Source organism: Olea europaea, unplaced genomic scaffold (assembly GCF_002742605.1).
Source record: "Olea europaea var. sylvestris unplaced genomic scaffold, O_europaea_v1 scaffold2073, whole genome shotgun sequence".
Taxonomy (NCBI): domain Eukaryota; kingdom Viridiplantae; phylum Streptophyta; class Magnoliopsida; order Lamiales; family Oleaceae; genus Olea; species Olea europaea.
In genome coordinates this window covers 62,395-128,957 of record NW_019238650.1, presented here as the reverse complement: position 1 = coordinate 128,957, position 66,563 = coordinate 62,395, and the positions used below count along the sequence as shown (strand labels likewise).

Genomic DNA, 66,563 nt, shown 5'->3' with positions numbered 1-66,563 from the left:
ATAAATGAATTAGGAGTTTTTAGGTTCGAGTATGGAACATGGAAAAAGAATCGTCGAAATCATGTAGCCTATCATCGAGTTGATGCTTGAGCGTCCAAAACAAAATCGTTGTCGCTTGCCGATCGCCCGACTATCACTCGATTGAATCACCTATCGCTCGCCCAGAGCTCGAGTGTTGGTGTTTTTTGAGAATCACTAATTCAAGATTTTCAAGAATTCTATCTATCCTATACTACCCCAATACCTCTCTACTATAAATATACAGGTCCCATTTCGTGAAAGCAGAGGTTGATCATTATTTTCTACCTTCATAACATCGTTTGAAAATCAACCAACAATTCTATATCTTGAGATCAATTAATCACAAGTTGGGAAAAATATCAAAATTATATAATCCAAAACACCCACCTCCTAAATATAATCAGGAAGCTATATTATCGATAGACTTCAAAGGTTGTAGAAGATTGATAGGTTGGACCAAGGGCATATGAAGAGTACAAGAATAAGATATTCTTGGTGGTCCACATGAGATAGGCAATTCCAAAAGATCGGGAGCATATGTGAGCGAAGCACGTTCCAGCGGGTCTTGGAGATTGTAGAAATGAGATCAACAAGTCTAGTGAGTTTTATAGACTAGATCGTACTGTCAGTTTTTATTGCCTATAGTGAAAGTCACTAGCTTGGTCTTAGAATTTTTAATCCTGTGAATAATTTTCTCTATCAACAAATGTTGTGCGATTTACTGCCTTATTTAATGATGGGGCAATTCAACATAATTGACTTAATTCACTAAACATCCAGAGCAATTCTAAGGTGACTTATTGCTCTTAAATTGGTAATTTTAATTTGCATTATTCACCTATTCACCCCTTCTAGATGATTTTAGTGTCGAAGTAGAAACTTTCATAAACAATTATTCCTAACGTCTATAAGACCTTACCATAATTGCTAATTATGCTAAAAATTCATCTTACTTATCCTAAATGTCAATAGATGTTATATTTCAATTCAATTATTGACCAAATTATTTGCAAAACATTAAACTCCAAACAATCATATATACCAAAGAAATATTTAATATTTAAATATAGAATTTAATATCAAAATTTTATAACATAGGGTTCAATATTATCGTGGCAACTATAGAGCTAGCAAGATTCATAATCATACAAAAATAAAAATGAAAATAAAATTTGAATGATACAGCCACACTCAAATTTAAAGAATTAGGAAGAAATATGAGAACAATCTTCAATCTTGAATTTTTTCAGTGGCCCTTGATCAATTTTCTTAATATTTTCTTCTTCTTCTTCTTCTTCTTTTTCAATCTAAGCAATAGATGTATAAAAAGATATGGATAGGTGTCTTGTATCAAAAGCTTCTTCAAAACTTTGAAAAGAATATGAATTTTCTATCAATGGCTCTCTTTTAATCTATGAAATATTTTCCCTCTTATGTACACACACCCCTAACCTTCCTCCCATTGATTATAGATGAAAGAATGTATTTATATCCCAATAATTAGTTCATAAATTGTGCCCTAATTTTCTTTCAAGAAAAGTTGAATCAAACAAGGAAATAAAATCTTTCTAGTGAAATTGCATAAACAAAATCTTTCCATTAGTGCAATCGCATAGTATAGTGTACTGCGACCATACATGCAAGTGTTTTAAGCTGCAAGTTTTGCATTAAACATCATTGCAATCCTAAAGCATAAAGTTCTCCATTTGTTCATTTTGATTCCTGAATTCCTTCTTTCGTTTGACTCGACTCTTATTATTTGTACCATGGGTTCTTTATCTGGTATCAGAGCCTGATTTATAAACAAGAATCCGGCCCAACAGTCACGAAGATGCGAGTTTGGTCTCCCACAGGCCTTGTTGTGTGAGGAAGAGATGGGTTTCGTCTCCTGCTCCCTATGTGTGGGGAAGATGTGTTTCGTCTCATGCAAATCCCGATGTGTGAGAATGAGATTGTTGATATTGTCCCACATCAGTTGTGGATGGGGTCAGTATTCAACTTATAAATGTGAGGAAAAGCCTCATTTCTTGAGCTAGCTTTTGGGGTGAGAGAAGTCTAATACCACCCAACATGAAAGATGCGTTATAAGGTCAAATCTTTAGTGATAAACGGAGATGAATTTTTGAGCAACGATGACAATATCAACAAACAGACCCTCAGGCATCAACTGGAGAGTGAAATAGGTTTTATGAGGTGAGGGTGGGACTAAGGGAGTGTTATTGTCTTTGACTAGAGGTATACAACTAGTCTTGTCAAGTATATTTTGGATATTGTTTTTATCGTTAAATTATGAATAGTTCACCTTTGTCAACTTCAATTAGCAAAGAGAACATCATCCCAATTTACTCTAACCTAAATCACATTCATTAAATGAAAATGGAGAATTTTTACTAGCAAAATAAATATAAGTGTAGCCTGTAGTATTTTGCAAAATATATTTCGTCCCATTAAGCTGGACAACCTTATGGAGAACTAGTGTTGTTTACTGAAGAACATGCAGGAACATTTACACAAAAAAATGAAATAATTTAGAAGGGGCAATGATGATATGCATACGGCAATTAGAATGTGAGCATTCAAGAACGATGTGAACCCGCATAACAACATGGCTGCGAAACTCACAACGAGATTGTTGAACCCAAGAAAGCAAAAATTAATCCCAATTTTGGATTTGAACCAAGAACGATGAACCAAGCAACCAACTTAATCAATGGATTTGTTGACCTCTTGATTACATAATTCGAGAATCTCACCAGGTGTTGAATGCCGCAAGAATTCACTCTTGATAAGTTCAAAGATTTGTTCAATGAAGAACGAGATTGAAAGCAAAATTATGCTTGTCTATTAAATTTCAAAATATCAAAGTTGCCTTACAATGCAGATGAAGAAATCTATTTATCCTAACCTTAGAAACAAGTTTAAAAACGGAAAACAACTTAAAAGATTACAAGATATCATATAGAGTAAAATACTATTCCAATTAGGTAACTCTCGGAAAAAGAAAATTTCGTGTACCATATCTCTTCTATACGATCGCATGGTTGTATCTTCTGTGGTCTCATGGTTCAAGTCTCTACTACCTCTTCACTTTCGGTAGACCACCATGCGATCGCATGGTGGTTAACATTGTGCGGTCACACCATGTTGCGCCAAGCCTCCAACTTCGGCTGCTAGTTCGTGTTGATCCAAATGGTTTTGACTCTCAACCCTAACATGAAACTTGCATCTTTTCTCGCCAAGGTCAATGTTTTATCAATTGTCGATTTACAACTAATATCATCACTTGATTGGCCCGTTTTGCCCTTGAAAGCATCATCGGTCCTACTTCGATAATCAATGGGTCTCTTCCCGAGCTTGTCTTCGTTGGGTTCAACTCTTGGATCACATCATCCCTTCCCTCTTCAAAAGGATTCGTCCTCAAATCTGAACCTGCATCAAAGTGAGAGAGATCAGAAATGTTAAAAGTTACTGAAGCATTGTACTCATTGGAAGATCTAATTTGTATGCGTTGTCATTGATTTTCTCAAGAACTTGAAACGGTTCATCTCCATGGGGTCGCAACTTTGATTTCCTTTGCTTTGGAAATCACTCTTTTCTAAAATAAAAGCACACACTTTCCATCACAAGCAAACAAGGGTCGGAAGAGCGTGACATTCGAACCTGGTGATTGGGTTTGGGTACATTTTAGAAAGTGTTTGTTTTTATTTTCGATTTACATCCTACCTTCTCATGGAGTGACTTCACCAACACAGACTTTCTTTTCCCATTTAAGCTACCTCGTTCATTTACAGGCAAAAGTATTAAATCCAAAGGTGATAGTGGATTAAAACTATAAATAATCTCAAATGGTGAAAATGAAGTAGTAGAATGCGTAGCCCTATTGCATGCAAACTCAATGAAAGGAGTTTACTCTCCCCTGCTTTTTAAGTTCTTATTGACCACAGTCCGCAAGAATTGAATCATAGTTCTATTTATTACCTCGGTTTGTGGATGACAAGTTGTAGAAAATAACAATTTGGTGCCTAACTTACCCCACAAAACCTGCCAAAAGTGACTTAGGAATTTGACATCTCTATCAAACACGATTCTCTTAGAGGCTCCATGTAAATGCACTATCTCCTTAAAGAATAAATCAGCAATGCTAGTGGCATCGTCGATTTTATGACATGATATAAAATGTACCATCGTGCTAAACCTATCTACTGCCACAAAGATCGAATCTCAACCATTCTTAGTCCTAGGTAAACCCAAAATAAAATCCATTGAAATATCAATCCATGGTTCACTAGGAGTAGGTAATAGTATATACAATCTCAGGGGTAAAACCTTAGATTTAGCCCTTTTACAAGTTATGTATCGACTACACACTCATTCTACATCAATTTTCATCTTAGACCAATAAAAATATTTTCCTAACATTTCTAAAGTTTTCTTAACCCCAGAGTGCCATATTAAATCTCCACTGTGTGCTTTCCTCACTAACAACTCGGCTTTGAGCAATTAGGAACACGTGATTTATTTTTCCAAAACAAATACTCATCATGTTTAAAAAAATTGCCTACAACCTCCTTATTACATGATTCGTGTATATCGGCAAAATCTAGATCATCCACATGCATGTCCTTAATGTATTCAAAACGAAGTAGTTTGGAACTTAAAGAAGTTAGTAGCACATACCTCCGAGACAATGCATCCGCCATCACATTTTCCTTACCTTGTTTGTACTGGGTGAGGTAGGGAAATGTCTCTATGAATTCCATCCATCTCGCATGCCTCTTGTTCAGTTCACCTTCACCAGGCAAGTGCTTCAACGACTCTGGTCCGTGTGAATCATGAACTCCATAGGCCATAGGTAGTGTTGCCATGTCCACATAGCTTTTCACTGAAGTAGGCTATCGGCCTCCTATCCTGCATCAAAATTTCTCCAATCCATATTCCTGATGCATTGCACTCAATCTCGAAAGTTTTGTCAAAGTTAAGGAGTGCTAAAACTGATGCTTTACACAAACTATCTTTAATAGTGTTGAATGCATTATCTTGCTTATCTCCCTAATGAAACCCTACACTCTTTTTAACAATCTCAGTGAGTGGTGTAATGATTGTGCTAAAGTCCTTTACAAATCACCTATAAAAACTAGTCATATCATGAAAACTTCTTGCTTTAGTTGCGCTCTTTAGGTGTTGGTCAATTTTTAATAGCTTTTATGTTCTCTTCATCTACTTCTACCTCATTAACACTAACTACAAATCTGAGAAAAACAACATACAAAATGTACATTTCTTAAAATTGGCATAAAGTTCTTTTCTTAAAACCACAAGCACACTTCTAAGATGTTCTACATGCTCATCGAGGTCCTTACTATAGACTAAATTGTCATCAAAATAAATCACAACAAATTTGTCTATAAAAGCATGTAAAACCTGATTCATTAATCGCATAAAATTGCTCGGTGCATTAGTGAGTCCAAACGACATTACTAACCATTTATACAAGACATATTTAGTCTTAAAAGCGGTTTTCCACTCATCTCCTTCTCTCATTCAAATTTGACGACAACCACTCTTAAGGTCAATTTTACTAAATATACATGCACCACATAGCTCATCTAACATATCATCTAACCTAGGGATGGATGATGATATTTTACCATTATATTATTAATGGCTCTGCAATCCACGCATATTCTCTAGGTTCCATCTTTCTTTGGCACAGGTAGCACTGGAATGGCACATGGACTCATGCTCTCCCTTACATATCCTTTGCTAATCAATTCTTCCAGTTGCCTCTAAAGCTCCTTTGTCTTCTCGGGATTACTTTGATAAGCTGATCGATTTGGAATGACAATCCTGGGTATGAAGTCAATTTGGTGCTCAATGCCTCGAATGGGTAGCAATCCACTAGACACATCCTCCGGGAATACGTCTTCGAATTCCTACAGCAAAGATATAGCTAAACTAAAGAGGGATGAGTTAGATTCCTCAAAATTGAGGAATGACTCATTTTATACCAACAAAATCATTTGTTGCCTCTTAACTATCCCTCCTTTTTCAACTCACTCCCTTTCACAAAGAAGTTCGCATTTGACTTTTTTCTCCTCTCGGAAGACTCTGTATATTTTCTCTCATGTGGCTCCACTTTATTTTTCTCCCTATTAACCACCTTACTTTTCTCTAGTGTTTTCCACCTCACTTTTTTCTCTCTTGCTCGCTACCTCACTGTTTTCTCTCTTTTTCCCTAACACTTTCAATCTCTTCTCTTCCTCATTTTTCAATTTAATTTGGTTTTTATACACTTGTGCAGGTGTTAAGGACTCAAGGGTAATAGATTTTCCATCCTTGACAAAGCTGTAACGATTTTTATACACGTCATGATTGACTTTCCTATCATATTGTCATAATCTCCCCAGTAAAATATGACCCGCATGCATAAGTACTACGTCACACACAACTTCATCATGACAGCTTCCAATTAAAAAATTTATCAACGCCCTTTTCTTTACCTTAGCTTTCTCATATTCATTTAGTCCCAATTTTTCCACAATCATCTTGCTAGCTACATTTGTACAACTGCCACCATCAATAATCATGTTATATACCTTATCGTTAATGTGGCATCGCGTGTGAAATATATTTTCTCGCTGTTGCTCCAAGTCATCCACCTTGATTTGAGTGTTAAGGGCGCACCTCATGACCAATAGCTCTCCAACAGCATACTCCAATTTTTCTCCACCACTAGCCTCCTCTAATCCGGCATGTCTTCATAATTACCTTCTTTCTCGCTCACAGCTTCTTCATTGTCCTATATAATCATTGCTCTCTTGTTTGGGCATTGAGAAGCGATTTGTCCTGTTCCCAAACACCTAAAGCATTTAATGTCTCGACTCCTTGATGGTTACAATTCCGCTTTGGGTTGGTCTTGCGAGTACTTTCTTCTTTTTCCTTGGCATTACACTTCTTCTTCTAGAAACAGCCCCTTCTCCTTTGTTGCTGTCCCAGTTCGATTTTCAAGATGGATTAAAACCCGAGGGAACCAATGGTTGTCTAGTTGTCCCCTTTATCTTCAATTGTCTTTCCACCTTCATATACACATGTAGCACATCTTCTAACTCCACATAATGCTGCTGCAACTCCACTTCATTGCCAATATCCCTATTCAAACCATTTGGAAACCAAGCCATTGTGGCTTCCCGATCCTCCTCCACATTCACCCTGATCATTACCATCTCCATCTCTTTATGGTAGTCCTCTAGACTCCTAGACTCTTAGCATAAACTTTGTAATTTTTTATGAAGCTTTCTGTAATAGTGACTAGGCATGAATCTCTTCCGCATAATCGCTCAAATCATCCCATGTATTGATAAGTCGTTCTCGATTCCTCCGCCTCGATGTAACCACTTGATCCCACCAAGTTAAGGCATAATCGGTGAATTCAAGAACCGTTATTTTCACCTTCTTTTCCTCCAAGTAATTATGACAATCGAAAACCAACTCTACCTTCTTCTCCCACTCTAAGTAAGCCTCCGGATCACTCCTTCCATTGAACAGTAGAATTGACATTTTTATATTGCCCATGCTCCCATCTACTTCATCTCCAACATTATTTTTACCTCTCCTTTCAAACCCGAGAAAGCTAAAATAATCCCGATTTTGGATTTGAACCAAGAATGATGAACCAAGCAACCAACTTAATCAATGGATTTGCTAACCTCTTGATTAAACAATTCGAGAATCTCATCCAGTGTTGAACGCCACAAGAATTCACTCTTGATAAGCTCAAAAATTTGTTAATGAAGAATGAGATTGAAAGCAAAATTATGCCTCTCTATTTAATTTCAAAATATCAAAGTTATCTTACAATAAAGATGAAGAAATCTATTTATACCAACCCTAGAAACAAGTTTAAAAATGGAAAACAACTTAAAAGATTACATGATATCATATAGAGTAAAATTCTATTCCAATTAGGTGACTCTCATAAAAAGGAGATTTCGCGTACCACATCTCTTCGATGTGACCGCATGGTTGTATCTTCTGCAGTTGCACCGTGTTGCGCCAAGCCTCCAACTTCGGCTGCTTGTATCATGTTGATCCAAATGGTTTCGACTCTCAACCCCAAAATGAAACTTGCGTTTTTTTCTCGCTAAGATCGATGTTTCATCAATTGTTGATTGCATAACTAATCCCATCGCTTGATTGGCCCGCTTTGCCCTTGAACACCTCATTGGTCCTCCTTCGATAATCAACTAATCTCTTCCCATGTTTGTCTTTATTGGGCTCGACTCTTGGATCACATCAAATTTGATTGTTGAAACTTAAACTATGTAACTCAATAAGCAATTGTCACCTCTCTAATAAAGGTTATCATTTGATCATTTTTTTTCCTGAAAAAAATAGATATTTAATTAACAACGAAAATAAAGACACAATAGAAGTAACTTTCCATAAAGTTCCAATTTCATTTTCGGCCCTTAAAACTTTCATTGAGATCTCAATTGAGTCACCCAAATTTAAGTCGTATTAACTTCAATTTTACTTTCAGTGTTAGTTACTTCATTGGACATTGTTATTAAACTTAACATCACAATTGACATGAATGTTAAAAATGACAACAATATGATGTGCCTTAATTTTTCAAGTATGCCATAATCATGTCATGATTTTAAAATTTAAAATACATCATTTTTATCAAGCCAAAAATAAATAAATAAATAAATATTTGCTAAATCATATTCAAAGCTCTATTCATCTCCGATTTCAAGTAGTGGACCTCACAAGGCCACGTGTAAATCCACTCGCCCATGAGCAACTCAAGAAAAGAGGATACTAGATGCAATACTCTAAAAAAAATAATAAGAAATTGATTAATACACTTAAACCAAATTAAACTTTTAATAGCCGTATTAATTACATCCACCAAAAATATAAAACATTTGAAAATCAACAAAATCATTCCAAAGATGGCAGCATTCACCCATTCTGATATTTTCCATTTTAAAAAAATTTTATTATTAAAATATTTTCATTTGATACAGTATTTTACACTACGATTATCTATTTTAAACGATTCAAAATCTGTTAGAAAGACTGCGATGTGGCCATGATAAATATGTTATGTACAAAGTTTAAATGACAAAAATTATCTCACATGAAGTATGGAACGCAAAATAAACAATAATTATCAACACCATTTCTTGTCGCATTTTTGACTAGTTATTTTGAACTCGTCGTTTTTCGATTTTTAAATTCAAAAAAATATATTTCGAAGTATTTTGTGAACACTTCAAAACGATAACAAAAATCTCACCCGACGAGTGAAGAAAATAGCTCATAAATAAGCTAAAAAAAACATAACATCAATTTTGAATTTGTATGTATTAACATAAAATAGGACTTGAATTCATATGTTCAAATTTCCAAGACAAGGCTTGTTTTCATATGTATTAACATAAAACATGGTTTGAATTCATATTTTCAAATTTCAAAAACGCACATGTATGCACCTAGTCAATTCCACAAATGAACTACTGTGACTTCTTAAGAAATGTGACTGGATATCATTTTTTCACATTCTCCTAGATTAAATACCTTGCATACATCAATACAATTGATTCAGAGTTTTTCTTTTTCATATGTATTACCAGAAAAAAGGGCTTGAATTGGTATATTCAAATTTTCAAAAAAAATGCACATAAATATATTTAGTTAATTGCTCCAGTGATATAGTAGAAAAGTGACAGAATGTCATTTTTTCACATTCTCATTGAGCAAACACTTTGCATGCATCAATGTAATTAATTTAAAGTTTTTCTTTTTCATATGTATTATCAGAAAATAAGGCCTATATTAGTATGTTCAAATTTTCAAAAATGCACACATAAGCATTTAGATAATTGCTCCAATGATATAATGTAACTTTTTTTAGTCACATTATTCTTTTGTCAAATACCTTGCATACATCATTTTAATTGATTTAAAGCTAATCTTTCATATGTAGTGACACAACCCATTTCCTCTCAAATCCAGCAATGTTGTTTTTGAAACATATTTTCAATCACAATAACAAAATCATCAAAAACAAACTTCATAAATATTAATTATTTACATTAAAAGGTTTAAACTAAACCTAATCACGAAATTCAAATGAAAGTGTGATGTGTGCAATGAACTATGAAGATTGGAATTGGCAAGTGAGAGATTATTCAGCTGAAAATTGATAATTACGGTTGTAACTTTAGTAATCTATGCAAAGAGAAAACTAAATCTTAAAATAACAAAATTAGGGAACTAATTAAACAAGGATTCAAAAGCATAAAAAAACCTGTAATTTTATTTGTGTATTACAAGAAGATTGTCTTGATCTTTTTTAATAGATTTCAATGTTGAAGTAATGTTGATTTTTTTTTCCAAAGCTTTGATTAATGAACGAATTTGTTGAAGATTCCATCTTTCTCCTTCAAATTTTTCCTTGATTTTTCCAGTTTGGAGGCTGGTTTTGTGGTGGATTTTTAGGTTTGAGCATATTTTGTACGTTAAAATATAACTAATTACCATTTAGGAGGTGTCTGATAGTCATTTTTATGTAAAAATATATTTTAGAATAGTAAATTGATGTGAAATGTGTGGTTGAAAAATAAGGAAAAAAATTTTATTTGCGTGTAATATTTTTTTAATAAATAATATGTGGTTGAAAAGAATAGAGAGAAAAATACATTTTTAAAAAATGGCTACCAAACGGGGCTTTAATCCAACTTTATCATGTTTTTTTCAAAATAATCCTAAAATATAGGGTATTTGTGTAAGTACCCCTTCAGAAAAATGTAATTTGGAAGAATGGGCTAATGATGAATTTAACCCAATACAATTTTAATAGGCCAAGTTCGATAAGAAGAAAATGTGATGTAATTTCCACTCTATTGGATTAATTTACTTAGGTCAATTTGATATAGTTTTAAATAGGTTAGCCACCAATTTTTTTTAAGGAAAAATTCCATATTTAAATATAACCAATTTTAAACTATAAGAAACAAGTCAGATATTATTAAATTTTACTTATAGAATAACTAATTAAAAATATTTATTATTAATTAAATATAATAGAATGATGATTCTCAAAAATTTTATAGGTTACAAAATAGGTCACAAATCAAAATTTTATAAGTCACAATTTATTTATCGTTCATAAATCAAAAAATTTATTGATCACAAATAAAAAAATTTACATGTCACAATTTATCTATCAATCATAAATCATAAATCACAAATTTTGTAAGTCGCTACTTATTTTTTGGTTACAATTGATCAAATTAATTGGTAATAAGTTATTTCTCGATCACAACTAAGTACATTGTGAGTCACGATCACACTTTTATGCCACATACTATGTATTGATCACAAATTAATCAATTTATTGGTCATAATCAACCAAAATAATCAATCACAAACACCCCTACCCTATCTTACCCAACACCACAACCACCACCTCGACCACAACCACCACGACCATTGCCATCAGCGTCGCCACAACACCACCACCACCACCACAACACCAACACTACTATCACCACCACAACACCACCAATGACAACACGCATACATAATTTCACTCTAGCAAATAGCACCAAGCGAACATCACTACCACAAAATCTGAAGTGGTGACTAAGCGACGACCACCATGAAGTCGTCTAAAAGAAGCAAACCTTATGGAGGTCAAATTTTGGTACCCTATGCGAGCGCCGCATCGACAATTTGAAATTGCCGTTGCACACAACACTCAAATTAGCATGCTATGCTACTCTGCACAGCACATCAAAGAGAGAGAGAGACAATGAGGTGTCATGGGGGGGAAGAGAGAAACGGAATGGCAACATGCGACGTGCGGGAGACAGAGAGAAATGGGACACGGTGAAGAGAGAGACATACAGCGACCCACAATAGTGTTCCATGCTGTGCAGTGACACTTGGAGGTGGTAGTCAACGGTGGCAGTGGTGGCGGCTTCTACAAGGTCGGTCCATGTGTGGAGGGAGAGGAGGAGAGAAGATGGGGCACGGTATACAGGGCCGGTCCTGTGATTTTTGGGGATTGAGGCGAACTTCATAAGTTAGGTCCCCCAAAATTAGAGTAAATGTAAAATTCAATGGTGTATTATCATGCAACATACTGCTAACTAAGGAAGGATCCAGTATTGGATTGAAGACGAGGCTAAAAAATTTCAAGTCGAACTAATGCGAGAAAAAAATTTACACATTAAAAATTGTTTTCACAAACAAAGAAAAAAAAAAGTTTTTGGGCTTGGCGCCCCCTTAATCCATCCCTGCCACTAACTTAAAACTTAATAATAAAATAACAAACAAATATATTAGAATTCTACTTCTAATGAATTTTGGAAAATGTAAAATTATTTATTTCTGAGCTTACAAAGGTTTTATCACTGTGATTTATTATTTGCATTATCATGAGGGCAAAAATTAATACTACTATTACGCAAATCCAAACGTTGAAATAGAAATCCATAAATTTCAAATTGAATAGAATAATCATTTTACGAAATAATTATTTCAATGCCCAACACTAATCAATTTCATAAAAAGCTATAAATTACTAACAAACTAGTTAAAATAACTACTGGAGTGAAACAAACATGAATCGATAAACATCCCAATTTATTTAAAGAAAGAATAAACCGACATCTTCATTGAATAATTCTAAAATCACTAATAATCCATTTCATAAGAAACCCACAAATCAGTAAAAGCAAAAGTCCACAAAATTAAGTCCCAAAATCCAATAAACCCAAAAAAAAAAAGAAAAAAAAAAAGGAAGAAAAACCTGAGGGAAGATTTCAATTTGTACCGGAACTGTACCATCTTGGGCAGCAGAAGTGAGATTATTCATTGATTCCCCACATATCAAGTAATCATCTACATAAGTCTGCCAAGAAATTTCAAATTCTATTTTTTTTTTTTATTATTTTATTTTTTTTTTGCTGTTTAATTTGTAAAACAAATGCTATTTTTTCTCTGCTAGTCTCCTTAATTTGAATTTCCTCCAATTTGAATCGAATTGAACATTTGTCAAAATCCCACTCTGCATTTGGGAGTTCAAGAAATGGCTCACCAGGTACTAGCTAGTAGCTTCCACCCACCCACCCACCTACTACCCACCCACGGAGAAAGAAGACCCAAAACACACACACGTGCACATTGCAATTAAGCTTGTTTTGTGACTTAGCTTTAGTAATGGGATTGTGTTAAATAAGAAAATCTTGAAATCTTTTTACAAATTATTTGAGATTTCTTGGTTTTTGTAGGAAGAAAGGTGGCCTTTAGGGCTACAACCACTGAATGTGAGAGTTGGGCTGGTGATCGTGATTTCAATGGCTCTATTTCTTTCAATTTCTTTCAACACTTTAATCACTGGTTTCCCCACTTCTTCCACTGATTCTTCTTCTGCTCTTGATACTCAGGTAACATTATACCCAAATGGAATTTTTTTTCATTTAATTAAAAAAAAAAAAAAATTGGCCATGGAAACGAGGCTCCATTCAGTTTTGGCCTGAGGTGTAGGCCTTATCTGCCTCGCCCCAGGACCGGCTATGCCGGTATAGAGATAAAAAGAAGAGAGGAAAAAAAATTAGGATTTGGGACAGTAAATGATAGTGGGTGGATATGTAAAATAATTTAATTTTTATAATATTATTATTAATATTTATAACCATATATTATCATCTGATTTTTATATTAAAAAAAAAAACTATACATCTGATTTTTGAAGTTAGTGCATACAAATATTTTCATTAACATTCCAACATTTTTCAACCCCGAATCCTATTTTTTCCAAGACTTAGGTTTGTTACTTTTACGAAATAATTCACTTTTTCTTAGTAAATTGTACCAATGTCAAGTTCCGACTTCGATCCCACATCTAAAATTAGCAATGACTTATCCTAACTTCATAATTTTAGATTTTATAACACATTAAAATTGATTTTTGGATTTTTGTTTTTTATTGAATTGGTTGTTTTCTATATAATTGAATGGGATATTGGACCTGTCATTTGCCAATTGAAATTGTTTGTGATTTTTATGATTGAAAATTATTGTTTAAAACAGATAACCATTCATTTATTTGTTGAATTTCAGTTGAAATAATTATAAAAAATATTTTTAAAGAAAATCTCTACTTTTGAATGAAGAACAAAATATTGGTGAAACGAGTGTTCAAAAGAAAAAGATGTTCAGGAAAAATTTAAACTTAATTTTTTACTCCACAATTAAGAATGTCTAGCTCCGCCATTGATTTCAAAATTTTGCACTCACGACGTGATTAGATGCCATAATTACACAATAACAGGAACTAACAGAGGATTGAAATGTTATCTAATGGAGGCTACTGAAAGTAAATGTAAGTTCAGTGATACGATCGCAACGAGTCGAAGCTGAATAACTTAGTTGAAATTATGAAAAGTTCAGTGACCCAAAATGGAATTAGACCTAATATAAAAGGAATTTTATGACTGCAAATAAAGGAGCATAGAATCACAGGTAAAGCACCATAATAATAACTGTATAAAAACTCAGTGGCAAACACGACATAAACCATCAAAGCCAAAATGTAGAAGGTGCATGTTGGTTAGACTACAATTTGCCTTTGTACCTATGACTACAACAATCCGGCTAAGGCAGGACTCAAGCAAGAACAAGCTAAGCCTTTATACGAGCACGTATTCTTTGAACAATAGTCTGCACCCTATTCTGCTGATGATATAGAGACAAACTCGATAAAATAGCAGCATTTCTAGCAGTTTCATCGTTCGAAGTTTCAGATACTTTAAATAAAGGTGCCAACTCTGGAAGAAAATCAATGCCTGCCAAATGCTGCGCCCATTTGTATGGCCGTGAAGTTCTCCTTTCTTGAAACGAGTAACAATCGCCGATCATTAGCTTTGCCGACTGCTTAACATTGCACAAATGTATAGTAAAATGGTAATGAATAATAATTTATAATCATCAGTAACATAATTTTAAAATTGAACCTGTCGAGGGAGCTCAAGGCCGTTATCATCAGTGAATAAGTTGCACAAGATATTATTCTCAGGACCTTCTTCAGAATCCTTGACTCCTACGCACGCGACATTCAATTTTATCAAGTATTCAAACTCCAAAACAATAAGTTCTTTAGAGTTTGAATCTACAGCGACATCATCATTTATGTGGAGAGCAATTTTAAGTGGATGAGCTTCATATATTCCTGACTGGTCAAGATTTTCCCTCCTTGAACTGTTCTTCAATCGCTTACTCCTTTGACCCTCATCTTCGCCATCAGGCACGTCACCTGAATTAGAATCCTCTGATTTTGTTGATATCCCTGTTTAATAATAGTGAATGTTAATAGATAAGATAGAGGTTACCAGAGAGAGCACATATGCAGTAAGACGGGGGAAAAAATAGAATTGTCTGGCACTTGTCCCATTCTATAAAATATAGTCACGTTTGTTCGTGCTAGAAAAATAATGTCCTCAACTCTCATTCCAAATCATATTGATTAGTACCATAGATGTGTCCAATAGTCTATTGAGAAGCAGCTGACACGTCCGAAGTTTTGACTTGACATCTAATTTTTTGACATGGTAAAGACAATGTTGAACATGTTCCTTGAGGGTTCCTGAAATAGTTTCGGAGCCCAACACATACCTGACATGGATATGCAGCCTTCTTGAGAATTGAGGGGCTCAGGCTGCTTAGCTTCATTATAGGCTTTTTAGCTATCAGATTCTTAAATTGAATCTGTAGGATTTGACATTTTCCTCCTTGTTCTCTTTAATCTTATGAATAGTTTTATACTTTGTATACAAAGACAAAATAGTAATGCTCGATCAAGTAAACAATAATTGGTGGAGAGAACTAGCACATACATAAATATAGAACTTACACACAGATAATACAGCAGGCATGTGTACATATATAATATATGCATTAACTTTTACCGTGTCCTAACATACCATATCCTACAACTTTTGATAATGCTATGTACCTGTGACCTGGCAGTAAACTTCAGCATCCCATATCATGTCTCTGCTAATTAGGTAAGAACTAATCTATTTGTGCTCAAATTTCAGTGAAACCTCTCATAAGTAGTCATTTTTGGTATCTTTAAGCAAAAGCAACTAAGAATATGCTATTGAACATTTTTCTTTTAGAATGAAATAAAATTTTATAATATAAACCATGGTAAGGTATAATCATCGGTTCACTACTCCCCCAATAAAGGATAGTCCCAACAGTAAGGGCCAAGTAAATTCCAAGTGCTTCACAACCAAAAACCACATAACTTCTGACAATGTATACCAAGATAAATGAGATAAAATGTGAACCATCAAAAGAGGAGTATTCTCGTTTATACTTCATGAAACAACACCACGTAATCTAAAACCATAAGTATTAGGCCCCTGTTTGGTGTTGATTTAAATCAAATTTTAATCTAAGTCAAAGTCAAACAATCAAAATTAACCATATATTTCATGATCCCACAACTTTTCAACCACACATTTCAAAAAATTTTATCAAAATCTACTAAAAATTTAATTCTAATCCCCACCAAACAGGGGCTATAGATGATAAATAGGTATTTTCAGTTACCAGTGGATTTGTTTGCTAGCTGGCAAGCAATATCTTGCGCATCCTTCAAGCTTCCTATAAGCTCCAGGTCAATATTCTCTCCAAAAGTTTCCTTTAAAGTAAGCAACTGAGAGTAAATTACATAAAGAGGAGGTGGAAGCAATTCAGCTAATTGCTGCTGCTTTAGTTTCTTCATGTGCAAAACCCCTAATTGTTGCTGCACCGGCAAGGATGCCTTTTTTAGAGATTTGAGGTGAGGAGGGAGACTTGATAAGAACTTCTTCCTGTGAGCAACAGTCTCTTGTAGAGCTTTCTTTCTTTGTTCTAATTTCTTGCGGTGTTTGCATAATTCTTTACGCTGAGACAAAACATATGTGGTAAGCACGAGCATGCACACGCACGCACAGTGAGAGAGAGAGAGAGAGAGAGAGCTCTTGCCCAAAATATAGCATATCTACATTCAATATATTCAAACATAAACAGATGAAAGATTGAGCAAGTACATGGGTAGTACACAACAGAGCGTGAATGCATCAAGGTAAAATATCCTGACATCAATATCCTGACATGAGTTAAGAAACAGAGCTTGAATGCATCAAGGTAAATTCTACACATGCCAGTATAATCACGTGATTTTTACCCCCAGAAACACTAGAATGGGAAGCCCAGTTCAATGAATGCTTTAAGATTTACTTCCTCATTAAAAGTGAAACTCAAGGAAATAATTTTCTCCAGGACAGTTCAAAATATGCAGCAAACCTCAATGCATCGAGGTAGTAGTCATGAAGGACAAGGGTCAACTTTTCGGCAGCTACAGAAAATCCATTTAACATCACTTCTTTTGCAGACATAACAAGTATTTTTTTTCTCCCACAAGCATACAGAACAAATCGATTGCTAGCTACAACCTCCATCCAAAATTCTACAGTAATAAGAACCACGTTACACATTAATGTATTAATATCCAACAAAAGATACCTAATATACAAATATGTCACTGATGAATAAGGCATCATATTTAATTTCAAGTGATATTCATGTGGCAGGTAAAAACTCACTGAGGCTGCAAGGGCAGAACCACATTCAGGGTCAAGATTAGAGATTTTTCCTGTCAGTGATGTTGCGAAAAATAAATGAACAAGTAAGAAGCCTCTCAACTCAGAAAAAAGTCATTGCTGAGATTGGAATCCTTCCATTAAGTTCTGCTGCTTTTCATAAAATTCAGGGTAGAAGGTATTTCTTGGTAATTTTCTGAATTTGCAGTAATTTCAGCCCTTGAGTATTACATTAGGATTTATTGATGTTTTAAGTCCTCAATAATCAAGAATTTTTCGTATAATTAATTAAATACTAGTTTTCCACAGAAATCCATTTTAAAAGAGATATGCCACATATGTTGATGGATTTTTTCATTTCTCTCTTGGGGGATGGGTTATTTGGGTGGTGGGGTGTTGGTGGTGGGGATGTTGTAAACTAAATTTCTCTTTTTTTAAAAATTCAATCACATATACATGAATTTTTAGGTACAAGAGTAAGTACATGTACTATTGCAGAGAGAAGAATGTATTAATTTTCAAATGCATGTACTTAGTTAGGTTCGTAATTTGGAAAGCTTATAAATACCTTCATAACCAAGTGATCATTAGAATTTTGAAGAGACTTTCTGATAAGGACATCCATTTATATTATTTTCTATTTGAACTCTTATCTATGTTTTGGACTCTCTTTTATATTTATGTTACTGGACTTGTACAATGGGTTCGGCCCAAGTCCACTCTCTTTAGGGTTTGGTTTTACTATTTATATTAGATTCGTTGTGTAATTGGAATAGATGATGATTGAATAAAAATAATGGTGACTAGTTGTGCACTTTTTCTCTTTTCCTTCATTCTTTTCTCCTCCTACTTCTACTATTTCTTATTCTGCCTCACCTACCTCTGATTTCTTCTTCATTGTTGAATTGTTTATCATATTCCATTGGGCATTTCTATTGGTTCTACATCAAGTTTGGTATCAGAGACGAAGCTTGAGTAATTTTTCTCCTACAATCCAAAATTTCTTCCTACCCTTTTCCCAAAAACTTGTCGAGCAATACAAACAAAAAGAATTTTTTGTAAAGGCGGCAGTTTTCTCTCTCAGTTGGAAAAAAGGTTACAGTTCACACCATGAAATTCAATTTTAGTATTTTCATCAGTTTCTTAAAAAATTTAAAAAAATAAAAAATAAATAAAAAAATAACAGGAGTCGCGTTCTGTTTTTACTGCCAAGCAAGTGTTGTGCAGCTAGACAAACCCTAAACTACCAAGTCCAAACCAAACCCAATTAGCTCCCATCCAATTATCCATAAATCTCCAAGCCCAAGATCCATCCCCATATCACAAATAGCCCAAACCCAGTAATTGCAGGCCCATATAATCAGTACCCATCTTCCACAACCCAATCTATTGCAATTCAATCAACTCGACTTCAACCTCGTTGATTCGACTAGTCCTATCGCCAGCGCCACATACACTAAGCTAGCAACCATCAATCGTCCACATCCATCACCTGCAATCCAAACTTCCATGCCACATCAATCGTCGACATACGCTACCACATCAATCGCCTACAGCCAAAACCACCAATTTTAGCCACCATCCTCCACCATCTCTGAATCCAGCTGCAAAATCCAACGTCGGAAACCCTATATCCCTGAGTTAGTCACACCCACCAGCAGCCTCCATCATCACAATCCAATTCGTCGCCTTCTTCAACCCATTCTACATCAAATCGCGCCACTGCCACTGCCACTGCCCCTGCTCAATCCAGCCTAACAAATTACCCAACACACTCAATCCCCAATTTTCCACAGGGCTAGAGATAAAAGTCAGCACTTAGTCTTTTAGATTGAGCTATGCTCTAGTTAATAATATGGGCTTGGAACCTCACGCACGGCGCCTCCGTTTATCCAGTCGAATGCCCTATTGGATTCTCGATTTTTAACCTTCGTCTTTACCTTTGCATTTGTTCGACCACTACTCTATTGGAAAAGAAGGGTCATAATACACATCAACACAATACAGCTATAAACAAATCTAACAAAAAAGGCCTAGTACTCATAATCCAAAATTCAAGTGGCCCACTTCCTAAAATTCATACGGTCCTTCTAAGTTCGGTTTTATTTATCACAGCCCCTTTCGTAATTTTAAGAAGTCCCGTTTGTCTATTAGATTAGTGAAAAAAAAATAAAGAGAGAAAAAAAATAAAGAAAGAAAAAAAAAAGAAAAGAAAAAGGAAAAGAAGTGAAAAAAGAAAAAAAAAAAATTAGCTCAGGTCATGTTGCTTGCTCTATCATTAAAAAATGAAAAAAAAAAAAAAAAAAAAAAAAAAAAAAGAATTATTAACAGGTGATCTTTTATTTCTGTGATATTTCCTCGGACGATTCAGTAACATTTTGCCACAATAGTCGTGCTAACGTGAAAACCATAAATGAGATGACATTTGACTCTTTTGAGTTTCGTCGGTTATCAATTTCTTTCGCATTGAAAGTTTTGCTTTTTATTTAGGTATGTTGGGCTATCGCTTAAAAAGGATAAAAATTTGTTATGGCATGAATATCAAACGTTAGGAGTCCAATTATTAACAAATGGACGAAAAACTCTTCAATTTTCGCTGTCTTCTAATGAACTCCTATTGTTATTTGAACACACTGAGCATTTGCTTTGACGAGTGGAACGATTGCCTTCTGTTTCCCCGCTCACCTCCATTAATAATACAATAAGCAGGGAATTGATTTCAAATAAGCTATTAAGACATCCTGAATTTGCTATACAAGTGACAATTTTTTCTTGCCTTGTGAAATATTCTGCTCTACCACACCCAATCCCCCATTTTTGTGATGAAATAATGCAAGATATCTTTCCTTTGATTATATCATCATTTGCATATCTCACGAGCACATCTATTAATTTGTATGCTACGGCAGTTAGGATACTAGATATAATGGCTAATGCGAAATACTGTCTTATCATGTTGGACCTAGATTGTAAACGTACGATAATTGACATGTTCCAACACTTTCTTGTAGCTTTAAAAGAAAATCATCCAGGGAATGTCTTCACATCCATAGAAACTATCATGTCCGAAAGAAAGTGACAATATCCCTCTAGACTTGATTACCCTTCCAATGGATTGTGTTCAGAATAAGCATAACAAAGGTTCTCCTATAGCCTTTAATGTAGTGGAAAGACTTTTCGAAAAGTGTACTGACATAATCAAACCTTACTTGTCACAAGTTATAATATCTTTTGGGGTTTGTTTAAATGATCATAGTGCAGTTCTTTCCTCTATTTTTATAGAAGTCAAAAGTTGTGAACAATGTATCGTGTCCCCTATTTTGACCACATCTGTAGCCGATACACTTAACATTAACATAATTGAGAAAGTACCTAAAGCAATGCCATCAAAGTCAAACATTTCAGATGTCCTAGATCTTGTGCCCACTATGTTACATGGCTTTCATGAAGACTTTGTTTTAATTATTCCTCAATCACATGAGACTCCATAGGTTGCACATTGTTTTCTAAAATCATTACTCGATTGCACACTCTTCCTATTGGCATTAAGATGTTGCCCACTAATTATCGACACGCTGTGCTAGCTCATCATTATGTTGGCAATGTTTCTAAATTTCATGCAAAATTAAAAGGCCAAATCATTTCCAATCATAAAATTTTTGAATTTACTTTCGATGTGCAATACAAACTTTATTGCTAGACTCTTTGATCTGATTTCCTAAATATGTAAAGAAAAAGTTTTTGGATTACTCGTATAAAGGTTTTCCATTTGACTAGCCATCTCACTTAAATGAAAGTTACATTTTCAATGTAGAAGAATTGTTTCCTAATAAAGGCACATTCGAGCCTTCGATGTTGCAATCTTTTATCTCTACAGGCCAGTTTCCAATGCTAACTTCTTGTGCTCCTCATTATGCACAATCATGAGAAAATTTTGGAGATGAGGTACATAAGTGTTGGTTATTTGAAGTCTAGTATCACTACTTGATTAGAAGGAAAGACCGTCCCCCTTGTTCGGATTATATTATTGGGAATAAGCTGTAGTTTTCATTACTATTAATCATGGAATTTCAATACTTGGTTCGTCAAAAAGATCGTTCCCCGTGGCATGACTTAAAGCATTTTGGATATCAGATTGACGCAGTATTTTGTGATTTACCTACTCGACAAGGTCGAGTTTTCTCCCATCCCGGGAGAATCGATGAAGACATCCATTTATATTATTTTCTATTTGGAATCTTATCTATGTTTTGGACTCTTATTTATATTTATGTTATTGGACTTGTACAATGGGTTCGGCCTAAGTCCACTCTCTTCAGGGTTTGGTTTTACGATTTATATTAAATTCGTTGCGTAATTGGAAATGTTGATGATAGAATAAAAATATTGGTGGCTGGTTGCGCAATTTTTCTCTTTTCCTCCATTATTTTCTCCTTCTACTATTTTCTTATTCTGCCTCATCCACCTCTGATTTCTTCTTCATTGCTGAATTGTTTCTCATATTCCATTGGGTGTTTCTATCGGTTCTACATCACTTTCAGCTCAGCTTAAGTGAGCAAACATACTTCATCTTCTTCATAGTATTTCTTGTGAAAGTATCCACCTAGCTTCCGACAAATTGTATCATAGCCAGGTTGGTGGTTCAAATAGTGAAAGATGTCCAAATAGCAAGGTTCCAATGATTAATGAACAACGTGAATTCCAGTATTCAAATGAAGGTTATTCTAGCAGCATAGATGTGTAGGATGCGGTTGGTAAAGGTAACAGAGAACTACAAAACAAGCTTCTTTAACTCAAGTGCAAAAGGAGGATCTGCAAGCAATTAGAAGGCAAGTGCAGGAGATTCTTCAGATCACTGATGTTGGGTTCAGAAATAGGGAAAAGGTATAGCTTCAAACCTTTATAGAATCTGAAGCATCACATTTTGAGGATTCTGAGTCAATTTAAGAGCTCTACAAATTTTTAGTTGGCTGAAAAGTATATGCGAAGATATGCCCGATATTTGAGTTATTGAAAACTTCTTCACTCATAAGTCTCCAAGTTTGACAACATTATTGCAGCTTTAGACAAGTGCAAGAATTTGCAACGCTGATGATTGTTCAACTTAGGGGTTGCCCATAGAGAACTACTGGGGTGGATAAAGAAAGCATTGGAATTACACAAAACTTTCATTAGAAACAAAAAGGCAATGGAGGAGTGAAGATAGACAAGATAAGGAAAAGAAGAAGGGAACAAAGAGAGAGAAGGTAAGATGCTAGCAATTTTACCAAGCCCTACACATTGAAAAGTATAACCGGTCGCATGATCAAATTAAAAGGTGTTGAAATGTAAACTTTATTTTCTTTGATTCACATGTAAATGAATAAATATTTGATAGATACGCTATATGCGTAAACCATTTCAGAGAAAAGTGTATATTCAAGACACGCGTAATTGGTTAAATTCAAAGCCCAGCAACCAAATTTACACCCCAATCAATTGTTGAACTACTTGCTCAGTAATTAGTCTTGAGCCTGTCCACTAGAGGCCTAAAGCTCACTCTTGAAATATGACACACACACACACACACACACACACACACACACATATACACACACACACACACACACATATATATACACACATATACATATATGCACATACATACATATACATATATGTGTATATACATAATATACATATATAAAAGTCAGGTTTCTGGCAGATTCAAATTAAAGATGAAGATAAGTACAAAACTGCATTCAATGTTCCTTTCGGTCAATACGAATGGAATGTTATGCCATTTGGTCTCAAAAATGCTCCTTCTGAATTTCAAAAAATTATGAATGATATTTTCAATTCATTTTCAAATTTTATCATTGTTTACATTAATGATGTTCTTATATTTTCTGAAAGTATAGAACAGCATTTCAAGCGTATCAATACATTCATGCAAATTATCAAAAAAAATGGTTTGGCAATTTCTGCTAAAAAGATTGTTTTATGTCAAACAAAGATAAGATTTTTAGGTCATAATATTCGAAATTGTTCAATTATTCCAATTCAGAGAAGACTAGATTTTACTGAAAAATTTCCTGATGAAATCCTAGATAAATCTTCTCTTCAAAGATTTCTTGGTTGCGTTAATTATGTTGGCGATTTTATCAAAGTGATAAGGTTGCTTTGTGCTTCTCTTTTCAAAAGACTACAAAAGAATCTGGACCCATGATGTCACGAGTGCACGTTAGCTGTCCAAAAAGTCAAAAAAGCTGTCAAAAATATTTCATGTTTATCAATTCTTGATCATATTACCTCAATTATTGTACAAACCACAGGTGCAATAATGCAGGTTCCAAATAAGTCAAATCAAATAATATTTAACTTTTTCAACTTTTTCAAACTTTCAACATATACGAAATATTATTTTAATATTATTTCAAAATACTATTTAATTGAAAACTTTCAAGCTATCTTACAAGATTTTTCTCCTTCAATTTCTTCATTTAGAATTATGAGTATACCAAATTCAGAACCATCTTCTTCAAAATCCTTTGAAGACAAAAATATTTCAAGATTAAGACATTTCTCAATCAAAGAATCAAATTGTTTGAGTCAAGGTAAATGCTCTCAATCAGATTCCTATTTAGGAATTAAATCAAAATTTTATGAGTTTAAAACTCATACAAGATTTTTCAAATTTAAAAAGGATAATCTTGATGATATTCTTACTACTTTTTATCAAAAAAGTAATAAGGGTATTATAAGATGTCTCAAAAATACTACTGAAATTTTTGATAGTAGTAATAGAATTATCAAAAAATTTCAGAAAAATTCTCAGAGAAGAATTTAAAGACTTATCCTTCAAAAGAACCTTCTTCTCAAAATATTTTATTAAAAAGAGATAGAAGAAATCTTATGAAGAAAGTCCTACAATTTCCTAATGATATTTATCAAAATATTATTAATCGAGATCTTACTTGTGCTTAAACATTCAAACAAATCATTTTCAGAATATTAAATATTTGATAACTTTTATTTCAATGGTTTTGTAACCTGTGAAAGTTATCACCCTCTTCATTTTACCCTCAAAGGTATTAAAATCATTAATGTCATTAATGATGAAATCCGTCAAATGATTGAATGGAGATTTATTTCCTCAATTTATATCGATTCAAAAATAGATCTCAAATTTTAATAGCTCTCTTAAAAGAGTTATTAATCATCTCGTTGAATTCAAAATCAAGACCCTCAAAATTGAATTTTTAACCATTCTTCCGGAATGGATTGCTGAAAAAGTCAAATTCAATAATACTCTTTTTACTGAATAGTATTTTCCAGCCAAACAAATTGTTAGTATTTGAAATACTCTTTCAAATAATCTTCCGATGTCAGATTCAAATATCTCTTCAAAAGTTTATGGTTTTGAAGAAAAAGAAATTATACTCAAAAATCATGTAAGATAAATTCTTACAAAAATTAGATCAAATTCTATCATTGCTGCTAAGAAAAAGTTTGGATCAATTATTGACTGTTCAGGACTACAGTTAATGTTTCATGATGAACATTATTCCATTTTTAGGGACGAAGGAAAATGGATTCAAACTCAAGTTCCTCTAATTCAAAATATTTTTTATAATGAGTTATTCATGTCTCAAATGTGCTTTAATAGCTTTATTGATCAAAGAATTTTTCAAGATCCTACAAACAATGATGATGAAGATATCAATGAAGACTACGAATATGATAATGAATAATTATTTAATCTCAACAACATGATTGAAGGTTAAATTTTCTATTATCATCCGTACAAAATTGTGACAATATTTTCAAGAAGTCAAAAGTTGTTGACAAATGTTGAGACAAATATTTCAATAATGAAGACAATTCAAGAATGAAGACATTTCAAGTGGAAGATAATTTTCAAAAGTTGAAAACTTTTCATTAAAGTTGAAGACTTTTCATGAAAGAGACAAAAATAAAGAAAGTCTCTTTGAAAACTTTGGTACGATGGAATAACTTTTGCAAATGGACGGTGCAAAACCTTCAAAAGTTACAATTATTCAAGATTCCTTCTCCATATTGAAGAATTTTTCAAGTCCGAAGCTCAAGATTTCAAGTATAAAAAAAGAATATTAATTTCAAGAAAAATCATATTAAATTTCTCAAAGAAGAAATTAAATTTCAAAGAATTGAAAAACAATTGCAAAATCCTTCAATTCAAGAAAAAATTTCAAATTTTCAAAAACAAATGGAAAAAGAGATTTGTTCTACTATTCCAAATGCTTTTTGGGATTGTAAGAAACATGTGGTATCTCTTTCCTACAATTCTGATTTTCATGAATCAAATATTCCTACAAAATCTCGTCCAATTCAAATGAACAAAGAATTGTTAGACTTTTGTATCAAGGAAATCAATGATTTACTTGAAAAATGTTTAATTCGTCTGAGCAAGTCTCCTTGGAGTTGCTCAGCATTCTATATCAATAATTCGGCTGAAATTGAACGCGGGGCTCCTCGTCTTGTTATCAATTATAAGCCTCTCAATACTGCTCTTCAATGGATTCGATATCCACTTCCTCAAAAGAAAGATCTTTTAAATTATTCAAAGTTGTTATCTTCATAAAACAATTGATAAAATCTCTTTTTTGATAGTAGAATAATTCTTTTGAGGGCCAGTCCAAACACCACTGTGGAACCTAACCAATTGTTCTTGATTTGACTTAATTGGAATCTATTTTAATACCCCACCAAAGCCTAAATAAGAGGCATATGCTTCGACAATAATTGAAGCAGTAGGGTCAAGAATTGATAAGCATGGAATATTTTTGACAGCTTTTTTGACTTTTTGGACAGCTAATGTGCACTCATGACACCATAGGTCCGGATTCTTTTGTAATCTTTTGAAAAGAGGAGCACAAAGAAACCTTATCTCTTTGATAAAATCGCCAACATAATTGACACAACCAAGAAATCTTTGAAGAGAAGCTTTGTCTAAGATTTCATCAAGAAATATTTCAGTAAAATCTAGATTTCTCTGAATTGGAATAATTGAACCATTTTGAATATTATAACCTAAAAATCTTATCTTTGTTTGACATAAAACAATCTTTTTAGCAGAAACTGTCAAACCATTTTTCTTTATAATATGCATGAATGTATTGATATGCTTGAAATGATGTTCTATACTTTCAAAAAATATAAGAACATCATCAACGTAAACAATGATAAAATTTGAAAATGAATTGAAAATATCATTCATAATTTTTTGAAATTCAAAAGGAACATTTTTGAGATCAAATGGCATAACATTCCATTCGTATTGACCGAAAGGAACATTGAATGCAGTTTTGTACTTATCTTCTTCTTTAATTTGAATCTGTCAGAAACCTGACTTCATATCAAATTTTGAAAAGATAACAGCTCTAAATAATCTATTCAGAAGATCTTTCTTTTGAGGAAGTGGATATCGAATCCATTGAAGAGCAATATTGAGAGGCTTATAATTGATAACAAGACGAGGAGCCCCACGTTTAATTTCAGCCGAATTATTGACATAGAATGCTGAGCAACTCCAAGGAGACATGCTCAGACAAATTAAACCTTTTTCAAGTAAATTATTGATTTCCTTGATACAAAAGTCTAATAATTCTTTGCTCATTTGAATTGGACGAGATTTTGTAGGAATATTTGATTTATAAAAATCAGAATTGTACGGAATCAAATCAGGTTCTCCTATTTGAACAGTGCCTATAGTGATAAACTACTACAACCTCACCTCACTCTCTTATGGCTCTGATACCAAAATGGGCCAGGAGGGTAGATTAGAGATGGAAATAGATCAATGTTTGAATATGAAGATGATTTTATTGATATATGAAAATTTGAAATACAAATATAGAAATGAACTTTAAATTACACGATTGTAAATAAATATTGAAAAAGATAGTAAAAGAATACAAGGATTTCTTAAACTATCTTGAGAATGATTTATCTCCTACTGAATTCACTCTGCCGAAATCTTAATTCACTCTGCCGAAATCTTGAGCATTTGATCTTCTTTTATACTTGAAATATTGAGCTTCAGACTTGAAAAATTCTTCAATTTGGAGAAGGAATCTTGAATAATTGCAACTTCTGAAACTTTTGCACCGTCTATTTGCAAAAGTTATTCCATCGTACCAAAGTTTTCAAAGAGACGTTCTTTATTTTTGTCTCTTTCATGAAAAGTCTTCGACTTTTGAAAATTATCTTCCACTTGAAATGTCTTCATCCTTAAATTGTCTTCATTATTGAAATATTTGCCTCAACATTTGCCAACAACTTTTGACTTCTTGTCACAATTTTGTACAGATGATAATAGAAAATTTAACCTTCAATCATGTTGTTGAGATTAAATAATTTTTCATTATCATATTCATAGTCTTCATCATCATTGTTTGTAGGTTCTTGAAAAATACTTTGATCAATAAGACTATCAAAGCACATTTGAGACATGAATAACTCATTATCAAAAATCTTTTGAATTAGAGCAACTTGAGTTTGAATCCATTTTCCTTCATCCGTAAAAATGGAATAATGTTATCACGAAACATTAACTGTAGTCTTGACTGTTGATCCAAGCTTTTTCTTAGCAGCAAAGATAGAATTTGATCTAATTTTTATAAGAATTTCTCTTACATGATTTTTGAGTATGATTTCTTTTTCTTCAAAACCATAAACTTTTAAAGAGATCTGAATCTAACATTGGAAGATTATTTGAAAGAGTACTCCAAATACTAACAATTTATTTGGCTGGAAAATACTTTTCAGTAAAAAGAGTATTATTGAATGACTTTTTCAGCAATCCATTCCGGAAGAATGGTTGAAAATTCAATTTTTAGGGTCTTGACTTTGAATTCAAAGAGATGCTTAATAACTCTTTTAAGAGAGCTATTAAAATTTGAGATATCTGTTTTAGAATCGATATAAATTGAGGAAATAAATCCCCATTCAATCATTTGATGGATTTCATCATTAAGGGTAAAATGAAGAGGGTGATAACTTTCACAAGTTACAAAACCATTGAAATAAAATTTATCAAATATTCTGAAAATGATTTGTTTGAATATTTGAGCACAAGTAGGATTTCGATTGATAATATTTTGATAAATATCATCAGGAAATTGTAGGACTTTCTTCATAAGATTTCTTCTATCTCTTTTTAATAAAATATTTTGAGAAGAAGGTTTTTTTGAAGGATTTTGTAGGATAAGTCTTTCATTTCTTCTCTGAGAATTTTTCTGAAATTTTTTGATAATTCTATTACTACTGTCAAAAATTTCAGTAGTATTTTTGAGACATCTTATAATACCCTTATTACTTTTTTGATAAAAAGTAGTAAGAATATCATCAAGATTATCCTTTTGAAATTTGAAAAGTCTTGTATGAGTTTTAAACTCATAAAATTTTGATTTAGTTCCTAAATAGGAATCTGATTGAAAACATTTACCTTGACTCAAAGAATTTGATTCTTTGATTGGGAAAGATCTTAATCTTGAAATATTTTGTCTTCAAAGGATTTTGAAGAAAAGGGTTCTGAATTTGGTATACTCATAATTCTAAATGAAGAAATTGCAGGAGAAAAATCTTGTAAGATAGCTTGAAAGTCTTCAATTAAATAGTATTTTGAAATAATATTAAAATAATATTTCGTATATGATGAAAGTTTCAAAAAGTTAAAAAAGTTAAATATTATTTGATTTGACTTATTTGGAACATGCATTACTGCACCTGTGGTTTGTACAATAATTGAGGCAATAGGATCAAGAATTGATAAACATGGAATATTTTTGACAGCTTTTTTGACTTTTTGGACAGCTAACGTGCACTCGTGACATCATGGGTCCAGATTCTTTTGTAGTCTTTTGAAAAGAGAAGCACAAAGCAACCTTATCACTTTGATAAAATCGCCAACATAATTAACACAACCAAAAAATCTTCGAAGAGAAGATTTATCTAGGATTTCATCAGGAAATTTTTCAGTAAAATCTAGTCTTCTTTGAATTGGAATAATTGAACCATTTCGAATATTATGACCTAAAAATCTTATCTTTGTTTGATATAAAACAATCTTTTTAGCAGAAATTGCCAAACCATTTTTCTTGATAATTTGCATGAATCTATTAATATGCTTGAAATGTTGTTCTATACTTTCAGAAAATATAAGAACATCATAAACAATGATAAAATTTGAAAATGAATTGAAAATATCATTCACAATTTTTTAAAACTCAGAAGGAGCATTTTTTAGACCAAATGGCATAACATTCCATTCGTATTGACCGAAAGGAACATTGAATGCAATTTTGTACTTATCTTCATCTTTAATTTGAATTTGCCAGAAACCTGACTTCATATCAAATTTTGAGAAGATAACAGTTTTGAATAATCTATTCAAAAGATCTTTCTTTTGAGGAAATGGATATTGAATCCATTGAAGAGCAGTATTGAGAGGTTTATAATTGATAACAAGACGAGGAGCCCCGCATTCAATTTCAGCCGAATTATTGACATAGAATGCTGAGCAACTCCAAGGAGACTTGCTCGGACGAATTAAACCTTTTTCAAGTAAATCATTGATTTCCTTAATACAAAAATCATTCTTTGTTCATTTGAATTGGACGAAATTTTGTAGGAATATCTGATTCATGAAAATCAAAATTGTAGGGAAGAGATACCACATATTTTTTACGATCCCAAAAAGCATTTGGAATAGTAGAACAAATCTCTTTTTCCATTTGTTTTTGAAAATTTGAAATTTTTTCTTGATTTGAAGAATTTTGCAATTGTTCTTCAATTCTTTGAAATTTAATTTCTTCTTTGAAAAATTTAATATGATTTTTCTTGTAGATAAACCTTTTGAATTTGCTTGAAAATGATAAATTTGAACAATAAAAGGAGTACCAAGAATTACTTCTTGATCTAAATCTTTTACAAAATAAAAAATATTTTTGAAACAAATATTTGCATTACAAACATGAGCTTTTGAAAGCTTATATTGAATATTGAGTTTCTTACCACTAACACCATAAAGACGCTCAGTAGTTTTTTCAAAATATTTTGTAGGTATCAATCCTTCACGGATACAATTTTGATCAGCTCCAGAATCAATAAAGACTCTAGAAGTAAATTTGAATTCTTTGTTGACTACAATAGTCATATTGCAGTACCATTTTCAAAGTTGAATACGATTAATAACATTAATCATTTCTTCTTCAGATTGAATATTTAAAGGAATATGAGAATTTGATTCTTCACTAGAAGTGTTGGAAGAAGAAAAATAAGGAGTCTTCTTATCTTGAGTTTTGAGAAGAGAAACTTCCATTGTAACATCTTTCATTTGATGTTCAAGAATAGAAATATGTGATTTCATAGAATTAACTTCTGATTTTAAATCAGAACTGAAAGATTTTGAAGTTTCAAACGGATTTAAAACATTTTTCATATTGAAAGGTTTAGATTTTGAATTTGAAGGAAGAAGGGAATTAAACTTATTTTTGAGTTGTGGATCTTCAATTTGATCAACAATCTCTTTAATAAGTTCTTCTTTAGCAAGAATGTTTATAGTTTTACAATCACAAAATTCTTTACTTTGACTTGAAAAGGATTGAGACTTTGAACTAGATTCAGCATCTGAATTTTCTTGATGTTGATAAACATGTTCTAACTCTACGTTAGACTCATTATCAGAACTGAAATTTGAATCGATAAGATTGAGAAGTTGAAGCTTAATATCTTCATCAATTTGAAGATTATTAATCTTGCTTTTAAGAGGACACTTATTAGAATAATGCCCAGATTTTTTACATTTCCAATAAGTAACATTACTTTTTCTTGAAAATTTTTTCTTTTGAAATTTCTTTTTAGAATGATTTTTTGAATAAGAAGGCTTTTGAAAATATTTTTCTTTTGAATAAGCTTTTCTTTTTGAAAAATCTTTGCTTTTTATTTTTGAAGGAGGAACAACTTTCTCAAATTCATATTGTTCACAGAATGGTCCAAGTTCTTTACGACTATCTAATCTTTCTGTTTGCAATTTGGATTTAAGCTTGAGTTCATTACAGAGAGCTAATCCTTCTCTGTTAATGAAACAAATCAATTCTCCATACAAAAGATTATCATATAGGATACCGTTTGAATATTCCTTTTTGATAGAATTTTTGACTCTTTCTAAAAATAATTTTGGAAGTCCAGATAAAAATCTTTCTTTCCAATAAGCTTGATTACAATCTTTTCGTAAAAATACACGTGCTAAAAATATGTCTTTGTACCAACGAAAATCTTGTAAACTTGAGCAATTTAAAGTTAATAAAATACTTGAAACTTTTTCTAAAACATCCGTTGGTGATCCAATGAAATGTTTAACAATACAATAAATTAATGTATTGAAACTATCACTTGAACCATCAGATTTTAGAGCTTGAGCAATTTGAACTTTTTCTTGTTCAGAAATATAATTGAACCACCAATTATTTAATTGGCCAGCAAACCCTTGAATAATATTGCCTGTTGACTCAACTTGAGAAATTCCTTCTTGAATAAAGGCGTTATAACAAGCACCCATTCTTTCAAGAATTTTAAAAATTTGGTATTCGGTTAAACCATCTATATTCCAGATAGTTATATCTTAACCAAAAAATGTTGTCGGCATTTTGAGTTTTTGTTCAAAAAGTAAATCAGAAGAAGTATTTTTTGGATAATAAGGAAAAACTTTTGAAGATTGAGATTTTCTATTTTGATGTGTATTGATTTGAGAAACTTCATTATCAATAAATTGAGATTCAATATCGTCAATAGTATTGATATTATTTGAAGTAGAGGATGATTATATTTTTGATAACTGAGGTGCAAGTTCTTTGAAAACATTAATCTCAGTTTTGAGAGTTTTAGGTTTAGCCTCATGCCTGTTAATTAAAACTGGCTCTATCAGCTTAGTACCTTTTGAAGAGGATGATGCCTCACAGAATTTATTTCAATTCTATTAAGTTGAGAACATACAGGTTGAAGAACTATATTTGTGTAGTTATTTTGAGCTTGAATATTTTTTATATCTTTAACAACAACTTGAGATTCATCAGGTTGTTCTTCAGATATCCTTTTGAAAGGAGATGCAAGAATTTCAGTATTTCCATACGGAACCACTATCTCTTGCAAAGGAGGATGAGAGGATTAAATATTCTCTCCAGAAGAAGTTTTCCAAATCTTCTGTTGAATATTAGAAGTTTGAATAGAAATCTTTTCTTTCTTTGATTTGGAAGAAACCTTTTCTTTCTTTGAAAAAATACGTTTTTGGCTGAAAACTTTGAAATAAACTCATTCATAAAAACTTAAATCTTCGGGAAATTCAAAGAATTCTTCCCAATAAGATTCTCATTCTTCTTTTGAAAAACTGAGGAAAAATTTTTCTAAAATTTTTTACATCAAAAGTTTGATCAGTTTTGAATTCATTTCTTCTATCAATTCTGGAAGAAATAATATTTGTTTGATGATCAAGTCTCTCATTTTGATTAGAAAACATATCAGAAAAAGTTGGAGATTCAGGTTGATCTGATTCTTCTTCTTTTTCTATTTCCTTTTCAATATATTGAGGTTTTGAAATATTTGGAGAAAAATCAACACCTGAAAGAGAAGATGAGAATTTGTTAGATTGATAAAAGGATCTAGATTTATCTTCAGATCTAGAAGAATAAGATCTTTGAGACCTAGAGGAAGATCCTTTGAAAATCATTTTAACGTTTCCATCAGGAAAAGTAAGAATTTGATTTGGAATAGCTTAAACAGGAGCAGGAATAGGATTTTGAACATTTTCAAAATTCCATTCTAGTCCACGAGTTTGAATATTCCAAGAAATTCTCTTGGGAATCAAACTGTTTGAATGAAAAGGATTACATTCAACCAAAAGACTTTCATCTTTATGGGATGAACGTAAAACACCAATATTGAGTTGAGTATTCATAAGCTTGTAATATATCCTGTATATTACAGCAAAAGCATTTGAACGATTATCAAAATCGAGATTTTTGGTTTGAATATTGAGATTAAGAGCATTAAGAATAGCTTCATCATTGAGATCGATTGAAAAAATTGGATAACAATTTGAATAAATTGGACCACTTTCTAGATTTGACTCTAGAACAGATAATAATGAATTTTCAAATTTGAAATGTCTCTTATCTCGAAGAGTTAAGAGAATAGGAATGTCTAACCCAAATTTAAACAAAGGTTCAACAGCAATTTGAACTAATCCAACATGAATATATTTGAATTTCTTTTTATGAGGTTCAATTGATTCTTTTGAAAATAAATTGATGTATGCATTTTGATTTTTGATAGATAATGTTTGTTCAAAAGTTTTGATAACATAATTTTGAGTAAAATCAAACTTTCTAATTTCATAGATAGAATTCTTTTCTAACTTTGGAATTATCCAGTTATGTCATCTTTGTTCAATTTGAGCAATTTGAAGTTCATGACAATTAAAATCATTTGATGCATGTGATGCAGATGATTGATCAATTTCTTCTTCATCTTGAAAAACATTTGAAATATTTTCATATCTATTTCTAGACCTCTGAAACCAATTTGAAAAAGATGACATAATTAAATTTAATGAAATTATAACAATTTACCACAATAAAAAACAGTTAAATAAGATAGACTAATTCTTACCAAGCCTACAAACGGGACCACCCTAACACGCCTTCCCCGGCTAACAACGGGCTGACCAACGTCTATTCAGTAGACATCCTGAAATCAAATCAGGTTCTCCTATTTGAACAGTGCCTATAGTGATAAACTACTACAACCTCACACCTCTCTCTTATGGCTCTGATACCAAAATGGGCCAGGAGGGTAGAGTAGAGATGGAAATAGATAAATGTTTGAAGAAGATGATGATTTTATTGATATATGAAAATTTGAAGTACAAATATTGAAATGAACTTTGAATTACACGATTGAAAATTAATATTGAAAAAGATAGTAAAAGGATACAAGGATTTCTTAAACTATCTTGAGAATGATTTATCTCCTGCTAAATTCACTCTGCCGAAATCTTGAGCATTTGATCTTCTTTTATACTTGAAATCTTGAGCTTCGGACTTGAAAAATTCTTCAATTTGAAGAAGAAATCTTGAATAATTGCAATTTTTGAAACTTTTGCACCGTCCATTTGCAAAAGTTATTCCACCGTACCAAAGTTTTCAAAGATATATATATATACACACACATATATATACATGTACAGATATATGTATGTACACATATATACAGATATATGCATCTACACATATATGTGTAGATACTTATATATATAATAAAATAATTAGATGAGAGATCAACGAGCCCTACAATCTATCCAGACCAAATATCCATAGTTAGATAGGACATAAAACGATCAGATTAGCTATCCAATCATATCTTGGTCCTTAAGTCGCATCTTTCTCTAATGGAATAATCAATGTGCAATCCAACCACAAGTACAATAATTTAGTAAACTTTTGAGTAAGTTATTGAGCCCATAGGATTATCCAAGAACCAAAATAAACTTCAGGGACATTTGCATCTCATAGGAGAGTTATGGAATCTCTATTGCGAATGCATATTCCAAACCACTAGTACCTCTAGTCAGAAATCTCCACTCCTATAACAAGACAAGCTACTCAATCATTTGGAAGTAGAAAGTAATATAATCTAATTTAATAAACCACCAAATTTTATCCATGGATTATGGACAAAATGTTCAGGTTATAAAGTATGACTAAGTCTTCTACAAAAATTATTACTGTACATACTTTATATTCCCATAAAATCAAGAATCTTCAATTTTTGTCAAGAATATAAACCATATTGAACATGCAATGAATAAATAAATCACATCAATTTAAATTAAAAAAATGTCCTAATACAATAGATCAAGCCTTTAGGTCTCACCATTCTTAAAGGCCTTTGCATTCGTTAATGAGTTTGGTCTTTTCCATTTCTGAGTCACAAATGTTGCAAACTTCAAAAATATTTACCTAGAATAATATTTTTGAAGCCTCTACACATACTTCCCTAATTACATTTAGTTATTTATATTCTTCCTAATTTAATGTTTCCAAACATACAAAATGGTGTTTGTCGTGTCCTACTGTCCCTAGCATGTCAAGTTAAAAGCCTGTCTGTGAAGTTTTTATAAACGGTTTAAATTATAAATCGATAATAATTAGTGATAAATAAGTGGGTAGAACTTATGGGTTCCACAAAATGTATTAGATAAAATAATTTTGACCAATTATAAATTGTTTATAAGCATTACCCAAACATGGGTGAAATAACAAAAATAATAAAATAAAAAATTGAACATGCCAATTTTAAAAGCAAAAGTAAAGAACAAGACAAGCAGCATGGCACGTCGGACATGTGTATTGGTGTCTTTGTCCCATAAGTGTCAAATGCAGACACTCCAGCCTCATTGGATATACACGCTTCCATGCTCGGAATTTACTACTACATAAGGTGGAAACACAATTTAACATAATTGAAAAGTCATCAAGTTAAAGTAACAAACTTACCATCACAAATACACAGACTTAAACTAAAAAGCAGTTTTCAACTTATCACAGCATATCATAACACAAGCAATAAGGAGCAATAAGGTGTAAATTAGGATAAGTTTAAGGAGCACCGTTAAAGAATTAAAAAAATATAAAAGGAAACACAGTAAAGAACAAAGGTTACCTGGTACATCTCAAAGTTGAGCCTTTTAAGCATCAAATTTTGTTCACTGTCTTTTGATATTAAAGAGTCTTTTATCTCTGCTGGTGCATCTCTGAAGAACTCTTCTTGAGGTACAAGTTCAATGTCAGGATATTTAGTGTCCAAGTCCTTGCAAGCCTTTATTGCTTTAATTTGGTGATTTTTCTCATATAGCAAACTCTGGAGCTGCAAGGTTGCGAGCTCCACAGATGCTTTAGCACGTTCAGTTTCTGCTTTCACAGAATCTTCTTCAAGCAAGATAGACCTGTTAGCCTGTTAGAGAACATTGAAAGACACATTACACGAATCATGAGCCTATCTAATCAAGAGTCAGAATTTTAATGTGTTAATATCAATGTTTTGAAAACCAGCCCAGATATTGACCCGGAAAAGTTAAAGGGTAAAGGGTAGAAAAGTCGAACCGCGGTCGAGCCGCTAGTAACAACAAAATTGACGAAATTAAGTTAATTTTTCAACTTAAATAATATATATAGACAAAAGCACACATTAATGATTAAATTTGGCTATATTTAATTTTTATTTTATCATATTGTGAATTATTTAATGCTTTATAATATTGTGTCATTGAAAAAAAATTAAAATGAAAGGTAATGTAAATTGCATTGGAAATGAAAAAGAGAAAAAATTTATACCAACATGATTTTCCTTTTTATAAAATAGTGTTACTACCTTTTAATTTATTCAATTTTTATAACTGAAAAATAAATTCACAAGGGTCGACTACAGAGAGCTTTACAAACTATTGATGATGTTTTTTTTTTATCCTCTTTACAAAAGTATCGAAGATGCATGCTCTGAATATAAGGGCTAATAAATGGAAAAGTAACCTTTTTAGGCCTTTCATTGCTTTTAATGTATTGGGATGAAAGTTGCAAACAATAATTTTTCAAAACATTTACCAACAGGAAAAACTGAATAAACTGCTTCCAGGTCATGCGGTTTGTTGTTAACAAGCTAATTGACCCCTTTTTTACCGGTTTCAAACTTAGTAGTTTTTAAGCATTAACCGGACCGGACATTAGACCAGTTACCCGTTTTTCCAGTTGAACCGGCTGGTCCGGTCCAGTTTTTATAACTTCGGTAAATATTGATCATGGATTATGCAGCAGTAGAAATTTACAGCAACATAACGTGCGCAAAAATTTGCTAATGAAATAATACTTTGGAGAACAAATTAAAGTAGCAGGCAAAGGCAGGAAGACAGAGAACAGGAGCAACAAGACTTTAATATGGATCATGTAAGACAAATTTTTGATTCATAATCACTTTGCAAGTTAAGAGTAATAAATGGTATGCCATTGCAGCTGATGCTATGTTTACTAGGATTGATCATATTAACAACTGAAATTAGATGCCATTTGCAATATGGAAGATCCTCTAACAGTAATCATAGGTACACTTGAACCTCACAAAATCACAAGCTGAAATAATAATATCACCAAGCATGTTTTTCATTTCGATTATCATACTCCTTTATTGTGTGTGGCATATCATTTTCTTAAGTTGCTCTACCTTTATATGTGCAAAACATAATGATAGAGTAACTTCAACATATAAATCCAATATTAAAAAAAACAAAAACAAAAACAAAAAAAAACAAAAAATGTTTTGATTGAATACTCTGAAGATCCAAATTTCATTTAGAAAGCTGTAAAAGATAAGCAAAGCAAATGAACACAGATGAAGTTTGGAAGTAAGTCGAATAATCATTATAAAGACTATAGACTAAAGTCAATTACATCCCAGATATTTAAAGGGCAAGTAAACCAGGATTTTAAAAAATAGCGTCATTAACAAGAGGATTACTATGCTTGTCCTTTGCATGGACTCTCAATTCATGGACAAATACCAACAGTATATTATTTGTTATACATTCTGAATCATTGCATTATCATTTCACTCTGATTTCTAATTTTTCCCTTTTATTATAGAATTTTAATTCATGAAATTCAACAGAAATCAGGTTTTTACATATCTCTAATATGATGACATCTGGTTACAACCTAAAAAATTAAGAACCTAAAGTTCAATTCATTTAAGGGTCTTTCGCCTTCCTACTCCACAACTAGCAATATAAAATTGTTTCCTTCAAGATCTCCCAAAAAGAAGACCCAGAGTCATACTGATTTTAACAAATACATTCACATTGTTATGAAAATACATCAAAATGATATATACACACAATAAATGTACGCTTTACATACACACGTGTATATATGTTATGTGGGAAGAGTTTGTGTGACCTGGCAGAGAGTGACCAAATTTAGGCTGAGCTTCTCCAACAGTATAGTATTTGTTAACCATCCCGAATTTTCACATTTTCATCTAACTCCTACCTCAAAATTTTCCCCTTTATTATTAAAATTTCATTCATGAAATTCAACTACTCAGAAAATTTAGAACCCATAATACAATTCTTTATGAAGTTCTTTGGCATTTGCAGTCTACAACTACCATAAAAATTTGTTTCTTCAGAGCTCTCCCATAAACAATACCCAAATATAGCAATGATTTTAACAAAGCCAAATGAAAATTCAAATCACTGTGAAAGCTCAACCACGCAGTTCTACTTCAGCCATAAGCCCTGAATCCCTATTAATCCCAGATTCCAAAATGATTTATATATGTTAATATGTGAAGAAGATGTGGACCTGGCGGAGAGTAACAATATTGAGGAGAATTTGAGTGGCTAGTTCTCGGAGTTGGGATTTGGGCCGGGCTTCTTTCTTAATGGCAAGCATTTTGGCCACCGCTTCCTCCACCGAAGCCTTGCTCTGCCGGAGGGTGTCGTAAAGAGCCGCCGTGTCTAACTTGTGCTCCGGCAATGTTTCGCCGTGTTCCGCCATCGTCACCTCCATTGTAAGCCGCCTTGATCTGTAAATAAATTTAAGAGTTACTTTTAAATAGAGTTAATTTTTTCAATGGTAATGGTTCGTGTCTCCGGTTGTTAAGCTTAAAATTTGGAGTTTTGATTACTGAATTTAGATTAATATTTTCGATTATTTATTGAACTTAGGTATATATTTCAAATTGCTTATTAAGTATAAATTGTCGAGTGATTATTAAAACAATTAACTCTTATAAATAAGTTAATTTCATTTTTGGGTCATTGAACCTTCTTTTACTATAAATATTAGCTCTCATTATTTCCATTAGAATATATTCTTTGACAATGATTTGACTTTATTTTAATTACTTATTTTTTATTAAAATAATATTACACATAAATTTAAATTTTTCTTTATTTATTAATTACACATTTTTCGTCAATACATTATTTTAAAAAAAATTGTCAAAAATGGGGTCAAATAAGGGCTAGACATTCGAAAAGGATCAAATTTATCAATAGTCATCCAACTTTGTATTTAGTGTCACAATGACCACTCAATTTGATTTTATTTCATCATGGTCATCCAACTTTATTTTTAGTATCATCATGACCACGGATTTTATTTTATTTCACCATGACCATCCAATCTCATAAAATGTTTTATTATAATCACCCAATTTCAAATGTTATACAAAATTTGATGGTCATGATAAAATAAAATCAAATGATGTAACCATAGTGACACTAGATATAAAATTGGGTTGCCATGATGAAACAAAATCAAATTGGATGGCCGTAGTGACATTAAGCCCCTGTTTGACAACCTTTAAAATTTTAAATTATTTGCTACAGTATCATTCTCCACAATAAAAATATTCTACATACAATTCAATAAAATGTCATTACTTTTTAACCACACATTCTGACTCGTTTAATACTTAAATAAGTTTAAATATTGTTTGAATGAGCAACTTTCTATTCACAATTATGTGATTATTGCTTTTATAGGTAAAAATCACTCAATGTAAGAGATCAATACAAAAGGGAGTGAAAATGGACAAAAAGCATATGTGACCAAAATGAACGAGTATATAAAGTTAAGGACCTTGGATGAAATTTATGGAGGCAAATTTGATATAAAAGTCAGGAAATTGAGGATCAAATTGTACAATATCAAAGTTGAAGGACCCGACATGCAAGTTTCTAAGGGGCTAAGCATCAAATGACCCAAAAATCCAATTTTTGTGGCTATTGGATAGAAACTTGCGGCGCCTAGGTGCCGCCTTAAATTACAAAGGAAAGTTGGGGACCATTTTGTTTACTTTTTGAAACTTCAGGGACTTGAGCTGTAATTTCTCTAGATTTTATTATAAAATCCAAGACTTGGCGCCTGGGTGAATTATTCTGCTTCTCCTTGCTGGTTTTCTGCTTCTTTTTCTTTTAATTTTTTTATTTTATTTTATTTTATTTTTTTCCTTTTTTTGACATTTTGGTAGTGAAATCAAGAGCACAATGAGAATATATCTAAAGATTTAGAGAAATATTTGGGGAAGTCATAGCCAGTAATTTGACAATCACAATTGATGTTCACAATCTTTATTTCATGTTTTAATCACACATTCTTTACTTATTATTATTGTTGTTGTTGTAAGATATACATTTATGATTTTTAGTAAATGATCTTTATGTCTTTAACATGATTAAACTTTTTTCTATATACTTTAAATTAATAATTTATCATGTTGTTGCTCCTGGTGTAACACAATATTATAATTAATATTCCAAAAAATTATTAATTGTAGATCTATCTGTTATAAATAATTTGTTATTGCTCCTGACGTAGCACACATTATAATTAATATCTTTGAAGAATATTACTTGTTCCTGAAAAGCATAAATTATAATTTTCAATGTCCCAGAAGAATGTTGGCATATTGCTCTTGAAAAAACAATAGTAAAATAAAATGTGCTCTCAAAGTAGCACATGTTTCGAAAAATATATTTATTTTAAATTAGTGTTTATCCTTGAAAGAAAACACGTAACTTATGTCGTGTTAATATTACTTGATTAACCATTATATTATGTTTAATCATATTTTTCTAAACTAATTATATTTTCTTTATTGTGTAGTTAATCAAATGGCAAATATTATAAAACTTGAATTTGCTGCACTTAAAATATCTGACAAAAACTATGTATCATGGATGCTCGATGCTGACATCTATCTTATCTCAAAAGGTTTGGTAGAGACAATAAAAGAAGGAAACAAAGAATCCCTGTAGAATTGTGCAAAAGTATTCATCTTTCTTCGTCATCATTTTTATGGTGGATTGAAAATTGAATATCTCACTGAGAAATGTCTATAGTTTTTTGGAAAAAAAATAACTAAAAGATTTTATCATCAAAGGACTATAGTCCTTCCTAAAGCCTTCTATGAATAGATGCACCTTTGTTTGTAAAACTTCATAACTATTAGGAAGTACGATTCTAAATTGTTTAGAATATGCTCAAAATTAACTTTGTGTGGAGAAAAAATCATTGATGAAGATATGTTGGAGAAAACTTTTTTGACCTTTCACACCTCGAATGTGCTCCTTCAGCAGTAATATCGTGAACATGGTTTCAAAAGGTACTCAAAACTCATATCTTGTGTGCTTGTGACTAAATGAAATAATTAATTAACAATGAAAAATCATAGATTGCGTTCAACTAGTTTTGCACCATTGCCTAAAGCAAATGGTATTTTATTACCAGAAGCAAATGCAATATCAAGACAATGACTTGAACGTTGACATGAAACTGGACGTGGACGTGGAGGTGGATCCCAACGTGCAGGTGGAATAAATCATGGACGAAATAATAAACAAAACTATCAGCAATAAGACAACAATTTCAAAAGGCACAAGCAATTAAAAGTAGCACATCCAAAAAAGAGCACGAAAAAAATTGCTTTAGATGTGGAATGAAAAGTTATTGGACACGTGCCCATCGTACGACAAAATACCTTATGAATCTTTACCAAAAATCAATTAAGGGAAAGGAAAAAGTGGAGAGAAATTTTGGTGATTATGATGACCCAATTGACTTGACTCATTTGAATGTCTCCAATTTCTTTACTAATCCAAATGAGAATATTGACCATATGATTGGAGTGGTGTAATGGAAAATATAGATTAGCATTTTCTATGTCTCAAGTATTTTCCTTTATTTTAAAGTTTTAGTTTGAAATATGTTGCCACTTTTTGAAAAAAATAATAATAATAAGAGAGAGAGAGAGAGGAACTTTATTATGCTTCGTTAATTTCATAGTATTGAATTATGTTTACCCCTTTAAATTTAAATTCAAGCTTTTTAAATATATCTATTTTGTAACATTAATAGATTTATGATGGATTGTCAAGATATATAATTGATTCATAATACAACTACACATATTATTCTCAAGATGCGACATATTTTTTGGACTTAACATTAGTAGAAAATAATGTTAATACGATATCAGGTGTATTGAATATTGTCGAAGGCTCAGGAAAAGCTTATATTATTTTATCAAATAATACAAAATTATATATTAACGATGCTACAATGGATTGAGACAATGCAAGAAAATAATGTTGAATTTCTTAGGATAACTTTTTTTGTATCTGGTCAGAGACAGATAAAAAAATAAATTTATGCACTCCAATCTAACATAAATTATACATTTATAAAAATGGTTGAATCAAATATTGTCAGAATTAAAAGTTCGTTGACCAAAAAATTTTATACTTTAGCATGGTCAACTTGGACATCCAAGAGTTATAATGGCACGTCGAATAATAAACAATTCACACGGACATCTTTTAAAGAACCAAAAGATTCTTTTGCCTAGTAATTATCTATGTGTAGCTTGATCGCAAGACAAGTTAATCATTAGACTTTTGACTTTGCGATCAAGTTAATCATCAAACATTCGACTACAAATTTCAAAATTGAATCTCCAACTTTCTTGGAAAGAATTCATGGAGATATATGTGGGCCAATACACCCACTATATGAACCATCCGTTATTTTATGATATTATATGATTTTTATACTAGATGATCACAGTTTGCCTATTTTTTACTAGGAATGCAATCATTACTAGACTATTTGCTCAAATTATAAAATTACGAGCGCAATTCCTCGATTACTCAATCAAGACAAGCATTTAATGATTATTGTATGTCAATTGAGATTGTAATTGAATATTTAGTTGCGCGTCTCCATCCACAAAATAGTTTAGCAAAGTCATTTATTAAATTTCTGTAACTTATTGTTGGATCATTACTTATGAAAATAAAATTCCCAACGTCTATTTGGGGTCATTCCATATTAAAGAATTGAACGAGGATCCGTATGAAGTCGAAAATCTCATGCACAGATCCTTTTGAGTGGCAGTAATGGTGACTTATTTGTCAAAATTTTCACTTTTATACATGCTTCTAGAGCTACTCGGTTGACTACGGCATCTGGCACATTGCTCCAAGGGTGCCCTAAAGTTCCTTCTCAATACAATTTCTTTTGAATTCATTAAAATTTCATGGACTGGTTCTTGAATACCTGCTATGGTTGAATATGCATTTGGGATGTTTTCAGATTTTACACGTGTGATACATATTTCAAGGCACGTGGTTAGAGACTTGGCTCCTTCCATTGCTTAAGAGATGTTGCGTCATTGTTCGTATTAGACCAATTGCCTCTTATCAATATTTACCTTTGCAACTAACATTTGGTCATGAACATGATATTTTTCATTTACGGATTTTTTGTTGTGCTGTCCAAATCCCCATTTCACCCCTACAACGTACTAGAACGAGTCTCTAACAAAGACTTGAGATTATGTGGGTTTTGATTAGCTGTATATTATTAAGTATCTTGAACATTTAAGGAGTGATTTATTTACTATACATTTTGTTGAGAGAAAAAACTATATTTTGAAAAATAAAGTAAAATATTTTGGAATGGAACGATTCTATCTCACTTTGATCCTGACAACAATCAATGTAGTAAGATGTTGAAAAAAATCATTCATTTGCAAAGAGTTGCGAATTAAGTACTTAATGTATTTGTCGACACAAAAAAAGTGACAATCATATATTCTAATAGAAAATATTTCAACAAAATTGATATTTCTAAAGGACAATCTATTGTAGCAAATGAATCTCAAATATGCCAAAAAATGTGATCGGTTAGTTAGTTCAAAAGACTATATATCTCAAAAAAGAAAAGTACATGAGAAATACCGACAAAAAACTTTGAAAGAAGTAACATTGAAAAGAATTGATCAATCAAATATTTAAAATATAGTTCCTAAAGAACTACAAGTGTCCGAAAATAATGAGATTTTAATAAATTATATATTATTTCATAGATTATGGGAACGAAATAATGTTGTTATAGAGAATATTTTTGCCTCTAATGTGGCTATTGATATTATGCAAAATAAGGATCTTGAACCACGGTTAGCTAAAAATTGTTAAAATAGAAATAACTGATCAAAATGGAAAGAAGCCACAAAGGTAGAATTGAATCGTTAGACAAACGAAAAAGTATTTGGACCTGTAGTTCGAACAACTGAAAATGTAATCCCGGTAAGTTACAAATGGATTTGTTTACGAAAAAGAAATGAAAATAATGAAATTACAATTTACAAAGTCCAACTCATAACTCAAGTTTTCTCAAAAAGACCAAGAATTGATTACAATGAAACATTTTGAGATTAAAGATTTAAGAAAAATCAACTTCTATATCAGGTTGCAGATTGAACATTTACCAGAAGAATTATTTGTTCATCAATATTATGCAGAAAAAGTCTTAAAATGCTTTTATATAGATAATGCACATCCATTGGCATCACCTATGATTGTTCGATTATTTGATGTGAAAAAAATCTATTTCGTCTACTCGAAGATGGAGAAAATGTTCTTTATCCTAAAGCAATATATCTAAGTGCAATTTAAGTATTAACTTATCTTACAAATTGTACTCTATTTTTCCGTAAATTCCTTACATGATATAGCTATATACCAATTCAAAGGCATTGAAATAGTGTTAAAACATATTTTTCGTTACCTAAAGGGCACTATTGATTAAAAATTATTTTATTCTCAAAAGTTTGGATCTGGTTTAGTGGGATATGCAGATGTAGGTTATCTCTCTGACCCACATAAAGCTAAATCAATAACAGGACATGTGTTTACACGTAGAGATTCAGCTATATCATGAAAATCTGTGAAGCAATTATTAACAACAACTCCTCAAGTTATTTTGAAATTATTACAATCCATTAAGTAAGTCGAGAATGTGTATGGTTGAGGAACATGACCTATTATATAATTCATATCCAAGTATCATGCAGGTTAATTCTAACAAAAGATAGTCCAACAATTTCGTATGAAGATAATGCATCTTGTATTGCACAACACAAAGAAGGTTTTATTAAATGTGACATGACAAAGAATATTTTTCCAAAATTATTTCATACACATGAGCTTCAAAAGAATAGCAACATCGATGTTCAATAAATTCGCTCAAATGACAATGTGGCGGATTCATTCACAAAAGCAATGTCGGTATCTACATTCATGAAATTGATTCACAAGATTGGAATGCATCAACTCAAATGTTTTCAATAATCAACATCAAGGGGTAGCTGTACTCTTTTTCTTTCGTTTAAGGTTTATCCCATTGAATTTTTATATGAAGGTTTTAATAAGGAAACATTTATTTTTAATATACCAAAATAACTGTACCATTTTTTTATCATTTGATTTTTTTTCCATTGGATTTTTATTAAATAAGATTTTAACGAGGTAGATATTTTGAAGTGAGCCATTTAAGGAAAAGTATTGTAAAATGATAAGTTTATTATTGAATAATAATTTTACCCATGCACCCTTAGAAATTATTATCGTTGTATCCCCGACTCTTACTTATAAATATAGGCTTTTGTTTTTAATAAAACATGAAAAAATTTATTGACTTTCATTCCTTCTTCTCTTTCTCTATTTTCATAACAATATTTTCAAACTATATTAATTATAATTTCTTAATCTGTATGAAAATAGAAATAAGTTTTTATTTGTAGGACTGAGGTAGTATATAAAATGCCCTTTTTTTCTTGTCCAAAAATATTAAAAAGTATAGATAAGTAATGATGGACTAATTAAATCTCCGTTTTGGTCCCTATTTTTCAAATTATAATAGGTGGAATAATATTATTTTAGAAAATGGGTGATTGATAAAGTATCAAATGTTTTCGATTTACGTATAATATTATTTTATGAAAAGTTATTATTGAAAATAAGAAAAAGAAAAATGAAATTTAGTTTAATAGCGCCAAATGAGAGCTAATTATCTTTGATGAAATTATAAACTTGGCAAAACATTTGAGGAACCCCAATCCCAAGCCCTTACCCTCGGTGTAGAAACTGAGGAGGAAATTATAGGAAATGACCGGATAAACCGGTGGTATTTCCAAAGTGACCCTTGACCACTGTTTATAATAAAAAAAATCGAATTTAAAGCTTAAAATCCCAAAATACCCCTCACAAAATCGACTCTCACAAAACCGACTGTCACACAAAACTGAAATCACAAAATCGGTCGGAGCAAGGTTCATCCATCGCCGGTGACGTCTTGTGAAGGTAAGATTCGGTTGGTTGATTTAATATTTAGATTTTGGAGATTTTTTTAATATTTATTTGTTTATATTAGTAAAATAGGGTTTATGTAACCTAAAAAATTATTGATTGGTGGAATTTTGAAGCTTTCCTCGCCGAAAATGGTGATTTTCCGACGAGAAAGCGTGAAGACGGTCGGAAACGGTTACTGTAGATAAGAACCGACTGTTAACAGTAATCGACTGTTAACGATTAAAAATTATTTTATTCTCAAAAGTTTGGATCTGGTTTAGTGGGATATGCAGATGTAGGTTATCTCTCTGACCCACATAAAGCTAAATCAATAACAGGACATGTGTTTACACGTAGAGATTCAGCTATATCATGAAAATCTGTGAAGCAATTATTAACAACAACTCCTCAAGTTATTTTGAAATTATTACAATCCATTAAGTAAGTCGAGAATGTGTATGGTTGAGGAACATGACCTATTATATAATTCATATCCAAGTATCATGCAGGTTAATTCTAACAAAAGATAGTCCAACAATTTCGTATGAAGATAATGCATCTTGTATTGCACAACACAAAGAAGGTTTTATTAAATGTGACATGACAAAGAATATTTTTCCAAAATTATTTCATACACATGAGCGACTGTTAATAGTCGAGTAGGGCTGGCTTAACAGTCGGCCAACAGTCAGTGTGGGTCGACTGTTAACAATCGGCCAATAAATAGTGGGATGACTGTCAACAGTCGGCCCACTTTTTTCATTTTTATTTTTTTTCCAATATATATTTTTCACAAATAATTTAATATTTTAATTTTAATTTTTTTATTAATTGGTAAAATAAATAATAAATTATTTTTACATTTAATTTTTGTTTTAATATTTATTTTTATTTTTTCATTTTTGGTAAATAAAATTTTGAAATAATTGTTTCTACATTCATGAAATTGATTCACAAGATTGGAATGCATCAACTCAAATGTTTTCAATAATCAACATCAAGGGGTAGCTGTACTCTTTTTCTTTCGTTTAAGGTTTATCCCATTGAATTTTTATATGAAGGTTTTAATAAGGAAACATTTATTTTTAATATACCAAAATAACTGTACCATTTTTTTATCATTTGAATTTTTTTCACAAATAATTTAATAATTTAATTTTAAAATTTTTGTATTATTTGGTTTTAATAAACAATAAATTATTTAGTTTATCGAATTTAGATAAAATTGTCACGACAAAATTTAAATAAATTTTTTACATTCAATTTTTGTTTAATATTTATTTTTATTTTTTCATTTTTGGTAAATAATAATTTGAAATACTTGTTGGGAAATTTTTAATTGTAATTTGAAATAATTGTTGGAAATTTAATTTAAAATTTAATTTTAAAATATTTTTATTATTTGGTAAAATAAATAATAAATTATTTTTACATTTAATTTTTTTTTGATATTTATTTTGATTTTTTCATTTTTGGTAAATAATAATTTGAAATAATTGTTGGGAAATTTGTAATTGTAATTTGAAATAATTGTTGGAAATTGAATTTAAAATTTAAATATTTTTTTTTTGCCAAAAATTTCTTTTCACAAATAATATAATAATTTAATGTTAAATTTTTTTATTACTTGGTTTTAACAAAGAATAAATGATTTAGTTGGTCGAATTTAGATAAAATTGTTATGACTAAATTTAAATAAAATTTTTACATTTAATTTTTGTTTTAATATTTATTTTTATTTTTTCATTTTTGGTAAATAATAATTTGAAATAATTGTTGGGAAATTTTTAATTGTAATTTGAAATAATTGTTGAAAATTTAATTTGAAATTTAATATTTATTTTCATTTTGTGATAATTGGGAAAAATTGATATTAGGATAATTGAGATAATTGAGAAAAATTGACAATATTGATAATAGGATAAGAAAATTAACATTATTGATGATTTTAATTATTATGAATCTGCGTTTTGCGTATTGTAGTTACAATTTTGTTTGCTAAATTTTCTGTTATTACTATTATGACTTGTATAATATTCTAACATTTTGAATTTGTACAGGATGGATTATCATCTTGATGCAGAGTTGAGACATATGCCAAGCAAAGCTACGTGGAATAGTAGTTTTGATAGTTTCACAGCTGTGTTAGAGCTGCTTGATGATCAGCATGCTGATATGTTGCGCCAGTCCTTCCTGTGGCCCTTGTACCCCTTGAGAGATCTGCAATACTCGGGTCAGATTATTGATGCACTTCTATGTCGATTGCTGAGTTCAGTTGACAGCGACGCCCTCCACTTTGCAATTGGGGGTAAAATCGCCAGTTTTTCGATGTTCGAGTTTGCTCTGATCACGGGATTAAAGATTACGAGTGATGAAGTAGCGATGATGGGACTCAGAGAAGAAATAGACTTCACGACGCTTACTTCGAGGGACAGAGTACTGTGCTCCTTACACAGCTGTTAGACGCAATCAGGAGGTGTGATCAGATGTTAGACAGATTGAAGTTAGGTCTGGTCTACATCCTTGAGAGCGTGGTGTGGTGTCACCATAAGAAGACTGCGATCGACCTCTTCCATCTGGAGATCGTTGACGACCTCAATCGTTTCAACGACTATCCGTGGGGTTGGAGATGTTTTGAGGACACTGTGAACGTTTTCACCAGATCGCACTCGAAGCCGAAAGGAGCTATGCGCAAGTACGACACCTATGGATTGTCCCTGGCGGTGCAGATAAATGTTTAACATAATGAATGTTAAAATTATTTTCATATTGAATTTATATATAATAACTGTATGTGTTGCAGATTTGGGCGTATGAGGCCGTCCCTATATTGGGTGCCCGATTTGCGAGGAGAGACATGCTGCCCTCGGATGCACCATTGGAGAGCATCTCGATCGGAGGGATGTCCCACTAGGAAACAGTTATCGGCTATCCTGGACGATCCTCAGGTGAGTATTATGCATTTGTAATTTATATTGTACGTGATTTAACATCTGGTTGCATGATTGTTAATTAGTTCAAATATTAATATGTCAGCTTGAAGTCATAACTGAATTGACCCCGTCGATGGAGGAGGAGGCTCAGGGTCTTGTGCTTGAATTAGGCGTTTCGCACACCGAAGATGACCATATGTCCGATCCGATGCACGACCGAGATTGGGTGAGCAAATTCAATAAAATCTATTGATTATTATTTTCTATGAGTTAGCATTTACGGATGAAGTTAATAATTTGTAATGTTGCTGTTTGTGTAGGAGCGTGATCCAGTTGATCGACGATCACCTCCGTCGAGGGCATCACCACCTCTGCCGAGGGCATCTCCTCCTCCGTCCGAGATGCCGCCGACAGCTTCTCCTCCTCCGCCAGAGATGCCGCCGATGACATCTCCTCCGCCGTTGAGGGCATCTCCTCCGCCTCCCCCGTCCAGAGACCTCTATGTGGATCTCTCGCGCGTTGTCAGGGGCACTATTTTGATGATCTGTACGCCCGTCTGAGTAGATTTATAGAGGGACAGGTCGACGGGCTACGTCGAGAGATGATAGAGAGGGTTGATGATCTGGGAGGACAGTTGGTTGGAAGGGTCGAATGTTTGTCGAATGAAATTGCAGCACTTTGGGGTGATATAGCCGGTAGGCGATGGGTTGACAAAGACGGTGATCGAGGGGGTGATTGAGAGGGTGATAGGGATGGAGGTGATAGAGATGGGGGTCTCCGGCAGCTATATATACATGATGACGATGCATGGGAATCGTTTATTTTATCCGTGGAGCGCGATGGGATGGGAGTAGTTACAGAGGAGGGGGGCCCGTCGGGGAGGGAGACTGAGGCAGATGAGGGAGTGACCTCGTCGGAGACTGTGGCAGATGAGGGGGTAGAGGATGTGGCAGTGTATCAGGCAAAAAAGCGTGCTGTTAACATGCCGAAGACGGTGGTCGGCAAGAGGTCGAGAGTGCCGTTACAGTACGTCATCTCTCCCTTCACGGCTGAGGCGAAGAGGAGGAGGTTCGTCGATGAGATGTACCCCAATCTGTTCCGAGAGGTCGACCATGCGAAGTGGAAAGCATTTGAGGCTGAGTGGCAAAGAATGTTGCCCGGGTAAGTATTGTATGATTTAGTAGACTAGGATTACTGGTATATGCTTCGTTTAACGTTTTTTCTATTTTATTTCCAGAGCCACGCACATGATAGCCGGAAGGACGATATTGGACACATATAAGTGGTTCCATGATATCACCACTCAGGGGGCTTGGCTCGCCGACGATGTAAGTGAAGTGTTAATGTTACTTTTTGTATACGTTATGTTTAATTTGGTAAATGAAATAAGTATTTATGTCCTTGTTTTCCTTGATGTAGCACATAGACATGGCCATGGACTTGTTACGCGATCGAGTTGAGAGATATCCACAATCATTCCACAAGCCTGGCCGCATTATACTAAACACCAAGTTCTTCCGTGTCGTTACCATTGAATATCAGTCCCTCCAACTTCTAGGTAACGAGTATGTGCTTCCCGCGTATATGCTCGAGTGGGTGATCGGGCTGTCACTGAGTGTTGGGGGAAAGCCATGGGAGGGTTGTACACATTTATACATTCCAGTTATCGCGAATTAGCACTGTATTGCACTAGAGATCGTGTTCACTGAGTCGACGATATATGTGTACGACCCCGATCATTCATGTCTGACACAGGGACAGCTTTTGCAGATTTTAGAGCCAATGATTGTGATCGTTCCTATGATGGCTAGACATGCGGGCTTGACTGTGGATGGCAAACTAGCCATCGTGCGGGACACGACGACGACAAGACAGACTATATCGTAAGTCTTTGTAATCTTTTTTTTTTTAATTTAGTAATTAGTTTGTACGTAATTGGAATCGAACTAACACATATTTGTTCATTTGCAAGGGTGATTGTGGGATTTTCGCAATCAAATACATAGAATTTTTAAGTATAACACATAAGGTTGATGGAATCAACCAGTCATGGATACAGAATTGGCGAAATAAGTTAGCGTGTGATTTATACGAGTTTAATTGTAATCCATAAACTATTTGTAAATATTTTTTGTACTTAATATTTGTAAATATTTTTTGTGATTATTCATGTAAATATTGTTTATTTTAATGTAAATACTATTCATTTCAATATAAATACTATTCATTTCAATGTAAATACTTTTCATTTCAATGAAAATACACAATGTTCTAACTGTCATTTAGGGGAACCTGACTTGTACAAAATTGGCGAGTATGTCCTACTGATTTGCACATGCTATACCTACGCGGTCGAGAAAACTCTCCGGTAGATGGTATTCTAGAAGTACTTGGACGTCCAGGACCACGTGGTTCAATGAGAGGTGGCGACAATGTATTAAACGGGAGAATATGATCGGAAACTTCCCACTTGGCTTCGTTTGGAAGCGGAAATATGGTTTCAACATACGCAACTCTCTAGTTTTCAGCAGTGTAATAAGGAGAGTACAATGTTCTCACTGCAAATCCTGGATATATAGCCACCGTAACTGCATGCTCACATGGAAAACTCTCTAACTGAAATTGTTTACAAGTGCATGTTTCATCACTTAAATCTACCATATATGCCGTATGACGTGCACATTTCACAGAGAAGCGCGACTCATCTAGTGGTTCAACATTTAACTTTCTCACAGCCTCTGCAGCCTTGAAGAACTTTACCTTTTGTGCTGGGGCTAGCACGGTTGTGCAATTATGTGATTCCGCACGTCGATCGTGAAACCACTGCTGCAGCTTCGTACGGATATTCTCAATCAGTGCGAGAATGGGTAACTCTCGATCCTTCTTAAATAATGCATTGAGAGACTCTGCGTTGTTTAACGTCATCATGTTGTATCGACGTCTTGAAAAATATGAGCGCGCCCAATGTTCAATCCCCATTTTCGTTAGATAGTCCCATGCCGGGAATGATTTTCTTCCTATTTCAACCATGTACCTATTACACTCTTCAATACTGTAAGCTTCGGCCGCTCTCCGAAACAATGAAATGATGCCTTTGCTCCGATACTTGGCCTTCAAGTTGCCTTGTATATGGTACATGCAATACCCATGATGTGCATCGGGAAAAACTTCAGCAATACCATTTATTATAGACTGTCCCCAATCGATGACAAATGCAAGGTCCTCGACTTCTCCGATTACTTCCCTTAGCTTTGTGAAGAATCGACGCATCGATAGATCATTCACGTTATCAATTATGCCGAATGTAAGAGGGTAAATTTGAATGTTGGCATCTTGACATGTAGCTATAATCAACTGGCTTGGTATTTGGATTTCAGAGTTGTACCGTCGACTATAATTAGAGGTTGCATAGCATTTCGAAATCCCCGAATGCATTGTCCAAGAGCCATAAAGAAGAATTTGAAACAACTATCGGCCTCCGTCTCAATAAAAAACGTCGAGCCAGGATTAGTTTTCTCCATATTATGGCAATACCTGGCCAATTTAGCATAGCTTTCCTCTGCCGAGCCCATTAAATCCTCCAATGCGCATTCTTTGGCCTTCCAGGCCTTCTAGTAGTTCATGACTACTCCGTACCCTCGACGAACATCGTTAATGATGTCCGATGGTCTGTCCGTGGATCCTGATACTTGTGTATTATCTGTCGATCAATAAACCAAGCTCGGGCTTGCCTGTGATCATTTCTACACACTCCCACTTCACAAGTATGTTCTCGTGTATATTTGCGAATTACGAAACACTCATTCGTGTCAATCTTCGTTGCTCGCAAACGCCAACTGCAACTATCATTTATGCATGATAGCGTCAACAATGACCTATTCGATTTTTTCACTCTAAACTCGAAGTTGTATTTCAGTGCAATTAGGTGCACGTCTTCTTGCAACTCTTTCTTCGTTTCAAACAGTTGCTTGACATATAAATCCTCATTTTAAGAAACACACGTGAGGAGTTAGAGGACGGTCCACTTGATCTAGTCCCTGAGGTGCCACCCCACTCATATCTCTGCCAGGATAAACCTATCAAGTCCTCATTTGTAAAAGTGTTTTCATTTTCATTCTCGTTGTCACGAGCAGCGGAGGGAATTCTGTGTGCAATTATCGCTGGAATAACCACATCATCTTCACGAGCTATCTCCATCGTATCTCAAAAATCATTAGCATTGTGATCCCCACTTCCCGAGTCTACTTGTTCATCTTCGATGACACCCTTCCTTACTAAAGTCACACAAAGAGGAGTCGTGTGCATATTGTTCAGTTCAATCAGATAATTCACTTCATCAACAAAAGAAATCATTATAGGTGGAATCGGAATTGATGCATGTTCGCTGAATTTAAATTTCAATTCCATGTTGTACTGAGAAAGATCAACATTCAACTTATTCTGTAAATTATTGTAGAGTTCTGCATGCGATGTACCTAATGATATGGAAATTGCGATACCACCACGTTTATCACTCATCCATTTCTATACACATTAATATTTTTCGTCCAATTCGAAATCACCAAAGTAACAAACTGGGAATACAACCATATCTGCATGTCGAAACAGAATTTTTAATTACATGACAAAAATCAACAGCAATAAAAATAACCTAAAAAAGAGGAAGGAAAGAAGAAAACAGCCGGCTAACAGCTGATTGTTTGGCCGATTGTTTGATTGGCTGTTAAACCGCATTAGGCAAGTCTGGTGCGATTAGCTCGATCGAAAAAGTGTTGGTAGGGAGAATCGAACTCATGACCAAAAGTATCCGTGTTCACCTCCTCCCCCAACTCGGCCTCCCCATGAGGGGCATTTTTTTTTTTTTTTAGTTAGTTGAATTTTGTTGCCCGATTGAGAGAGATTTTTCCAAGTCCTTTTTTCAATTTTTTTTCAGGGGATGGGGGGAGGGTGAGGGTGGGTTATACGATTAAAAGTGATTATGTAAAAAAATGATTTCCAAAAACATATTCCCAAACAAGCTTTAATGAGACGGTCATTGATTTAATCGAATATCGAGAACTATTTAAATAGTTTAAATTAGAATCTCGTTAATTTGAAATTGGATAGTTATGAATTGACTTTGTTGATTCTTGTGAATATTTGTTCACATCAAACAAATCGAGAACTCAGGATTTATTATTTTTAATCAAACATACCACCCATAAAAGCAAGCATTTTTGGTGGAGCATTGAAATTTTTGACTTCTTAAATGCAAAAAATTTTAAAAATCAAACTCACTCTTGTTTTAAGAATTGACTCACAAATCTTGAGACATCTTATATCTAAAAAGTCTCTTGAAAGTACTATAATAAACTAATACCAAATCGTTGTATTTGGTGGGGATTAAAATCAGACTTTTTTAATAGATTGTGATAGAAAATTTTGAAATTTGTTGTTGAAAAGTTGTGAGATCTATGAAAAATGTGATTAATATTGATTATTTGACTTTAACTTAGATTAAAATCAAATTTTAATCCGAGCCAAACAAGCTCAATGTTCTTAAGTTCCCAACATGCCTATGTGTTTTAAATTATTTATAAAATATTCATGTCACTCTTATCCATACATTTCAATAGATTTACACACTTTCAACTAATAACAACTAAAAAAAAAAAAAAAATAGTAATCCTCATACGCATGTTGCTTAGCTCATTTTTGTTGGAAATATGTGTATATTGTCTTTTATTTGAATATACAAGTAATAAAAGGACTAATTGGCAATATTTACTTTGTAATTTTGGTTTAAACAGACGTCAATCTTTCATTGACTGTTAACTTTGAGGCAGAGGAGTTAATTTTGTGAAACCGAATACCGTCATCTTTCAATGGCGCGTGACTTTTAGCTCCTGTTTGAGCCTTAATGTATCAATTTTATTATTATTATTTTTTTCTCTCAATAAAATATTTTTATATGTAAATCAAACATTTTTCATAGTTTTTGATCACACATTCTTCAAAAATCACTATTACAAAACTTATTTTTCTTGAAAATGTTCAAACACACCCTTAAATTGTAATTATTCTTGTCCATAATGAGTCGAGCCACGATGGACTTACACAAAATTTTAATTTTTTTTTTGGTGTGCGCGCATAATTTAACATAATAAATAAACAAGGGATAAATAAGTCTCCTTCGGACTTGGGATTGATTACATTAAGCCTATGTAGTGCTCATCGGACTGTTGAAGTTGAGTTCTTATAAATATAGATTTTGTTTGGTGGGAATTAAAATCAGATTTTTATTATATTTTTGATAAAAAATAATGAAATGTGTGGTTAAAAAATCGTGAGTTCTATAAAATATATAATTAAAATTAATTGCCAATTTTTATTAATTTAAATTAAAATATTAATTTTAATTATCATCAAACAAGGAAATAATATTTTTTGTCTTTGCAAAGATGGGATTTGAGAAAATGTACGAGCTTAGTTTGGCGGACCAATGGGGAATGGTCCCCTGTCCACTACTTGATTTTTCTAGGCCAGCCTAGACATTAACATTCTTATTCTTAAAAAATAGAAACATTAATTTACTTTAAAATATAACTTCCTATTGTAGAAAGCTCACTAATTAGATAACCATTCTTAAAAATCAATCTTGTTATACGTATTGTTATAAAATAGAGAGAAAATGATAAGAAAGTAAAGAAAATAAAATTGTGTATATTTTATAGAGAATCAAATTCTTATATTTATAAAAAAAAGAATTAGAACTGTGAGGAGTACTATAGTCATAATAAGTAGGGTTTGTATGGGTATAATAAACATATAATTTAATAACACGTTACAAAATATGTCTTGTTAAAATTTTATTAGGAAAACCCAATGGAAAAAATTTCGATGAAGGAAAAAGAGTACAATATTTATTTGAATACAACACAAAAGTTATCTCATTAAAAGCCTTGTCAAGAAAACTCAATAGGACGAAACATTAGTCAAGGAAAAAAGAATATCACTTGAATTATATGCTTTAACATATTAAATCCTTCAAGAATAACATTTATAGTGCCAGACAAATTAACTATAATTGCATTTCAAATTTCATCCTTCTTCAAGATGACAATATATGGATGTGATTGCATCCACCATTGTCTTTGCAAAATTAATTATGTTAAGAACTGTACATTACATATTACGACTATATTTTTTTCATTTCCTTTTTGCATAAATAGACCTTCAGATTTTCGATCTGCAGGTCCGTCCCGAAATGTCAAGTTTTTCTAGTAAATTCAATTTTACTAGAATTACATCCTTTTATTTGGTCAATTATTTTTTCGATCAATATGTTTCAATAAATTTATTTCGATATCCTCGTTATTCATAATCTGAAGTAGAATATTATGTACAAAAATATTGTCGTAACTATTTTCTTTTCAATTCGACTTGTTTCTTGTAACGATACAACTTATTGAGATATCTCAATTTTTAACATTTCAAATACATAGACTTCTTCTTGGATTTTACATTTTGTTATGTGTATATGTTTTCCAAAAGTATATGTCTGGGGACCATCTTCCTCGTATGCTGCATTTTCTTTTGAAAAATTTTGTTTTAGAGTTGAATATATTAACATTTTAGGCATACGATAGATGAATCAAATATAATGTTAACGAATTGTCCTTCCAAGAGGTCAATTTGAGTTGAAGCATTTAAGATTGGTGTGAGAGATATTGTTGATTTCTTTGATCATTAACTGCATTTCAATGAATTATCTTTCAAACTTCTAGTTTGAATTGTCTTTTGCGAGGATTTGGGTAATATAACGATGAATTTTTACATTATTTTCAAATTCTTAATTCCTTCATTTACTGCTGAGAGAATTGTCCAGTCAAATTGACAATCAGCAATCCTCATTATAAAATATTACTTGCTAGAATTTAAGATATTTTGTAAGGGTTCAAACTACGCATTTATACTTAACTTTTTTTTACTTCATATCTCAGTGTATTATAATAGATCAATTGTACATATATTGCATCTATCAAAATAATTAGATAAAAATTAAGCTCTGACTATAAGCCAGAGCTAGGAAAAAGGCCTTTGATGGGACAACTCTATCTATAGGCCAACTCAATTTCAAAGGTTAGGATATATCAAGAAAAGTTTTGATGTTGACATGATGCTAATGGTACTCCTTGGATAGAATTGAAAGCACTTTGTTCTAAATAATAATTGTTTAGAGATTAATTAAAGATGTTTAACAAACAATAATGTTAAATTATTTATCATCATCCCAACTAAAACTTATTAAAAGGTTAAGATTAGATTCACTAACATAAATAAGACAAACAGTCAGGTTACGAATATCATGCAATCATATAGAATATGAATCATATTTATTGAATATAAGTAATATTTAGATTATCAATATGGGAGGTGACTTGGCCCCATATATCACCATAATTAATTTTCAAGATTAAATGAATTGTCCTATCTTTAGCTAGTGAAGTCAAGACTAGCTAAAGGTTGGACTAAACCACTTTAATACCTTTGAATTATCATTGATTTTATTGATTATTGACCATCACTAGTCACTCTTGAAAATTCATTATGTGTTAAGTCATTGATCATAAGGCTTGTATTGATTTTATTTTCAATTATACAGAGAACAAGCATTATGTCTAAAATCAATATATTGAATAATCTTCTAGTTCTTAAATAAATGTTCATTTGAATTATCATTTTGTATCATTATTGATCTAGTAATGATCTAATTGGACATGTTAAATAATAAAATGTTAGAGTTAGTAAACTTGTGATTCAATATGATGTTTATTTCAAGTGTATTAATATTAGTAAAGTGTACCAATTAAAAAGCATTGATAGAAATTTTGTAGAGTTCTCTTTAATTTAATAAAGATAAAATTTTATTAATAGTAAAATTTTATTTTCCCACATAACGTATTTTTGACTTTTTCGGAGTACCAAAAGAATATTCTTTAAGAATAATGATAAAAATAAAATTTTGCTTCTTTATAAGCAATTTAATTTAAATTTTAATTCTTTAGAATCAGTACAATATTTTCATTGAAGTGTATAAATTTGTGAATCTTTAAAAATAGCCACAAAATATTCTTCAAGAATATTGTTGTATGATATTTGTACTCTTTTGAGATCAATAATGTAGTATTCCTAATAAAAGTATGGTATTATAAGTATGTGGTTATTTAGAAACAACATATTTTTCAAAAGTATTAACATAATATCCTCGTATAATATTATCTTAATATATAGTCACGCTTATTAAAGAATGACGACACAATATTTCTTCGAATATTAATATATAATTGGATATGATCTTTCATAAGAAATAGAACAATACTATTCTAGTCAAACAATAAAATGTTAGAGTTAATGAAATTCAAATTCAATACAATGTCTGTTTCAACTGCATTAATATTAGTATAGTGTACCAATTAAAAAATACTGTTATAAATTTTGTAGAGTTCTCTTTAATTTAATAAAGAATAAACTACTATCAATAGTACAATTTTATACTCTCACATAACATATTATTAACTTTTTTGGAGTATCAAAATAATATTCTTTAAGAATATTGACAAAAATAAAGTTTCGATTTTTTTATATGCAATTTAATTTGAATTGTAATTCTTCAGGATCAATACAATATTTACATTGAAGTATATAAATTTGTGATTTTTTAAATATAGGCACAAAACATTCTTCAAAAATATTGTTGTATAATATTTTTACTCTTTTGAGATCAATAATATACTATTCCTAAGTATGGTATTATAAATATATGATTTTTCAGAAACAATATATTTTTCAAAATTATTAACACAATATTCTTCTATAATATTATCTTAATATACAGTCACGCTTATTCAAGAGTGACGACACAATATTTCTTGAACTAATAATAGATACATGGTTATGATTGTTGTAATTATAAAAGACCTCCTTTAAGATCAAATAGTTCCATCGAATTGAGTATGATTTTATGTGTGGTAGCATCTACTATACCCATAAGCAATAAAACAATATTCTTGAAGAATATTGATACATTTAATTTAATTATAATATTTTTGAGCATATTAAAAGGTATAAATTTGTACTTTTTCAAGAACGCAACGAGATATATATTTTTCAAAATATGTGTTATTTTGAAAGCACATTATAATATATTCTTCCTTCTTTAAAAAACAATTTGTTAATATTCTTTTGAAAGATTGAAACTATAATGGTATTCTCTTCAAGAGAAACAATATTAATAGAAAGATGTAAGATTATTAGACTCATAAATTATACTATTTACTAAAAAAGAATAGAAGCATGATAATTAATATGATGACAAAATAAGAAGAAATAAGAGAGATGTGATTGAAAATAGAGATTTGATTTGGAAAATCACGTCTATACTAATTTTAAATTGCTGTCGTGTAAGATATATTATTATATTATATGTTCAATATATGATAATGATAATGCAGTGATTCAGATTCAGATTCAGATTCAGTAATGAAGGACAACACTTAACAAATTTGATTACTTTATTGTAATAGTACCAAATCTCTACACTTTCATTCGACTAAATGGATTGTTCCGTTTTGAAATAATTTGGGATTATCACAGTTGGATGCTTGTACGTACTACAGGTAGGTTACACACATCTCATGATCTAAACAGTACTACATCAAATTATAAAGTTTTCGAATCATCAAACTTTATGTTCGTGACAATATTTGATTCTATACTTTGAGCAATATAATATTTTAAAAATCAAAATTTGGCTCTACACGAGCAACAATGTAATATTTTTCTAGAGTATTAAACGGATATAAAAGATTTCTTTTTTAGGAACAATGACACACGATTGAAATATATTTAGATAATTTTGAGATTGAAATATATTTAGATAATTTTGAGTATTCTTAAAAAAAAAAAAAAAAAATCCGAAAAACCTTTGTTGTTAAAAAGTTCACAATCTTCCATTCAATCCAAATTTCACTACGTTCACATGACGATTCCTCATAAATAAATTTTTTAATCTTAAATTTTATAATTGGATTTGAAAAACAATGAGTTATGAACTTGTCCAAATTTCACAATGATCGGATCACGAGTTACTGAGGTATCAATGTTTGATCACAACTACTACAAGGTGTTTAGATTCTACGAATTTTCTTTTATTCGTTGATTTAGAATTAATAATACAATTCTTTCATAGTATATACGATCATGTCTAAATCTCTTATCAAGTTTTGTGTTACTTATATTTATTATGTTAGTTGATTTTCTATTGCAAAAATCACTTACTCTTACAAGAAACTTAGGCATCATAGTTGTTATTTTCTATCAAAATTAAGATATTGGGGGTATATACTATATTTTATAGTATGAATCTTGTTAATGAAAAAGTAACAAAGAATTTGATATTTTGAATACACTGACATGTGATATTTACATAATTTTATGCTATGACAGAGTAAATGACTTTTTAATGATTAATATATAAAGCAATGTGAGTTTATGACCTGTACAATATTTCTCAACTAATTGTACATATTCTGGTATTTTTCAAATTATGTTTTTTTTTTTTTCTATGAGTATATATTTTCCCCATATTCTTCTTCGTCTTTTGATTTTGTATAATTGGCCCAATAACAAATACATGAATATTTATTGGATTGGGTTCACAATGCAATGTTCATTACTAATTTTGAATATAAGTATCATTTTCTCTTAATTATAAACAATAGGGTATGTTGTTTGATTATTTATTCAAAATCTTGAATATAACGAAATTGTATTCTAAATTTAATTTTGCTACATTGCCATTCAAGCCTCTGTTTGGTTCCCTTTCTTTCCTCATTAAAATGAAAAATATAATCGTTATCCATCACATCAATCCACAAAATTTGAATTTCTAATTCTTGTGTGGGGTCCGTAATGGCTATATTTCTCATTCTCATTCTTCCAAAAATGAAAAACAAACGGAGGCCAAGTGTCTAGATTTAATTTGTTATTGGTTGAATCAACTATCTAATCCTCATTGGCATAGCCAAAGCAAGAACAAAAAGTACATTATATATTTGTTAAATCAGGAAATATCCTCCGCAAGCATGTTTCTCTAACTATGAAGCTTAAGCAGTGCATGGGGAAACAAGAACAAAAAGTACTTGCTTAAGATGGGTAAACCATTTCCCATTCAAGTTGGTAGAATTAGTTATAATCTAGCCAATAAAAAGCCACCATCTGTCAGTTATTCAAAATGACTAAATTACTCCAAGACCCTAAGAAAAAGCTATAAATACTCTCACTTAGGAGAATTATGCAAAATTTGCTAAGAGTCTAAACAAGTAAATGACTTTCGAAACTAAAACAAAATGCAATATTAATTAAAGAAGTGAAAAAGTAACACGAACTCGCAAAACAGGATAAAATGCCGCTAATAAAGAATGTGTTCTTCCAAATTAACCAAAAGGCTAAGTATAAACCATATCCTATTGATTAACATGAGTGTCAGCTGGCTCAGTTACAGCAGCATCCTCCCAAGGAAGAATATTCCGAGGATTCGCAGACTGAGAAAATTCAATAGAAAGGAAAAAAATTTAAAGCCCCAACGGATAACGGAGGAACTTCGAAAGACAAGGCATCATTAAGATCCTTTTCACGAATCTCCAAAAAATTCATGGTCCACTCAGGATGAAAACTCCTGATAATATCAAAAACTTCGTTTACCCCCCTCTCACATAGATTCTTCAACTATTTTGGCTTCATAAGCCTTCTTCTCAACAACTACGGACTCTACAGTAGAAAGTTTTGCCTCTTTCTAATAATGTACGGAGTAAAACAATCATCCCACGCGTTATTAAGACCTTTTATTGTGAAAATATACTCAACTTTAGCCATTTAGAGTCCTTCAGCCTAGCAATCTTGCAATCCATCCACTCGACATAGGCTAGGCTATTTATCTTGGTCTACATTAAATCTTTGAAGAGCCTTCTAATATTGACCAGTAGAGTAGCTCTTATGCTAGCATAATTCTCAGCAATTTTGTAGATATATTTTTTCCCCCTCTTAATGACTTCTAGCTTCTACTTAAGCATGTCCCATTTTTCTTCCAAAGATTGATCTTTCCTATCCAAACTATTGGCCCAAGTAACACAAAGCTCATACTTCTCCTGGTCATGGTTTAACATATAGCTCGCATCAATCATTTCTCTTCTGTATAAGGGGATAAGTTCCTCAGCTAGTATCTTCCAGGACTAGTTGAAATAAGTATAAGATGACTGTGTGGTCCGAAAGACAAAAGGAGAAAGCCAGGAAAGAACCCCTATATCTAGCTCATCATTGTTGGGCGTGGAAGCTCCAATAACACACGTTCATTCCACACCGGATTATAAAGAGCGAGAATTAATGACAATATTGAAGTATACTAGATTACACCACGAAAAACAAGATTTAAATTGTAAAGAGGAACAAAAGGATTAAAGCAGAGGAATGATGTTTATTAATTCAATAGTATGGAGAATACAAGATAGACTAGCAATACTGCTTCTATGTTACTTTCTACAAACTGACCAACTGAGCTTTGTACTTATAGGCCAACCCTAGAAGAGTCCTAAAATGCAAGAAAATATATTACAATTGAGAGATCCAATTTCAACAGGATTTTGTTTCCTTATTCAACTTCGTTTCCTTAAACCCTAGGTTATTCTCCTAGTCTAAGTCGAATACGCTTTTTCAAAAGACTCCTATTTGAGCCATACTCCTAACAACCATAACGACGGGGACTGAATAAAACTTGTAGTTGTGAGTAGAAGAAACTTTATGATTTAAGGCTTGCCCACTTGACATTTTTCCTTTTCCTTTAAAAGGTTATCTAGCTGGAAAAGGCGAAGAGGGAGGCACCATTTCAAAAGCAAAAGCAAAAGCCTCGAAATCAAATCATCGGCAATGGAGGATTTCGATATCCCAGGAGGCCTCTTGTTGGAACTGTTACATTTAACGTCTCTAGAAGCATTCCAGACATTGTTGACACCATAGTCCCTACGCTCGATGAGTCCTACCCCTACAACTGAACACAGTGTACTAGCTGAAATTGGTAGCAAAGCAAAATCACTAACGCTCTCCCAGGAAGTGTTCTGAATCGACTCAGAGCCCAACACAAGAGGTACTTTACCAAACTGAATTTTCACCACGGTACTAAACTTGTCCAAATGTCTCCTCTTAACTGGTTCTGTACTCCCCTGCAAAATGTACAATTGGAATATTTTCTGTCCCTCCAATACAACTTGAACTCCCTTTCGGACCTTCAAAACTCCATCTCCTCCAAAGAATTTATTATCTTTTGCATCCAGGGTACTTAGCGAAATGAGATTCATTTTCAAGTCAGTAACATGTCGACCATGATCAATTGTTATAAATGTTTCATCCCGCAGCCTCAATCTGACTCGACCAATCTCAGCAATACGGCAAGATTGGTTGTTTCCTATTACAACTCCACCTTGCTGAACAGTCTCATATGTCTGAAATAAATTTCTATCAAAACACATATGGTACGAACACGCTGAATCAAGAATCCACTTCTCGTCAGGCCTAGATTTCACATCAAATACCATGGTCAACATCACCTCTTCACCATTTGAACAATTTTCAACTACATTGGTTTCGTCTGAATTCAAAGGTTGCACCCTACGATTTACAGCTAAATCACATTTAGTGTATCCAACCAGTTGGCATCCTCTCAATACCCAACAGCGCATAAACCAAATCCAACTGCGCCAAAATAGCTCTCATCTTTACTTGCCACAACGAGAACTTTGTATTGCGATCTAACAGCGAAACATCATACTTCAACTCAGCCATCTCAAAAGATTCTCTACCAATCCATAGAAAATCAGCAACTTCGCTCTGATACCATTTGTTGGGCGCGAAAGTTCCAATAATACATGTTGATTCCAAACTAGATTATAAAGAACGAGATTTAATGGCAATATTGAAGTATATTAGATCACACCACTAAAAACAAGATTTAAATTGTAAAGAGGAACAAAATGATTAACACAGAGGAACGATGCTTATTAATTCAACAGTATGAAAAATACAAGACATACTAGCAATACTTCTTCTATGTTACTCTCTACAAACTGACCAAAGGAGCCTCGTATTTATAGGCCAATCCTAGATGAGTCCTCAAATGCAAGAAAATGTATTACAATTAGGAGATCCAATTTCAACAGGATTTTGTTTTCTTATTCAACTTATTTTCCTTAACCCCTATGTTAATATTCTCCTAGTCCAAGTTGAATACGCCTCTTCAAAAAACTCCTATTTGAGTCATACTCCTAACAACCATAATGACGGGGATTGAATACAACTTGGAGTTATGAGTAGAAGAAACTTTATGATCTAAGGCTTGCCCACTTGACATTTTTCCTTTTCCTTTAAAAGGTTATCTAGCTTGGAAAGGCGAATAGGGAGGTTCCATTTTGGAAGCAAAAGCCTCGAAATCAAATCATCGGCAATGGAGGATTTCGATATCCTAGACCTTATGAGGAAGAGTGAGGATAGGCTGGAGGATCGTACCCTTAAAGAGAAACGTAACCATTCTCCTCAGGGCTCCCAGAACCTAAATTCTTAAGTGAAGAAATCTACTGGTGCTTAGAAGAGTCTACATTAAAATTGAATCGCACTGCAAAGAAGAGGAAAAGTTAGGAAATATCTGGAAATAACACATTTTATTAAGAAAATAATATCTAAAAGTATAAACACACCCATGGTAGTTTGAACACCAGCGTTGCAAAAGTTTGAATTAAAATGATGAAGCAATCTTTTAGCTTGGCAAACCACAAGAGGAAAATTAAGGATAGGAGTTATTAGAGCACAAATGTCTCAAAGAGCTCGATTGCGAAATAAAATAGACGGTTTACTTGTACCATATTACTACAGTAAGACAACATAAATTCAAGGTAAAGAGACAAGCAAAAAATCAATAACTATTGCACTCACCATAAGTTCGAGCATAACAATCAAGGGGTTGGGATTATTAGGTTGAAACCCCCAGTTGCCTGGAATAAATAAATACTCTCCTTCCAATTAAGCACCTGGATAGGAGTAACTAAAAATTTAGGCATGTCCCAAGAAAACGAAAGGAAAGGTAATAGGACCCTTTTTTGGGGCTTGCATTACTCTCTATTAACATAGGACGATAAATAGAATGGAATATATCTAGCAAAAATTCTCCATCTAAACCCGCGGACCCCCAAAATAAGAAAGATGCAACCAATTGGGCCCATCTACTTGGAGTGAGTTGGGAATGGGCAATATTGAAAGAAGAAAGAACATATCGACAAAAATGATGAAAGGGAACTCTAAGTCCCATGTCCATCGAATGTTTCTGTATGAATAATGCAACCAGGAGGAGGGTGATATTCTATTATTGTCTTGGACATAATAACTCTATATCATCAAGGACATTAAATCGGGCTCTAATTTTGGTTAGGTCCTGTTTAGTAAGATCGAAATTTTTTTTTGAAACTTCAAAAATCACATTATTCTTACTAGGCTCAACCAGTTCACTCAAAGGGTCACATACCTCATTGTAAACCCCATCCTAGGTTGAAAGCTCTACTCGTTTATCTAAAAAGTTCTGGATTGACGCATATATCA

General features: G+C 32.3%; 1 protein-coding gene across 1 annotated transcript; it reads right to left on the bottom strand.

Moving 5' to 3' along the window:
• Positions 1-14,517: 14,517 nt before the first annotated feature.
• LOC111379958 (THO complex subunit 5B) lies at positions 14,518-39,398 on the bottom strand. The gene is made up of 5 exons (XM_023003396.1): positions 39,119-39,398; positions 36,429-36,719; positions 16,657-16,993; positions 15,054-15,385; positions 14,518-14,970 (listed from the first exon to the last, which is right to left on the bottom strand). The coding sequence occupies exons 1-5, from the start codon at positions 39,323-39,325 to the stop codon at positions 14,722-14,724; spliced, it is 1,416 nt and encodes a 471-aa protein (XP_022859164.1). The 5' UTR covers positions 39,326-39,398; the 3' UTR covers positions 14,518-14,721.
• Positions 39,399-66,563: the final 27,165 nt, after the last annotated feature.

Bases quoted from the DNA above. Each gene is read 5' to 3' on its own strand.
- LOC111379958 (XM_023003396.1), bottom strand. From the start codon at position 39,325: ATGGAGGTGACGATGGCGGAACACGGCGAAACATTGCCGGAGCACAAG. The intron at 36,720-39,118 runs GTCCACATCTTC...GTTCTCTAACAG, and splicing joins ATATTGTTACTCTCCGCCAG to GCTAACAGGTCTATCTTGCT. The intron at 15,386-16,656 runs GTAACTGAAAAT...ATTATTAAACAG, and splicing joins GCTAGCAAACAAATCCACTG to GGATATCAACAAAATCAGAG.